Source organism: Ambystoma mexicanum, chromosome 2p (assembly GCF_040938575.1).
Source record: "Ambystoma mexicanum isolate Mex_15411 chromosome 2p, UKY_AmexF1_1, whole genome shotgun sequence".
Classification (NCBI taxonomy): Eukaryota; Metazoa; Chordata; class Amphibia; order Caudata; family Ambystomatidae; genus Ambystoma; species Ambystoma mexicanum.
In genome coordinates, this window is record NC_090923.1 from 691,328,106 (window position 1) to 691,400,194 (window position 72,089).

The following is a 72,089-nucleotide window of genomic DNA, read 5'->3' on the forward strand; positions in this document are numbered from 1 at the left end:
AAGGGAATCATCACCTCTGTCTATGCAAAATACCCTGGCTCCACCCATGACAGTTTCATATACAGAATGTCCGCCCTGAGCCGGGCCCTGGAAGCTGGGCAGCATGGCGACACATGGCTCCTAGGTAAGTACAAAAGCCCGTGCACATGCATGCATGCCACACACACACAAATACACAAACCCCAATAATCACAACCATCATCACCTCTCCAGGGGACAGTGCCTACCCTTTGAGTAACCACATGATGACGCCAATCTGGAACCCCACCACACCACCCCAGGTAAGATACAACGTGGCCTATATTGCAACCATGGCCATAGTGGAGCGCACATTCGGAGTGCTCAAGTCACGCTTCTGCTCCCTAGACCGCTCTGGTGGGCAGCTACTCTATGCACCCCCAGTAGTGTGCAGGATCATTGTGGCAGCATGTGTCCTGCACAATGTTGCAACACGGCAGGCGTACTGGTGGACATGGTGGTGCCCCCACATCCCCAACCACAGGCAGGGGATTGGGCACGTGGCGAGGAAGCCCGGACCCAGCTTGTGGCCACATTTTTCACCTAAACTCCCACCCCTGCGGAGTGCACACAGGCCTGGCACATACCAGGTGACAATCGATGATGACAAAGAGACAGTCAACTGTCACAACCTTACCACCCTGAGAATGTTACCATGGAAGTGCCACATTGTGTGCATCCCTAGCTACTTAAACATAAGCTGTCCTGTGTGACCACAAGGCACACAAGGCACACATGCAAGTTGTGAATCAGACAGACGTGCAAAACAGGCCATGACTATCACTTTTATGTCACCTAAACCCTCCCAAACCACAACAGGACATGTAAAGTGGCATCAGACAATGATGCCTGACAAGGAATCAGATGAAATGACGGACCAACAACCTCCCACACAAAAGAAGTCATACCCAAATGCATTCCAACAGTTGTAGTTGTAACATAACAATGAATGCCTGCCTACATGCACATTGTGCATAGCAAAATCAACACTGCACCTTCTGTGTGCCGTGTACACCTCATGCAACACACTGCTCAGCGCACAGCATAGTGAACAGCCATTGTGTGTGACGCACACCCTAAGCATCACATCTAAGCGACAATCTACATCAAAAAGCAAAATACGCATGTACAGGATCCACAATTGGTCATAGATCATCTGCTGCAGGGACACAGTGGGCACCAGAAGGCAGAGTGTCCATGTGGACATGGAAGGGTGATTGTACATGTAGTGGATCATAGTGCGAGTGTGTGGGTCAGTAGGGACATACACTCAATATATGCATGTGCAATCAAGTGACCAATAGTGTCCTCTACACATCACATGTGAACATTCACCATGTGTACATCCCAGCATGTCAAGCCACAACTATTCCCTCACACCTGAAAGCTAAACACAACACATGAACAGGCATTGATCAGCAGAATACATCATGTACATAGGATACCGCAATTACAATGTCAGGTTGTGCATCACACTGTAGGGCAAGGCAACTGTCAACAACAAAACACCCCCCCTCCCTCACAAATCACCATGACCCACTGAACAACAGCACCTGGGCTATGTAGCCTTCATCCTTGAAGTTCACCTGGCCACAGGATCACCCTTCCCCTTTGTCAACATCTCCCACCTTGTGTGCAAAAAGTGTCCAGCACTCTCAGAGGCCACCTTGACTTGCAAAAACACCAAATCAAACAAAACTGAAAGCAGGCCAACACAGAAGCCAAGCAAAAAGCCTGCAGGCAGCAAAACAAACCAGAAGAGCCTCCAGTAGATGACTTGAAGTAGCAGTACATCACAAAGCCCAAGTACTACCACAATGACGTAACAACCAAGGTAGCACAGTAAAACAAAGTCACAACAGGATGTGTACCATGTGTGGTACATAACACAGAATAATGCACCACAAACTGATGTGTACTGTCACAGCTCCCGTGTACAGGTGCAGGAGTGGCACGAACCAACCACCCCCACCGTGGTGGGGATGCCTGCAAGGTCAAACTCACACAGGCCTATGAGACCCTGGTGGGGAAGGAGGGTCAGGGATATGCAGTCGGGACAGGCATTGCTATACTGGATCACCGGAATGAGGGGCAGGAGAGGGGAGTAGGATTCACACGGGAAAGTAGGAAATGCACAAAAATGTACTCCTCACATTTACACATACACAAGTACACCAAACCTGATCATCATGCACATAGTAACAAATTACTCAAATGGAAGACAAAGAGAAACTTATCTCTGGGGTGAGTGCTGGCCTCCTGCCTGCGCACTCTCAGGTCCGGTAACAGGAGCAGTTTAATGCTGCAAAGAGAGACACAGTTACTAATCTGTGCACGCCCATAACACACAAACACACCACCATATATTCCCCAAAGTAACAAAATACTCTACAAACAAACAATCTGGTGTGGATGCTTTGTACCCATACGTAACATTACCCCTGTGATGGTTCATACACAGTCAATGCAGTAAGTCATGCGGCGCTGGGTGCGTTGCAAATGGAAGACCAATGTGTCACGAATCACACAATATGCAATGTTCCCTGGGTAAGCAGCCAGAAGCAAATAGCAAGGTATGACTTCAGAACAAGTCGTGTTCCACCATGACCCAACTAAAGTAGGTAGTGCATGTGTCAAATTCTACATGGTAATGAAATGCACTGCACACAAGTCTGTCCCTTGCTGTCTGTCCCTGTGAACAGCTTCTTTCCATGTCTTGCAATGCTACATGGCTAATACAAGTGCCTCAATGGACCATGGTGGACCGGAAGGTATGTGCCACTGGCCCTGCAGGTGCCCCAGACAACTTTCCCATCAACTAGCCCTTAGTCCACCAATGCATCTCAGCTGTTTTGTGTGCTTCAACACCAATATTTGTCCAAGCCCACCGTCAGTGCTTCTACTAAGCATGTATGTGCAACTGGCCAGGTGGAAGGTCTGCTGCGTTGTGGCCCCCCTGTGCTGCTCACCTTGCCTGGAGTCCCTTGAAACACATCAGCTGTTTTCGGATGCATGAGCGCAATCCCTGTGCCTCTGCTTGTGCACACATGCTCATGTCGGCACCACCAAATGTGTCCAGCTTCCAGACGTCCAATGGCCCATGTCTGCTGGCAAAGGTTTTCTGGAGGCTCATCCCCCTGCAGAAAGTGCTTGAAACACATGATAATGCTTTAACATCATCTGTGTGTGTCTCTTCAGGCATTACATGACTGGACCATGTCAGAGACGTACATCACAAATCACACCATCAGTCCGTCTTTCACAGGCAAACTGTTGAACACACCATCTACATCATGACTTGCAACAAGCACATGTACAGTATAGATAATAAACATACTACACAATGAATAGCAATGAATGTACACATCAATCATGAAATCCCCATCTAGCGAATGAAGATCAGTGGTCAATAACACCACTATCATCCCCACTAGGGGTGTTAACACAAGTTTCACAGCAGCAGACATGCCACAGATATGACAGTCCAGAGCCCTTGTGTAATAGGCTGTTACACCAAACCATCCTTGCGAGCCCATGGATAAGGGAAGCAGGAGTGGCATATGTGAGTCAAGGACCCCAAGCTGCAAACACATTCACAAGACAAGCTTGAAGGGCCCAGCTGGAACAGACAGCGGATGCTCTCAAAAGCCACAAAGCACCACACCGTCACATGAAAGCACAATAGACAAACAATTCTAAACTATATTAACTAATTACACTAACTATGAAAAACCTACATTACCTATTTAAACTGACTATCAAATTCAAACTAAACTAACTAAACTAAAAGAAAAATCAAAAATGGCCACATACGACCCGACGGAGGGGAGGCACCCAGGAGGGGGAGGTACAGGGTGCTGCTCAACACCCACATGCGATGATGTTGAGGAAAAAAAAAAACCTCCATGGGCTCAACGCCTGCACAGCCCGACCTATGTGGGAGATAGACTGTCCGAGTCTGGCTCTTCCTGGAAAGGAGGACGTGCACAGGAGCCTGACCACACCTAGCCGCAGCTTGCCCCTCTAGTCGGCAGCAAGTCTGCCAGACGGGTGAGCCTAGTTCTGTGCGGCAATCACACGTAGGTCTGCATGCAGAACCTCCCGTGATACACGTGCTTCCTCTTGCAAGGTAGCACATGTAAGACGGAGTTCCTCCTGAAAGCCCTGGCTGGACAACTGCTGCACCTCCCGGAAAGCATGTAGCTCAGCCGAGATGGTATGCTCAAGCTGCGCAAACCTCTCCTCTGCCCGCTCCCTCTGGGACATCATAAGGACACCCAGAGTGGATCTGAGGGAAGCATACTCTTGCCTCAGGGCCTCCATGTGTGCCTCTGCGTGAGCAGCAATTGCTTTATGCAGAGACGACATTTCAGCCTGGCGTGCCCTGTCTGAGGCCGCCATGCCCAGCCTGAGTGAGCGGGCCGTGGACCGTGCCGCCTGCTGCTGGAGAAGCACCTGCCTAGCAGAGGGAGCACGGATTGGGCCACATGCTCCATGCTCTCAGCGATGTTCTCCATTGCTGCCTCCTTCCTTTCAGAATTGGCAGTCATGTCTTGCTCTCACTCAGTATACTACGGTTGTGCACGGCGCCCGCGTTGCTGGGCTTGACCCCTGCGGGACTCAAGGACTGGGTGTCCTTGTTGTGTTGGCACTGCCCACGGCTGCATGACTACATGCCCCCGTCGACGTGATGGCCCAGGCACATCAGTGACTGGTGTGGAGGGTGACCCTGCATCCCGATCCACCACAGGTGGAGGTTCCAAGACTGCCTGACCCCTCAGTGCAGGTGTCGCGGAGAGAGGATTGTCCACATCAGAATCACTCACCCCTGACACATGGACCTGATGCTCGTCCAACTCGACATGGACGTCAGAGTGATCATCAGGGCTGGACTCATTGCCAGCCAGAGACAAGATGGACTGTAGCACATGTGGGTTTTCGTAGCCTACCACCCCATGACCCCCACTTGTGCCAGGTTGCTGTAGTGAGAACAACCCTGTGCCTGGCATGACAACGCCATCCTCTGGCTCCATTGCATCATCATCTGAAAAGTAGAGAGAAATAAGGTCACTACACATGTTAGAAGCACACAACACACACACACACAGACACCAAACACATCAAGTAGACATGTCACACACAAAATAGAACCTGCCATGCATGCTGGGTCAACTTGAAATTGCTTCTGTGATTAGGCATGTCAAAAGGTGTCAGTTTGCACTGAAGTGGGTCAATGCAGTGCAGCAAATATGTACGTTACTCACTATCTACATGTACAAGAACTTCATGATGTGTCTCATAAAATGTGAAGGCAGTGCAAGGTCAACTTCAGGCATCATGTGCAATGTGTATTCAATGGGTAGCATGTCTACAAGCAAAGCACCCCTCCCCCCAAGTGCAAATGCAGGGATGCCTAGCATGGTATCAAAAGGCCGAACATAGAAATGTGTATTGACAGACAGTGTTGACTAGCATCAACAGCATCATGTGAATCAGGTGACAACACAGCAAATGATGATGGGACAGTAAGCAGGACACATGATGAAACCTCTGGAGTACACCCACGTGTGAAGAAGACACTACACCAGTTGGACAGAGTCATTGACCATTAAACAGGCTGAGGCCTGTGACACACACAGACTGTCAGGCCCTAAACATATGTGCAGTGCAGTACTGAGCCACAGTGGACATGGGAAGGCTGATGAAATGCCATGCAATGTATGTCACCCAGGACTTGTATTACAGTGATCATCCAGTCAAGGACACATAGGGGCATGTGTGGAATGCACAAGGAGCATGAATGGGCACTCATGTCCCTGCGGGGCATCTGACCTCTGCACAGTACAAGTGAGATACCCTGCATCAAGTACTGAGGATGTACCACACAGCATATGTCTGGCAGATTGGCCGCTGGAAGTTAGCATGTACACAGGACGCATAAACAGGGAAGTACCCAACAGCAAGATTGAAGCAGACCAGTGCAAAGGTGGAATTGGGGTAGAGCGGGGGGTGGAGGGGCAAGGGAGCGTGCCTACATGGAGTACCCGCATGCAGGCAGAGGACACATGCACGTCACTCATGCCATGACATTGTCCCTGGGCTGAGAGGAAGGTCACCCCACGCTACATACAGAAGGGCCAGTGAGCTGGAACATGGACCGGAGGGGCATACTGGTAACCAGCATGTGAGTAGGGTGCAATAGTGGTGATGCGGACAGTCCCCGTCTGCTCCACATGTCCACCATCCAGCAGAGCAGACATGCATCTGGGAAGCATTGCATTACTTGCACATCAGAACCATGTACACGTGACATGTAGTGGCAGTCATGCACAACACATCACACAAGTAAAACACACACATCCTCAACAAACATGCATCAACACTCACTGTACTGGGCATCAAAGTCTGGCATCTCTCCCACTCCTTCGACCGATTCAGATGGTATGAAGTCCGCAACGAGTGACTCATGCGGAGTGAGGTCTTCCTCCTCTGGTGCAGGCCCACTGTCACTCACCAGAGTCAAGTTGTAATTTGAGGCACGCTTACCCTTAGTGCTGCGTTTGAGGTCATTCACTTGTTCCGCAACTTGCTTCCAATGGGTATCACGGTGGGCAGCCATAGTCTGACAATTATCACCCACTAGCATGTCACGGCTGTGGTCCCGCACATAGTCCACGAGGAAGAAAGGCTTCTTCCTCGACATGCAGGAGATCGTGGCTGTGTGTGGGGTCCCAGCCTGTGCTGCAGGTGCAACCTTCCTCCTCTTGGATTGTGGTGCAGACCCTGGCTGGCTAATGCCGCCCTGATCAGTATGGCCAGTGGGTTTGGTGGATTGAGCCAAGAGAGTGGCAGGTGGAGGGACGACCAAAGGCCTGACTTGTGTCAGTGGCAGCTCGGTGCCCTCTAATGGACCCTGCGCAGCAACATCCGCTGTGGCAGGGTCATTGACCGCAACTGTCCTGGTTGTTGGGGAGTTGTTGGGCGCATCTGCCCCTGCACTTGCCAACACCCGGCTGTTCGGAGCAGCAGATGACATAACTTCCCCAGTGACACGTGTCTTGGTCAGGGCAGCCCTGCGTGCCCCTACGGTTTCCATCCTGGCCTGTTGGAAATCTTCCAAGGGCTCTTCAAGTGCCAACGCAGCCTGCGCTGGCAGACCCTGAGCCTGGGTGGTGGTGTCCACAGCTGCACCTGCAGCTATCACTACCCCTGGGCCTGTGGCAGTTGATGAAACGGATTGCCGGGTCACACGGGCGCCAGTGCCAGATGAAGAAGCTGCATCTCCCGGAACCACAGGGGGTGGTGGCATGACTGCACCGACACATGGCACAGCATCGTGCTCAAGTGGTGCAGACCCTGCCTCTTCCCCCTCTGCGGCCACCCTGGACACCCTGGAGTCCCCCTACTCCCTGGTCACCCCGGCCACGTCCCTGACCACACCCGCCATGAGGAGGACGCCCAGCTGAGGCACCCCTCACCTTTGGTGGCCTCCCAACCATGGCACAGATGTAGCAGTGCCGGCACAGATGGAGTAGTGCCAATGGGAGGTGTACACCACAATTGACCTGGGCAATTGGGTGAAGGGAGTGGGATGCAAGATGTTAACAGCCCCACTGCACCTGCACCTGCAAGGCTGTATCTGACCCCGGTGATGTAGTGACGGGTCACGCAATGCTCAGGCACCCCAAAACTGCAGTAAAACCATGCACGCAACCCTGCAGCCTACATGCGTGGAATCTACGCGCTAAGGGCCTTTCCTCGAATTACATGCTGACATGCAATTTGTTCACGTGCCAAATCACTCCATATCAAGCTGGCCACGCGAAAACAAACGGAAGACCACGCTCCTGCGCAGAAGGCCGAATGACTGCCCCCCAGAGCCCTGGGCACGCTCCCTCCTGCCATCTGCTGCTGCCTGAGTGCCTGCTTGCCCACGTGTCCTGCTATTAGCTGCCTGCACGTCAGCCAGGGGTGCAGTTGCTGTGACCACCCCTGCTGGAACCGAAGACTCCAGACTGGGATACCATCGCTCCACAGCCCAGCCCCAGGACCCAGTTGCCCACCCACTCCTGCCTCTGGGGTTGCCATGTCGGGCACAACACCATCTGGCACCACTGGCAACCCCCAGCCAGAGAGGCATAGGGCCACCAGCTTCAGTGCCAGGGAAGTTGGTGTCCTGGTAGAGCAAGTCCTGGGGCAGTATAATGCCTCTTTGGAAGTTCGCGTGCCGACTATGAAGGACGGACCAGGATCTGGATGGACATCATGACTGCCATCAACGCGGAGGGGGTGGCAGTCCGCGACTTACAACATCTCAAGAAGCGCTGGGAGGACTTTAGGTCCAGGACCCTCAACAAGTCCCAGCGCCTCTCTAAGGCAGCGGATGCCAAGGGGCGCCGGGGCCACCTGTCCGACCACCAAATGAGGGTCCTGGAATGCATATGCCCAGCGCTCCACGTCCAGGTCCTTGAGAGGTTTACCTGTGTGGACTTGAGCGGTAAGTGTACATGCATACTGATTGGACGCTGTGCTTGTCGTGGAGTGCCAGTAGTGTGCAGGTTGCACATCTGTTTTTGTAGGGCCATGTAGGGATGTGTATGAACATGGGCATGAGGCTGCCACATGTGAGTCCTCTCAGGTGTGAGACACATCGATGGTGTATGTGTTGGTAAGCATGCTGGGCAAATGCAGGTGAGGGAGCACACAAGTTTTAATTTCTGTGTATGTACGTTGGCATGGTTTTGGTGTCACACATGGTTGGTGGTTCCTGCTGCATGTATCTGCACTGTGTACATTGTGAAGGGTTTTGACCCATGCTGAATCAACAGACTGGGTAGATGTGGGGATGAGCTACCGCCGCCCATCATTCCATCCCAGAGTCCAGGGGAACCGCGCAGTTGTGCGCATGCCAAAAGCGCCAGGGGTGAAAGGTGGTGCCAAAGGAAAAATAGCAGCACCTGTCAGAGCAAAAGTGCTTTTAAATCACCTCTGTTTCTTTGAGGGCAAGCTCCAAATGTCAAGTTCAAACATTGCAAGATAGCTAATACCGGAGACCTTTGTTCAAAAATCCGTTTTACTGATGTCAAAAAGTTGCTGAAATCATGGGCACAAGACCACTCTAAAGATTCAACCTTCTTGTGGGGGGGTTCCACATAACCACTCTAATGTAAGGATGCCTATCAAAACAATAGCAAAAATCTCCTGTCAAATTCAAGACAACTCCTAAATGGATGCAGTACCGACAAATTCCACAAGGCGGCGCTAGCGGTCTAAACTCTGACAGGAGAACTGAGTTCAATAGCTGACAAAGGGACCTGAGTCAGCTGGACTTCAAAGCCTGTTGGTTAATTGAACATCTTAGCCACCTGTTCCCAGGGGCCAAGAGGCTGGGAAACCTTAACACCTCAGAGATTCCCACACCAGGAGGCCGGATATCACATTGCCCTTCTGAGTGAGAAGGAGGAGTTTTCCTTCAGCTTGCTGGAGCCCACACAAAAGACTCTTCCCCTTGAATGGGGTATGTTAATTTTGAGTGTTTCCTGTCAACAGCCCTCTGCCAGCAAGGAGTGACAGTTGTTTCCTGACCCACCCAAGCTTCTGGAGGCGGAGCCAAACACTTTGGAGAGTTGAATTGAAGGCAAATATATGTTTCATAAAAACTCTTTGTAACCAGATGACAGAAATTTGGGGATCCTTAAAATGAAAACTGTGCCCACAATTCAAGACCAAACTCCAATTTCTGTGATGTTCTGGTGCAAAACCCCGCTAATTATGAATATTGCAGACACAGTATTTAAGCTAGCAACCTGGAAATCTACTGGGATATGTGTAGAAGGGAGGTGTACATTTGTATAATTTTTGATGAAAAACCATTGTTGCAAAACCCACTAAAATCGAAAATAAGTTGCCATTTTTGAATGCAAGCTCCTAGAAACGCCAGAGTCGGAACAGAGACTACCTTAAGCAATGTGTAATATGTACATGTAATGTCAACCACTTGTGTACCTGGGAAATATGTATTTGGATCAGAAATAGATTTGTGTGCACATTGACCAGGGGAGTGTCATTTCTGCAGGTCATAAAAATGACATCACTCTGACACACTATCCCTTCCCAAATCAGGGACCAAAGAATCTATTGACCTATCAAATTAAGAGAGGGGCAGGCTTAGTGAAGCTAACCTCTCCACCCACTTTCTAAACACATAAACGCAGACAGTGCAGGACAGATAGGGATTCAACTCCATTTGCTGCGGAGCGTGCTGACCGACGACTTCACATACAGAGATCCAACACTTAGACTTCCAAGCTAAACAGAGACTACGGAACATTGAATTAAGAAGGCCCACTGCAAGCAAAAGTATTTGTCAGCAGGCCTCAAAATCTTTTGCAACTGAACTCTTCAAATAGCCGGGCTGAGCTGTTTGATTCTGGCCTAGAACCCTGTGACAGAAACATCCAGAACCAGGAGCCGTGCTGTGTCCAGAGAAGGCAGAACCCGATCCAGAGAACCGATGCCTAGCAGACCCAGGACAGCAGAGCAGAGCTGACCCAGACGCTGTGAGCAGAACCGCCCGAAGTCCAGTCTAGTTAACCCGATCCGTGACGAGGCCCAGTCCTTCTAAAAATATAGTGTGAGTACTGCCAGAACTGTGTGAAACCCAATCCCTTAGTTAAAATAATCTAATGCAAACTATTTTAACCTAAGTAGAACTGCCTCCTAGTAGTCCTGTCATCTGTCATTCTAAAGCTGCGAGCTGTCATCTGTCATTCTAAAGCTGCAAACTGTTACCTGTCATTTTGAGTTTTACTTTAAATCCGAAAAACTACCTTTACTAAATCGTCCGTATCTCTGGAACCGTTTGTCCTAGGAACGTGGTTTAACTTTCATTTAAAAGTAATCACGATTCACGCACTTGCGAATTTTACCGCGATTTGCGATTTGGCCTGATTTCTTCTTCAGTAAAAAAGTCAGCAGCTCCTTGCTTTCCTTTGCTATAATTCGTTTAACCTGCTAGTTACTCATAGAGCATTGCTAAAGTGAGCCTGAAACCATAAAAGTATTGTCGCTGCCTTATCCATCCTATACCAACTCCTCATTGATTGTAAAGAGGTGTGCTAGTGTCAGATTACCCATTGTTGATCAACATTATATTGATAAGTGTGATATCAATTATTAATCTATTATAAAAGTGTGATACATATATATTGTTTATTTTTTTCAAATAAACCTTTTAAATTTGCAAAACAAATCTACTTCTTGGCTCAGTGGGGTCAGGGGGATTCTAAGACAGGGGTGTTATACAAGGGTTCATCATCCAGATTATAACTTGCCATAAAATATATAAATAAGGGCTTCCCTTGGGCATCCCAGACAAGGCACTGACTTAGTGGGATTGCTTGATTGGAGTCACTTACAACATGTGCATGTGTGTGTATTTGACAAGTGTTCAACTGTGATGCAACTTGGATGCATGTGACACTGACATGTAGAAGGCTGAATGCCAGATGTGACATGGATGGCGATCTCATCACTGTGACAGTTGGTGGACATGTACACGTTGAAGGCTCACCTTCGGATACTCATCCTGTTGTATGTGTATGGATGGTGCTGGCTGGTGCAATATTGCTGTGGAATTGCTCATGTGTGTGAGTACAAATGACATGTGTGTTGGGGAGTGTGATGCCATGTCTGAAGTATGGCACTGCCACTCATGTACAACTGTCATGTGTGCATCAGTCCATTGTACAGTGCACTGATGCCTGTGTTTTATCTCTCCCTGTCTGGAGCGTCAACTGATGAAGTGGGCGGAGAGGGTGCTGTGGAGCACAGCGGCAGGGATCGCACCACCAGCCGGAGACGCAAGGCCCCGCTCCCCTCCCAGATTGTCATCTAGTCGGGGAGTGACGAGTCTGGTGCCGCGTCCCAGGCCGCAGCTGCCGAGGGTAGGTCCAAGAGGCGGAGGTCGGAGGTGGACTCCTCGGCAGCAGAAGGGGCAGCTGAGACCCCACAGGGTCCGACGGAGGAAGATGGCACGGAGTCATCCAGGTTTGTGGGGGGTTTGGTGGAGGAGGAGGCCACGGAAGGGACACACACGGGGTCTGGAGGTGGGGAATCCACTGGTGCTAGTGGTGCAGTGCAGGGGCAGGGACAGGAGGCAGCAAAGGCAGCCACTGGGGTGCCTGTGTATAATCATGTCCCTGATCCTGTCACTGCATCATCTGGCACCATCAGGGATGCCTATGTCCAGACCCGTTTTCAGGGAGGGGATGAGCGCACAACAACTGGCCTTCCACTCCCTGCGGACGTGGCTATCCGGGACCGTGTTGAGCCTGTCCTGGCTGGGATAGTGTTGCATCAACGGGGCATGCAAGGTGACCTGCAGTCTTTTCGTGGAGATACTGCATGTCATCTAGCATGCCTCTTTGACCACGTTGACCTACTGGGACGGGGCACCGGTGCTGGATTCCTCCGTGTGCTGGACCTTCTTGTGACCCCCTCCTCAGTTGAACCCCCTATGCGCCAGTCATCCTGCATGCCATCTTCCCACCTATGTATCACCTGGGTACCCTGTGGAGCTGCCTCTGACCCAGCGGCCAGGCTGGTGGAGGACACATCCTTGCCACAGTCGGGAGTCGGACGTCCAGCAGGGGTGGCCACCACGACAACTGCACCCCACCCGGAGGAGGACGTGCAGTCAGCAAGAGCCAGGACGCAGGCACAGGCACATCAGCAGCAACATGGTGGGAGCAATGATGGCTCAGGCCTTCAACATCGGAGGGGCAGGCATCGGCCATAGGGAAGGAGGACCCAGGATTTCAAGTGTCTTCCGTGTGGCAGCGGGTGGGCCACGCCATAGGTGCGGAGCGGCAGCGGGCGGAAGAGGCACGGCTCACAATGGTCAGGGCGGAGAACTCCATGCGGAGGGCCCTGAGGCGGGCCGAGTTCCTCGAGGCAATTCGCAGGGAGTTGGAGGTGAACATATCATCGTCCCTGCGAACCCTCGGGGCCATGGACGAGGACCACATCCAGTACATTGAGCGGGAGTTCGATGATGCCCTGGCCCAGGACATCCAAAAGTGAGCCGTTGGACTAGCCCGCTGCCATTGTAAATAATTTTTAGATTTAGGTTTCCTTTTCCTTTTCCTTTGATTTGTTGTGAATGGACTATGCCACACACATTTGTATATAGTTTTTTTATTAGGTAGTTTCTTTGGTAGGTTTCATTTCTTTCGTTGGGCTCATGGACCCTTGACAATGTATTGTACATAGTTGGACATTGGATTATTTTGAACTTTTTCTTTTGATTTGACCATGGATCAATGGATTTTTCTTTTTACATTACCTTTGGATTTGCGTTGGTGGAGGGAAGAGTTTTGACTATTTTTCTTTAGGATTACTTTGGATTGGATATACTTTTCACTTACTCATCTTTTGCACATGGTTTTCATTTCATGTTTGCTATTTTGTTATGCTTTCATTTCATTGCTTTATGTTTGTACATAATACATTTTCATATTTAGTTCCATGTGTGGGATTCGCTCATTGGGTTAATGCATGTGAAAATGTGGGTTTACACAATCAATGACAACCAGTGTGTGTGTGTGACGGACATGTGTTGATGTACATAGTTCACTTTTGGTTTGTGTCTTGAGATAGGCATGTCAGTGTGCGGTGGATTGGGAAATCTTTGCGTCTCAAGAATGGGGTGGCGTGCTGTGGTATTTTGGTGTAGAAGTGGGCCATGATTGTGCATCTTTACTTCATGTAGGGGGGACATGAGTGGGAGCCTGCTGGCAGGTGCCCCTCACTGCTGGGGGGTGGGGGTGCTGGGGGACATGAGTGGGGGCCTGCTGGCAGGTGCTCCTCACTTCTGGAGGGTGGGGGTGCTGGGGGACATGAGTGGGACATGAGTGGGGGCCTGCTGGCAGGTGACCATCACTGCTGTGGGGTGGGGGTGCTGGGGGACATGAGTGGGGGCCTGCTGGCAGGTGCCCCTCACTGCTGGGGGGTGGGGGTGCCGGGGGACATGAGTGGGACGTGAGTCGGGGCCTGCTGGCAGGTGCCCCTCACTGCTGGGGGGTGGGGGTGCTGGGGGACATGAGTGGGGGCCTGCTGGCAGGTGCCCCTCACTGCTGGGGGGTGGGGGTGCTGGGGGACATGAGTGGGACATGAGTGGGGGCCTGCTGGCAGGTGCCCCTCACTGCTGGGGGGTAGGGGTGCTAGGGGACATGAGTGGGGGCCTGCTGGCAGGTGCCCCTCACTGCTGGGGGGTGGGGGGGCTAGGGGACATGAGTGGGGGCCTGCTGGCAGGTGCCCCTCACTGCTGGGGGTGGGGGTGCTGGGGGACATGAGTGGGGGCCTGCTGGCAGGTGCCCGTCAATGGTGGGTGGGTGGGGGTGCTGGGGGACATAAGTTGGTGATCACTAGTGCAAGGTGACATGTCGCTTGGCTGGGGGGCATGCCCATGGTGGGTGGGCTGCCAGAGGGACATGACCAGGGGTGCAGGGTAGTCCCCTGTGGTGTGGGCTGTCTGCAGGGGCCGTGGAGGGGGTATAGGGCACACCTGGGAGGACCCATACTGCCAATTCACGTTTAGGACTCCCCGCACATCCCCGAAATACACGTACCCCGTTCTGACAGAAAAATTGCGTGTGAAACTTCCCGCGAACCCCAGTTATACACGTACCCCACTCGCATAGCGCCAATCACGTGTGAAACTTCACGCGAACCCCAGTTATACACGTACCCCACTTGCACAGGGCCAATCGCATGTGAAACTTCCTGCGAACCCCAGTAATGCACGTACCCCACTCGCACAGGGCCTATTGTGTGTGAAAATTCCTGCAAACCCCAGTTATGCACGTACCCCACTCGCACAGGGCCTATCGCGTGTGAAACTTCCCACGAACCCCAGTAATACGCGTAACCCACTCGCACAGGGCCTATTGCGTGTTAACTTCCCGCGAACCCCCGAAATACACATACCCAGCTCCAATCGCGTGTGAAACTTCCCGCGAACCCCAGTTATACACGTACCTCACTTGCATAGGGCCAATCGCGTGTGAAACTTCCCACAAACCCCAGTTATACACGTACCCCACTCGCACACGGCCAATCGCATGTGAAACTTATCGCGAACCCCAGTAGTACACGTACCCCACTCGCACAGGGGCTATCGCATGTGAAAATTCCCACGAACCCCAGTTATGCACGTACCCCACTCGCACAGGGCCTATCACGTGTGAAACTTCCCGCGAACCCCAGTAATACGCGTAATCCACTCGCACAGGGCCTATCACGTGTGAAACTTCCTGCGAACCCCAGTTATACACATACCCCTCTCGCACCGGGCCTATCGCGTGTGAAAATTCCCGCGAACCCGAGTTATGCACATACCCCACTCGCACAGGGCCTATCGCGTGTGAAACTTCCCGCAAACCCCAGTAATATGTGTACCCCACTCGCACAGGGCCTATCGCGTGTGAAACTTCCCGCGAACCCCAGTAATACACATACCCTACTCGCACAGGGCCTACCGTGTGTGAAATTCCCCGCGAACCCCAGAATTACACGTGCCCCGCTCGCACAGGGCCTACCGCATGTGAAAGTCCCCGTGAACCCCAGAATTACACGTGCCCCGCTCGCACAGGTCCTACTGCGTGTGAAACTCCCTGCGAACCCCAGAAATACACGTACCCCGCTCGCACAGGGCCTACCGCGTGTGAAACTTCCTGCGAATGAGCAGGGTATGTGTATTTCGAGGGGTGCATGGGGAGTTTTACACGCGATTGGCCTAGCACGAGCGGGGTACGTGTATTCCGAGGGGTGCGCAGGGAGTTTTACATGCGTTTTCGTGGTTGGGGGGCTGTATGCTAGTCCACTGGCCTGTGCGCCATGTACTGGATTTGTGTGCTGTTCATGGCGCACGGGGTGGGATTGGGGGTGTAACTGGCGCTGCTGCAGGGTCGCTGCGCCACTCTGCGCCACAGCTGCTTAGGGATGTTAAAATCCATGAATACGCTGTGCGCTGAAATGGGTTTTGGCGCACGCTGCTGGCACAGACTGCCGCACGCACACACTGTGCGCCAGCCGCGTGTGCCACTTGTGCGCTGAATTCTATGAATTACCCCCTAAATGTGGTAAGAACTGCTTAATTTATTATACGTTTCTATGGGAGCTGCTTTGAACAGATGCAAGCAAGCAAAAGAAATGATTTAATCAAAATAAAACAATTGGAATCTCAATGGCAAAGTGGGAAATCATTTAAAGGCAATTCACACGTGTAAAACTTTTGTAAAATGTAAATTCGCTGCAAACATTTACTATGCAGTTTTTGATAAAAATGGGTCAAATACACTGTTCCGCATTGTGGATGTAGCTAAGGATGTTAGGGATCAGTGGGAGTTGAAATTTCGTTTCTATTTTTAATAATGAGGGAGTTGTAGAGGTTTTAGTGAGAGGTGTTTTTCGGAAATAAAGACACGAGTTTGGACAAAAACTTTAGTTCAAAACTAGAAAATATGGCTTATGCTTTTACTCAAGGCTAGAGCATGCAGACTAGACAATCAGGTTGGGTCAAAGTAAGCTCTGAGACTGATTCATGACTTCAGTAACAGATCCCCAGCGCCTTCCCTGGCGGAACCAGTCCAAACACTCGAGGTGGGATTTTTGGATGAGAGTTATACAAATAAAAATAACTATGAAAATGACGCTTTAGCAAATAGACAGGGTAAGATAGCACTAATATGTTTACACTGTTACTGGTTATGAAAGTAAGGGTAGTTCAGAGATTAGGGTGGAACAAATAAGGCAAGGTATACAATAGTTCTCTAGCGTCCTGTTAATACTGACAATCCACTGGGATTTAAGATTTTTGGCCCGTCAAGATTCTGGTCAATGGATCGGGTCTATCAGAGAAGGACAGCACATCAGGTGCAGGACAGGGTCAGCTAGGCCAGTCACTGGAACTGCACAGGAACTGCCCTTATTTTTCTGGATATTTCAGATCAGCAGGATGGTGAGTTCATCAGGCAAGCATTATAGTAGCAAGCCAGATAATTTCAGGATGCTTCCCAATGCCACAGCGCTCCACTGGGTTGTAAGGATTAGTTGAGGATTAATTGAGGATTGAGGCATAGCTGAAAATGTTTCAGCTACTGCTTGGCCTGGTCATTGGCATCTGGATATGGGAGGATGCTAAAGGCTGGATGTTGACTGCTGGATCAGAGTGCTTCGCTGGAATCAGAAGAGAGAGTGTCTATGTGTTGTCAGCTGTCTCTATTTATCCTATCCAATGACATCACAAAAATGGGTGTATGGGCCGGCTGAACTAAACTTGCCCCTGTGAACTGGGATTGGATCAGAGCTTCATCTCCGCCTTGCATCCGAGTGATTGGATCAAAGACAGATGATGTCAAGTTTGTGGATTGGTTTTTACAATACTTAGAAACCTCCCCTAGCCACTAGTATCAAAATCGAATTTTGTTCTAAATACATATTGTTAAAATTGGTAACCTCTACGAAAATCACATACAAGGATTACATAGTTTATGAAGTATCTGTTCAAAAAAATCCCACAGCTGTGAGACCTTGTTTCGCTTTTTTTGCAGCATTTTGTCAATTTCTCCATGAACACATTGTCCAAACTGTCTCCAAATTTCCACAAATATGCATGTTTACCATAGGAATGTGTGTGCAAAGTTTAACAATTCTAGCATAAATGCAGTTCCCATAAAACCACATATATTGCCATTCCTGTTCAGAATATGCTACACAGTTCCACCACATTTTCAAATGTAGGGCCAAAAATTAGATTAACAAATCTGCCCTTTTTATATTTTTCACCACTTCTGATATACATCTCTAAAAAGTGTTAATTATAGATTCTTTGCAACAAATGGTCAGCCTTTTGTCTGTCTTTGCAGGCAAGAAGCAACCCCCACCTTTGGAATTTCCTTCTGCAAGCCTTGTTTACGACCTTTTCACACGTCCATTTCCTGGCCTGGCGAATCTGCCATTGTTCAGTCCTTGGTAGCAGACAAAAGTCTAGCCTACCCTACAATTATCATGTGTCAGTGAGCATCTGCTGAGAGAAATGTCCTCCCCTTAGGTGGAAACCTGTTTTTCAACCTCTTGCAGGCCCAGCCAGCCTAAGTTAATTTCTTAATTTCTTGACTTGAAATCCAGCATGAAACAAACTTGTTGAATCAGATGACATAGATACATAACATTCTTAGATTTAAACTTGTGGGATCAAAACAGCAGAGATTTGTGTTCTTTTCAGCAACAGTCCTTTTATATTTGCTAATTCGGCAGATTTTTAGTTTTAGACTACTTTAAAGTTTAATCAAGAGAGCCCATTTGACATGGGCTGTCACTCACAGGTAGCCCAGTGTGGCAACACACAGATTTTTGATAGGAATTGTCATTCACAGCAATCCAGTTTTGCTGAGAAAATGTTCTGCTCTTAACATTTCAGGACCTTGTAAATTCACAGTGCTTCATTGGATTAACTGAATTTTAGCGCCAAGCAAAATTTTGAGTGTTGGAAACTGTTATGTACAGGCATTTTGAAGTTTCAGCAGCAAAGTAAGTGTCATTTACAGGCAAATTTTGGAGTTTCACTCGCAAAGTGCTTCTGCTCCCTCTGCACTTTATGTTTACTTGTCATGGAGCCCACTGGCACTTTTTCTGCAGCGTGTGCTCAGTTCCACCACACATGCACCCTGGGTGGCAGGTTGTGCAGCCATCTTTTTGTGTGTTGAAAAATGCGGTTTGGAGGTTGTGGCGTGCACAAAGGTTTTGCCGCCATTTTGCTGTTTCTCACACCATAGATAGCAGAGTGAGGCCGCATAGTATAGCAGAGTGGGTCAATACATCCCACAGACCTAGTTGTTAAGTAGGAGAAATTTATTGAAAAAAGGGGATCTTGAGCTCCTTCCTGAAATGAATAAGCAAGAATGCGAGTCTGTGTTGACAGGGAGTATGTGGAAGAGTCTGGGGGTGTGGAGAGAGAAGGGTTGTTTTATGTTTCTTTGCTTCCTGCATGCACCAGTAAAGTTTAAGTATGGCATGTGTTGGCTCCTGGTGGTTATGCTACCAGAAATGCCGAGCTTCACAGCAAGGTTGACTGGGGACTTAAGGGCAATGGCCTTCTATATGACACAGAAGTATTTGAATAAATGTGCTTGTAGCATGAGCCGGTTCATTTTGATGAGGTTTGAGGTAATGTGGCCAAATTTGTGAAGTGCTTTTAATAGTTGTGCAGAGCATGCAGGACACATGTAATGGGTGCCAGGATGTTTACTGAGAGTCCTTCTGGGAGGGCTTTTCCACCTTCCAGCTGGGAGAGGGCCAAGGCTTGGACAGCACGTCTGAAGTTGTTTGCTGGGCTTGATTTTCACCAGGAGGGAAAGTTAGTACCAAGCCATTCTAGGGATTTGGCACAGGTTGCCATTTGTTTTTTGAAGCCCTCAAAGGTCTTTGGTGAGAGCCATGTCTGGAATCAAGGGGTTACAGTGTTTTTGGTCAGCAGTAGGGGTTCGATTTTGGGGGTGATGAGGTTCAGGAAAGCTCTGAACACCCAGGTCTGGATCAATGTGAGGTAGGGCTTGAGACTGTGGATATCCTCAATGGTGGCGATATTGAGGAAGAGCTGCATATGATCTGCGTATTTGGGGATATGGATGTTGTGTGGAGCTAGGAGGATAGGAAGCCGTCCCATATAAAGGTTGAAGATCAATGGGGAGAGGGTGGCTCCTTGTGGGACTAAAAGGTGATGAGTAGAGTTGGTGATATGGAGGAATCCAAATGGATTAATTGTAGGTTAGAAAGATAGTATTGAACCAGCTGAGGACGGCTGCTGTGATTCCCATGCAGCAATGTAGAATTTCAGTGAGTGGCTGGTTACCTACTGTGTTGAATACAGGTGAGAGGTCAAGAAGAACCCAGAGAGGAGCTTATTTGAGGAGGGAATATTATGATAGGGCAGGTCTTGCATATTAGTCAATTGCAGTGTTGGTTTCTTGACAAAAGGGAGGATTTGTTCAGTCTTTTGGGTCGAGGGAAGGTGCCTTGTTTGGGTGTGCTGTTGGTTATTACTAGTTAAGGGAGGAGTATTTCAGTCTGGAAGGTCTTGAACACAGAGGCAGTGATGATAACATCTGTGTAGCATGTGGCCTTGTGGGATGTTAGGATGACAGTCAAGACTTCAAAGGTGACTGTGTTGACAGTTATCTGGGTGGTTGTGGTTTTGTGAGATAGGATGTATTGTGTGCTGTCACTTGTGTTGTTGGTGTCTATGGTTCCCATACACAGCAGTCTATGAGCACGGCGGGGGCTGATACACTGCAGGATTGCTTTCAAGTCTTTTCTTGTTTGCTGATGGTTTATTTTGTTGAACTTTAATGATTTAATAAATAACGAGGGAAAAGAAGGGGGATTCAAGTGGGAGGGTTGTGGGTGGTGAAAACCCCCAGAATACAAGTGACAAACAGCGTTGTATATTCTTTAAAATTCATACTGATTGATGATAACGATTTACAATTGACAGGGCTGATTCGCAATGCAATTTCCAGGAGTAAATGACACTTAAAAACGTAATGTACACCTACTTAAGTTACACCAATTCAAAAATGGGCATACATGTGTGGCAAAGGTGTAGGTTTGGCAAACTGTAACAAATGGACAGGCAAACAAAGTTCTTTTAAGGTTCGTCACACGCGAGGGGATGGGGGTATGGGGGTGTCATTTCATTACTAATCTGGTTTTGGCATAAATTACGCTTGTCATAAATTATGCCAATCATTGGTTAGAACTTTTGATCACACATTGAATTCACAGTGAATGTAGATATGATGTGCAACTGCCGGAAATAATGTTTAAATATTACCTGATTCACATAAATGGCCCAAATTAATCCCATTGCTGGTGCCTTACTCCGGAATAAGTTTATGCCACATCAGAAAAGAGATTGAAAAACATTTAGAGTGTGATGGATGTGGTACCACAAAATTTGAACCAGAGTAGGCACCATCTGTCCCTCCTCGAGAACCAGAATAAGTGGAATCTGTTTGAAACCAAAGCATGTTGACAATAGTTGTGTTTTACCTCTCTGGTATGTGATGGTATGGGAAGGCAGATCCTAGGAATGCTGCAAGTTTCACTTGGATGTTTTCATCCCAATGAGAACTTTGCATAATCAATGCGGAAAGGGTGATGCAATGACTAAGAAAAGGTGTGGTCTAGAACGGTTAGGACAGAGCTCAGAAACTTTTTTCTGGCCTGGCTCCCATTTGCTTGGTCTTTTGTGTAACGACTCTGGGCTCTTTTCTTGTAATAGTGAATTGCTGATGAAGTTGTTTTATGAGAAACCAGGTTTAATATAGGAGTGTCTATTTTATAAAATAAATACACACAAAAAAGGATTTTCTGCTGGATCACTGTGTATATTGCTTTACCAAACTGAATGGTAATAAATGGCATCACTTAGCTAAATCACACAAACATTTTAAGTTTATGGTGCAGTAGAAGAGATACGTATTAAATGTTTGACAATACAGGTTAGCTTAAACTAGCCACATAAATATTTTGCTATCTTTGCAGAGAAAGGCCATTGTAGCCTTCTGCGTAGAGTGTGTGACGATGGTCAGTCATAATTTCGACAGTAAAAATGTCGACAGTCAAAATTTCGAAAAATAAATGTTCTAATTGACATTTTTTTGTCGACATTTTTTTTTCTAAAAAATGACTTTTTACATTATATGTATAGGATGTCGACATTATTGTTTTCTACATTTTTTTTCGACATTTTTGTTTGTCAACATTTTTTTTTCGACATTATGACTATAAACCTGTGCGACAGGGCGCCGTGTCAAAAGTAAATCATCACTCTAGAACCTGGGTGGTTCACGTGGCCTACTGCCTCCAGCCCCCAAATCTTAAAGTCTACACGCCCTGAGGTACAACTAGACACGTCTTTGAGGAGTGTCAGTAATACCAAAAAGGGTTAAACTTGCAAATATATGCTAAAAGTTCATCATTATTATTTTTTATCATAAGAAGTGGAAAAATGGTTTTAGTTTACAAACTCTTAATTACTAAATTGTAAGGCAATGGTTGTTAAATGGTGTATCTGGCTGCAAAAGAGAGAGAGTGGCGCCCAACGGCAAACTGAAATATAATGTTCATTTTCATTGACATATCTGTGAAGCTGAATGCACTGCCATGCCAACGTGTTGTCACCAATTGAGCAAATAAACCTGTTGAAAATATTATGACTACGGTGCTTCATTCTATTTCAGGCACTTTGACAGATTCATTAGCCTTAATTGAATGCAATATTTTATGGCAGTTTAAAAAAAGCATATGCATCTCCATCGACATTAATTAATACACTCATATCGTGTGTCAGTTTACCATAAGCGTCCCTAGAGGAGGGCATAGGGGGCAATCACCCCCCTCCCCAAATTGGCTTCTTTGCCCCCCTAATTGGTGGCCTGCCCCCCTAGCCTGTCCGGATAATAACTCTTTCCCGAAGCCTCCTTCGCTCAGCCGTCAACCTATTAGCTTAGCCTGAGTTCTTTCTGCTGGCTTGAAAGGGACGCAACGGGAATCAATGGGCCATGAATATCACAGGGGTGGGGGTGGGGGGGCATCAATCACTGTTAAAAGCATGCTAGCACACTATTGTTTTCCAAATGTGCATCTTAAACTTGATTAGAGAAAAAAAAAAGACGTGTATAAACTGAAACATTCTCTTAAACGTACCTTCACTACTTTTCTTTATAAAGTGTTCATTATTTTACTGGACTACCACACGAATATCCTGTGATGTGTGTGCCCCTTCCTTTGTGTTTTATCACAGGATATAATTCTAAAGCTGTTATATGATTGTCAACCTGCTTAAGCACAAATAAATGCTTCTATTATGCTGACAGCAGTTATTAGGAAATTAAACTGTTTGTTTATGGGTGGGTGCCAGATTTTGATTTTCACTATGGGGGTAGAAGCTCCCCCACCCTCATGCTGAATATACGCAAACTCGCACCCCAACTCATCCCCTGGCTGAACCCATTTTACAGCAACAGTTTCTATTTTTTTAAGGAATTTAAAAAAAAATCATGTGACTTAACTGTCAGTTTAAACTATATAACATGTTAGCAACTGTCACTCAAACTGCTGAGCTACCTTTGTAGCCTTCTATTGTAGGACATGTCTATGGATCCCTTAATGTTTTTCAAATCGTTGCATTAACAACAGTGAAGTTCATGTACATGACTTCAAAGTAAACTGTATTTAATCTCCATCAACACTGACCATGTGCATAGATTCATATACGGTGTACCAGCGGCGGCTTCTCCATAATGGGCGAGGGGCGCCGACCCATGGGCACCCCCGCCCATTATGGAGATGCCAAGAAGCCAGCCCAGTGTAAACAATGACCACTCCTCAGCAGGCTTGAACTGTTAAAGGAAAACGTGGTTTCCGTTTCACAGTTCTGTTCCCCAGCCTTGCATATCCAATGAGACATGCAAAGCTGTTTTTTTTTGCTTCCCTAACATTATATGTCCCATTGGGGATGCTAGCTGAAGGGGCTGCATGTTTGTATGTGTGATGGGAAGTGATATTTTGCCTCCTCTGACATACATAGCGGGCTACTTCATCATCAGCGCTCCAGCTCTTGCGTGCATGTGCACAAGCCAGGAAGCGTTCTTTGCTTCCTGCTTCCTGTTCATGCTGAACTGAATGTAGAGCACTGGGAGGGAAGATCAGGACTGGGGCAGTAGGTATGCTAATTTAAATATGTGTATGTATATGTATATGGTTGTGTTGTGTGTACTGAGTGAGTGTATGATGATGGGTGTGCGTGTGAATGAGTGACTGCATGCTGCGTGTGAAGGTTGTGTGAATGTGTATGCACATGTGTTTGTTCTGGGACATGGGACCTATTTTGACAGGAGGGGGTTTGTGCATCAGCCAAAATCAGCTCTGCATGCAAGGCACTGGGGAGGCCTAGGGGGTCAGGCAGGGTATCTTCTTTTCCTGGCGATCTATGATAGATGCCTAGTAAAACATACCATGTCTACTCCTTGGGGCCCCCAGCACCTTGCATGCAAACATAATCACATTGTATGTGTGTGCGAGGTGCTGGGGGAACCAGAGGGCATGCATGGCTTTTCTTACTGAGCGTCTAGGATAAAGCATTTGTGATAAGTGTTATTATATGGCTAAACTGGCATTTTGGTGCAGCCAGTTTAGCCATTTCTACTGTGTCATGATAGTTTGTATTAGCATCTTTGATAAAACAAGCATGATACGTGTCATTACATGGCTAGACTGGAATTTTGGTGCAGCCTGTTTAGCTATTTCTTACTGTTGCATGGCATTTTGTATTAGGCATCTTTGAAAAAAAAGAACGCATGGTGAGTATTATTACATGGCTAAACTGGAATTTTGATACAGCCAATCTAGCCATTTCTTATTGTGGTATGCCATTTGCATTGGGCAACTTTGATAACGCAAGCATGATAAGTTTTATTACATAACTAGAATGGCATTTTAATTCAGCCAGTTTGCACATATTTTAATACTGTGGCATGGCATGTTTAAGGGTAAAGCCAATTGGAGTATGTTCTTACCTAGGGATAATGCCATATTTTGGAAGAACAAGGTTAGACATTATTTCTTATAGTGTCATTACTGGCATTATGCGTAAAGAAAATAGGAATATGTGCTTAAATGGGTATATACGCATATATTGGTGAAGACGGCATGGAAATGTATGTGCGCAGCCAGTGTGAACATGTTTTTATACTGGCATATATTGTGGGCAAAAGCAACCTGAAAGCGTGTTGTGGAAATGCCCCCTGTACTGTTGGTGACTTGCATCTATTTCATTTTTTCATGTGTTATAGTACAAAACCAATTGCAAACTCTTTAGCATTTTACCCAATCTTTGCACCATGTTAAGCCATTATTTAAAACAAATTCTGTGGGTGGGAAGCCCCCCAACACCTCTAAATTGGCTTGGGCTCCCTCATTATGCTCCGTCACACTGGCATATTTGGGCGGGCATTTATATGCCCCTCCAATTAAAAAACTATCCAGCCGTCACTGGGGTGTACAGCCAGAAACTGAAAACTGAACAATTCTAGGGGGCAAAGTGAGATTCCTGCAATCATTGCTGAAGAACCAAGGGAACGGTGGCCTCCATTCCCCCTGTACTTGGCGCCTTTCTGTGATATTTCATCTGTTAAACTGATTGTCTTTGACTATCATTTGAAACTGAGGTATGAGGGATATCTTGTCTGTTAAACTGACTATTTGTGACTAGGTATTATTTAAAGCTGAGCTGGATATGATATCTCTTCTTCTAAATACAACCTCGAACTACACATTATTTAAAGGTGTGTCGGGAGTGATGCCTGCTTGAAGTAAAATAATGCAGTCCCTTGCTGCCTACAAGGACATTTTTGCAACTGTTGAACATAAGTTAACCTTTTACGATTAATATCATCCCATCATCCTAAAAAGCAAACACCCTCTTCACTGACCTCTGCTCCCCCCTATCCCTTTCCATTCTTCCCGCTGGCCCTATACATGCAGCTGAACACACACTAGACGCCATCATCCACTCCAACCTCACTCTCTCTACTCCCGGGTCACCCCTCTCTCCTGGTCTGACCACTCTCTCCTCACCAATAATCTGGGTTCCTATGGCCCTGTTACAACTCCTCATAAAGAGCTTGGCAACCTCGTTCATGAACATACATCCGATGAAATGAGTGTCAGCTGGTGCCTTCTCTTCCACCTTCATGTCTCCTTGCCCACCCAACAAAGACAACTCTACGACTGATTCTGCCCTCAGCAACCTCTATCTGTCCATTACCAACACCTTTGACATCCTTGCACCACTCATGTGGATCTGCCTGAAACCTGCTCAAGCGTAACACCTGGTATGACTTGGAACTTGCAGACCAAAAGCGTAAGTGCAGGGCTATTGAATGGAGGTGGCACACTTCAGGCTCACCCTCTGAGAAACTGGCATGCAGACTGATCCAGTGATACTTCAGACTCTGCATCCGGCCCACAAAAAGAGCCCACATTCAACCACGAGTGTCCAATGCGTCTACCCACACGGCTGAACTCTTCAAAATCTGCAGGGAACTTGCCAACCCGTTCGCAGTATCTTCTGCCCCTACTCATTCCAAAGCCCTTTGCAATGCACTCACCTATCACTTCTTTTCCAAAACCCAAGACATACTGAACAGCCTTGTCACACACTCTGGCAACCCAACCCTTCCCCTTCGACCCCCTCTCACTCACCCTTCTCCTTCCTACTTCTCCTCCTTCACTCCAGTTTCCCTTGAAGAAGTAACCGGAGTTGTCAACTCCATGAAGGTCTCTTACCAAACAGGTTGCCCCACGCTCTTCCAGAACCATCAAGGAAAATATTGCCTCTCTCGCCCCTGCTCTTGCTGAACTCTGCAACCACTCCTTTGATACTGGATCTTTTCCATCCTCCCTCAAGTACTCCCTTGTGCGTCCCCTCCTCAAAAAACCCTCTGCAGACCTTTCCTAGCCAGCCAACTACTGACCCATATCCATCACCCCCTTCATTGGAAAACTGCTTGTAAATTGGCCCTCCCCCAAATGAACTCCCATACCAAAGTTGGTGGTCTAAATAGCCCACCAGCTGGATTCCGAGCATCCAGAGGCACGGAAACTGCTCTTCTGTACACCCGTGAAGAACTGCTTGCATCCTTTTACTCCAAGTCCCTTGCTGTCCTCAACTTCCTTGATCTTTCTTCTCTATATGACACAGTGAAACATTCCATCCTCATAAAAAGGCTCCATGATACCCTTGGAATAGCTTCCCTCTCCCAATGCGTCTCGTGCAAGACTTTCTTAAGTTCTGAAAAAGCCTCAAGACCTTTCTTGTTACCTCTTCCTCCTGCTCCTCTCTTCCCTGCTAATCCTATAGTAGCGTGACTGATGTGCAGGGCCTGTATGTATCCTCGGGACCGTGACACCCCACATCTTTCATCCCAGATGCTGTCTATTTACAGCACTTGTTTAGGCTCACCCTCCTCACGGGAGGTTGCACTTATGTTCTTCCTCCACCGGCTAAAGGGACAGAGGATGTGCAGAGATCAACTTCGGACATCAACCCATAAAGGACGTCTGCTCCTGCCAGCAGTAGGCAATTCATTATTCTGTCATGGACAGCCCTCTTAAAATGGGATGCTATATGTGCCGGTAAAAGTAGCAGCCTTTGCATAATTGATTGGGGCTGAGCAGCAGGTCCTCTAGGCTGTCTTGATGCATTGGTAAAAGCAGTTTTGTTTTTAGGAAACATCGTTCTACTCACATATTGATGGACAATGCTCCTGCCCAAGCTCCAGCTGCAGCGGTCACTGCTGGAGAGTTAATATTAATTATTGGGCAGAGGGAACAAGCACTTATCAGCTATGCTGTGGTTTTCTTTTTTTCTCGCAAATAACAGTTTTGAAATAGTGGGTCAACATGGTGTATTTTATGGCATATATTTTTCAAACACAATTGTAAATGCTTTGAATTTACAATCGGTTCTGTAGTGAAAAAGATAAACTATTCCAATAAACCTGGTCACTAACACCACGCAAGAACCTGATTCCATTGAATCTACAAAACCCATAACATACTGCAATGTTACCGTCTTAAAAGATAACACCCTGAAGCAAAGTTATATCCACTCACAAGAACACACGACATTACACACAGTTCCTTGTAAAACAAAACATTGAGCTTGATTTGAAGGGCACAAGCACCTAGAGACATCATTTTCTAGTTTCAATTCACGTTCATTTAATATTATGCTAGTGTGTGCCATCCTTATTACATTCCAATCAACATTTTACTGCCCCCTCGGGAGCTGGTGCAAAGCAGATGCATAGCTCTCTGGCTCCAGCTAGCGCAATTACACATCCTTAAAACATCCTGCTGTAAGTGAACTGCAGCAAGCTCGCCTCCGAATGATAAGAAAAGGTAACCCTGTATTAGAATCCTCTTAAGTATTTCAATTTGAAATCCACTTAGCCTTAGAGACGTGTGGCGGAATTCAAGACTGTGAAATACGTGCCTAGATGATTGCCATTACCCAGCTCGACATCATAAACGGCTGTAGGACAGTGCGTCATTCCAACAAAATCATCCGACCCCCGGAAGTGACCTTACATGTTTTTTTGACCGATAACACCGTAACAGGAAGTGACATCAAAAAACATTAAACCAATGTCCAAATTGTTTAACACTTCTTATTGAAAAGCCAACCTGAAATCGGTTAACTAGTCAGTGCACTCTGACACTATCTGAGTTCTGGGTTTTGATTGGCTGATGGCTGTTTAATATGAACCCAATTAACTGTCAACGAATGGGCCTGATTGAGGAAAGTGTTGTTGCATGCAGCAAACAGGGTTCGGATCTCTGAGAAAAAGATAGAGCAGCCTGGTTAAGCAAACACCAATACGTTTCCGCCTGTCTCCACTCCCTTCACTGGCTCCCAGCAAAGGCTGCTTATTTGATTCAAGGTGTTGTGTCTCGTTTATAAATCCCTTCACGGACAGGCTCTGCGAGATCTGTCCAACAGCATCCATCAGTATATTCCAAGAGAGGCACTTAGCTTGGCTGATCAGAGGCTGCTATGTGTCCCCAGAGCTACATTGCTGGGCCACAGAGGACATCACTTTTCTGTAAAGGCTCCCATGCTGCGGATAGCACTTCCATGTGCCATGCATACTCAATACGCTCATATGTTTCTCAGGAAACATCTAAAAATCCATTCATTTAAAAAAAAAAAGAGAATAAAAACATCCCAGGCCACTTGTACATTTCTGTTTGCTTGAGTCAGCGTGAATGCGAATCAGCTTGCAGCATACACTATACAAGATGCTTTCCTTCAAATAGTGGGCCTGCAGGGACTGAGCTTAAAGAGCTCCTCATCTGTAGTGGAGACGGTGTATACAGACCAAGGTAGATGCCTGGTCTGGTAGCGGGAGCTGAAGTAGGAGGCACTGCCTACAAAATCTAGAACAAGGCTCGCCAGCTTGAAATGCGGCTTGGTGTGCTTTTAGCTGAAACAAACACTGCTGCATGTTTAGCTATGGATGTGTGGAAAGAGTATCTGGAGGCAAGAGCGCACTTAGCCCTATTTTAGGATCATTCGAGTCACAGTGATATGTGGGCACTGAGGCTAGCAATGCATGCCTCTGGTGGTGCACGCCTGAATGATTCATTCATTGGCGGCAAGTTACATGAAGAGTTAAGTGCCACAGGATAGTAGTGGTCCAGACACGGCCCAAAGAGCCTCCCATGAAGACCTCATGAGTGAGAACATTTGGAATTAATGCAGTGTGGGAATATATACCGGGATCTTTAACAGATAGCAGAGGTTTGGAGTGTGCATTTCCTAAAGAAGAGAAAAACACTATGGTCAGGGAAGGGAACATAGGCATTGGACGAACCCCAGTCAGGATTTTAGAGTTTGGAGGGATTCATTCATGACACAATGGGCCTCATTAGGAGTGTGGTGGTCTGGAAACAAGGGTGCCGGTAGCCTCACTGGCACCCTTGTTTCTGGACTGGCACACTATGAGTCTGCCTGCTGGGCTGTCACGCCTCAGCAGCCCCAGCAGGCAGACTTTTCACGGAAGCACCGGTAGCAACGGTGCCGGTGCTTCTGTCATTCCACTCTCACAGAGTCCTATGGGACTCTGTGGTAATGGGGAGTTACGAAGTCTGGCGCCTAAATTCCTGCGCCGCCGGGACTTGTAATGTCCCGGTGGCACCGGGAAGTCAGACGCCTGATTCAGTGTTATGGGGTTGGGGGCACCCAGTGGTCACATTGGCGGGTTACCGCCAACCTCACAATGAATTTGAATGCCTATTCTTGTATCAACCTCAAGGCAGAGTAATCCACTAGGTTATATTAAAAATAAAAAAATGAACTTGTTTTAAGTTCAAATGGTATAAAAGGGAGATACAAAAAATTGGTTTGAAAAGGTGAGATTGTGATAATCAAGGGCACGTGTAATACTTGAGATGTTCCTTGTTCATTGGTTTCTTGGGTTGTCAGTGGCAACAGTCCTGCCCATCACGTGCACAGTGCAATCAGCATTTGCGAGAGAGAATACTGCTGAAATGGACGTTGCCTCTCGTAAAACAATGCAACAAAGCTCAGCAAAAATATGTTATCATAATGATGCCCCTTGATTCCCGATTCTCTCGTTGAAAATATTTTGAGGGCCCCAATGGAAAAGCAGTTACTTTAACTGTCAGTGTTCTTTAGCTTTGTTGAGTGAAGATGTAATAATGTGAAGAAAAACAGCAGCAGCAACAAGAATTCCATTCATAAAATGAAGTCTGCTGAATGATTTTCACATTGCATTTGAGAAGAAAACTAAACATATGAAAGGTGCCAGGAGAGAGGGAGGGACAAATGTGGTCAACAAGTTGAATGAAGAAGATGGTGCAGAAGTGTTAGAGACCCACATCAGGCGCAACAATGTGCAACTTTAGGGGTTTCCAGAGAAGCCAGAATCTGGCATGGCAAGGAATGATTTCTTCTGTCCCCTGCAGCAAAAACTTGAATTGTCAGTGGTAGTTCAGAAAGAAGAGATGGACCCAGTGCAATAAATATTTTATAACTGTCCTTTTCCCTATCTGAACTGTTATTGACATCAAATGCCAGCATTATAGGTTTAAATCTGGTTTGTTGAATACGTTTACATCATGTTTAAACTGACTTTACAACATGCAAACATTTGATTAAGATTTTTAATCCAATCACATATGCTGAGATATCTGAAAATACAGCCTTTGCCATATTTGTATCCTTCATGTCTCCAGAAATCACATCCTTGTGTGTGGAGACACCAGAGGACACTTTTGATTATATCATGCCTTTAGCAAAAGGTGTATATTTAAAAATCAGTTGCCCATAGTTTGTTAATAAAAGGGTGTTGTTTCAAGGAGACATTCTTCTTTTTCTGCACTTATTCAGACTTACCCAGTCTGCTGCCTTAAACACAGCACTTGCCACTTGCTGGCTGCACTACCACAGTTTGCCTCAATTTTCTATTTATTTTATTTATCTGCGCTCCTCGGCTTCTGCACTTTCCACTCTCCCCATTCCATACACTTTTCCCCTTTTCCCTTTCCCATGCACTTGCGCGTTCTCAATGTCACTGGGCCTAGTAAGATCGTTTATATGTTGTGCTGTGTTCTCCCTTGTTCCCCTCCCTTGCCTACTCGCGCTCTGAAACACTTGTGTACGAGCTCGATACAAATAAAATATCATATCATATCATATCATTCCACAATGCTGCACTCTTCCAGAGGCTCCTAATTCACGTATTTTGTGAAGATCCTGCACACTTGATTTTGGACTTCACCAAATCACTTTGCTGATACCTTCTTCCTGCCTGTGTTTTGTTTTTACCATGATGTCATTCTTTTTAGGATTTTACTTCAAGAAAATGATATTCGCAGGGGATATCTTCTAATTTCCTGGATGGTTCCAACAAGTCTTTAAGTCGCTGGGTCATGTCTCAGTCTTTCTGGGACTGTTTCTGCACAGGTCTGCATCCTTTGCTCTCCTGATGATTTGGATGACATTCACATGATCCCTACCCTAGCCAAGGGGTCAGATTTAGCATATTAAATCACTGCATTCACACTTCTTCTCATCCCCACAGAATGATAAACCTCACATTTAATTAATTTAATACCAATTAATTTAAAAACAACTTCTGGTTGTGTTTGGTTGTGTCAACTGCCCGAACACCCGTCTGCATAGAGCTAATAGCACTATGCAATACTGATATATAAAAGTGTTAATGGTGTCATGCAAACATAAAGTGCATACAGTGCATGGAGTACATAATAATATTCTGTACTTTTTACCTTTGGTACATACATCAACAATACATAATTGCATACAGAATAGCATAAAACACTCATTTTAGAACTTTACAGCTGATATAATTTCTTACACCATTCTTTAATACATATTGTAAAAGCAAGGAAATATCGAGGCTGACTACCACAAAAGGAAATACACCAAACACAAGCTATAAAGATTCACAGATCTTTAATACTGCACAGTTACAAAAAAACACAGATCTGATATAGATAGATATCTGGTTCTCGACACCCCGCAATGAGTACCAGCCCATCAGAGTAGGGAGAGAGAGGTACTAGACATCTAAACATCTACATTTTTATACATTTCCTACAATATTGTCCAGTCCCTCTACAGGTTAATAATCTGTGGTCTAGAGTTAGTGCCGAGTTCACATACAGCTCATACAATAATATGCACATGGATTACATAAGGTTGTGTTTCCAACAAGTTACACAATGGCGAAGTGTATTCCTGGATTTAGCAGTGAGCCTTAGTACATATCCCTTCACAATGTAATTCTACCAGTATCCACGCTCGATATTTACACAACATTGTCCTAGATGTGTATTTGTGGATGAAGCTTGTTAGTGCAGACAATTATAGGACAACAAGTAGAACTTGGTGCAAGGTCGCATTACCTAGTCTAAACAGTCGGCCCTTGGACAGTCTAACCATTAATGAAGGTTCAAAGTTCGGGAAGGCTCGGTTGCAGGTTAAACACAGTCCACCATTTTAGAACAGAGAATTTGCATACAAACAGAAATCAAAATGGCGGACGATTCTAAAATGGCGGCGAAGTCGATCCAAAATCGTAACTTTGCAACGCAGTTTTCTTCGCAGAACAACTAGGTTTAGGCCAATATATATCAGAAGGAGGCATGATATCATTTCCTGTTTAACAAACCCTCCTTTTGGCCTGAGCCAAGCGCTAAACTACAACTAGTCTCTTTACGAGTAACACCACGTCTCAATGTCCATACAACCTGAATCACAATCATCAGCGATATCAATCGCATAAGATCTGTAACAGAAATTTCTTTCAACACAAATTCATTGGTCATTCATTCTTTCTGGTGTGCGTACCTTTTGTCCTAGTGTTCCCATAGTCTGTGTACAACATCCCCCTAACATTGAACATATGGCAGGAAGACATTGTATACAGCAACAGCAAAACAACAGAATACCCAGAATAATTAGTAAGACTGAAAGTAGCTTCCATCCCCAAGATCGTAAGAAGTCCCAGAACCAAACACTAAGATCACAATTTCCCTCGGGGACGTGCACTTCTGAACTAAGGACGTGCAGATTTTGTATAGACTTAAAGATGGTTGGGGAGGAACCTGGTACGAAAATGCAACAAGCGGACCCCACTAATTTGCATACTCAACCACGCTCAGCCAAGATGACGTCTAATGCCATCCGATTCTGCAGTGCCACTAACCTTATTGCTTTCTGTTCTAGAGTCATATTATAGCGTATGTCAGTGGTCCGGTTGATGGTTCTCTCCAATACTCTTGCTTGTCAGCTAATATCCTCTGAGTTTAGTATTTGCCCCGGGAAAGGTACAAAGGATTTTGCTATGTCTCCCAGAACTTGCGGTAAAGTATCGCCATTCTCATCCCGCCTTGGACGAGCCCTAGACATTTCTGTGGTACCAGCTATAAATACCCCTGGTAACAGGATCCCTCAATAACAGGTTCCCTGCCAATCCCTCGGTAGCCATGGGAAAGCTTCATTACTGCAAACAAAACAGACAGGTTCGCCTACATACAAAGGTCTGTCCTCACTGGTCAAGTTCGTAACATTGGTGCAACCCTTGAAATCACCCATTGACTGAGTACCATTCCTCTGTATGCAGAAAGAAACTGAGTCGGGGCTGTGGTTACCTATATAGGAAGGTGGGGTGGCATCCATATTTCCTATAGGAGCCATCTTGAAGGAGATTAAAGATTGGAAAGGTCGAGACAGTCTATCAAAAGGCCTAATGGAAGCAGCATTAAGCTTGCTTCTATTTGCGAAAAGTGAACATCCCAGGGGCATTTGAACTCATCTCTCAAACTCATTCAAATTAGTTCCATTAAAGTTCCCCGAGATGCTATCATTCCATCCGCCAAAGAATTGTGCCATTAGAGAAGCATAACATGCAGTAGTCAGAGGCAAAGCATGAATCAACCCTTTGTCTCCATGTTGCGGTAAATGAAACCAGACCCAACAATTAGACCTGTTCAAAATGGCATGTGTTGCATTCATTATAAGCAGTAATGTGTTATTGTGATAACTCTGTCTGTGTTGAGAGTCGCCAGGAGATAGAGTGTGCAGATGCACAAAAGGTGTAGATGCAGTAGGTACATTTTCAGTAGGCAAAAATGTTTCAAGCGGACATATTTCTTCCATGTACCAAAATCCTAAAGCAATTACTATTGTGAAACCGGTTAGCATGATTACAAGGAAGCAATACATTTTAAAAAACCCTGTATTCGATTGTCCATTGTCTTTACTGGCCACAAAGTCACTTATTTGTTTCGTACGGGTAGAGGCTACAGCAGGCATTGTTCCTTTGAAATGAAAAACGCCAGAGTTCATTTGCTGGCGATCTCCTGGTGGTGCGATTTCTTAGTCCTTCCCTATCCCTAGGCAACAACTTTCCTTTATATGCAAAAGACAGGGCAAAAGACAAGCCCTATGATGATTTTCCTGCTGGCACAGCCGAACTGTGCAGTAAATCTAGCTCTGTGGATGCAGATTATACCTCGTGACTCCTGGTACAGTGTGATCTGCGAACAACGTGTCATTGCTTCCTGATGGAAGGGGTGAATTCACAACAAAACCAGATGGAGATCCAAAAGGATCTGTGAGAGTGTGTGGAGATAAAGCAGCTATTACCCCAGGTCCTGTGGGCTCAGGGAGAGTCTCCGAAGCACTCTCAGTACTGCTCAATGCTGTGTGATCTTCTTTATCGTGTGGCAAAGGGAGGGAAATCCTCTTGAAATGCGACACATGTATCCAGTGCCTCTTGCCTCCCACTTGTATCGCCGTCTGTGTGGCCAGGAGAACCTGGTGCAGTCCTCTCCACCGCGGTGCGAGACAGGATGCTCGTTCGAATGCTCTGACGAGCACCCACTCCCCAGGTCAGATACTATGACCTGGCCCCTCGTATTTTTCTGGAAGGGCTTCTCGCACTTGTTGGTAAATCAAATACAGATTTTTAGTTAACCGGTCACAGTAATCTGAAAGAAGTACATGCTCAATGTCCCTCAGGGCCCAGGGTTTTGGGAGGTTTCAAATATTAGCTGGCCTACCCATAACCACTTCATATGGGGAGAGCCCAGTCTTAGTCTGTGGGGTGGTGCGCATTGACAGTAACACTATCGGTAAGGCGTCCGGCCATTTCAATTTAGTGCCGGCACACGTTTTAGCGAGCTTGTTCTTTAAAATTCCATTGTGTCTCTCTACCAATCCAGCACTCTGAGCATGTCTAGCCAAATGGAACCGTTTATCGATCTGTAATCCCGTCCATATCTGCAGAATTACAGCAGCGATAAAATGTGGACCATTGTCTTACCAGATGACCCTTGGCAAACCAAACCTAGGAAAATATTCCTTAAGCATGGTTTTCGCCATTGTCATTGCTGTGGCATCTTTTACAGAAGGGCTTCAACCCATTTACTAAACTTGTAAATAACAACCAATACGAAGTTAAAATTGTTACAATGCTCCATTTCACTAAAGACAAAGTGGATCACTTCAAAGGGGACAGAAGGTGGACCAAAACTACCCCTTGGTGTTGCTGTGCCCTTCCCCATATTGTGCTGTAGACAGATCATGCAACTCTGGACAAAACGCTCAGTTGTCTTCGAGATGTTATCATTCACCTAGACATTTTCTAACATTTTGCAAACCTTTCTGGCACAGATGTGGGTGGGCCCATGAGCCATTGTGACATCATAGTAATGTATGCACCTGGCAAAATCCATTTTCCCTCTAACTTATCCACCCAACACCCATCATCATCCAACCTTGCCAAACCCTCAGCCCATTGCTTAGTTTCTTCTAGAGTGGCATCGGCTTTGATATTCTTTACAGATTCAATACCTTCATCTATAGTACAAACATTTGTGGCTTCCCTTGTAGTGTACATATCTGTATAGAGATCACTCGCAGTTTGTTTGGTTATCTGGTCAGCAAAAGCGTTCCCTTTTCCTAAGTCATTTATGATTTTCTGATGCGCTGTGCATTTCATGATTGCTAACTGAGTGGGAAGTGCAAGCGCTGAAAGTAACCGCACTATCAAGGCGCCATATTGAATCCTCGTTCCGTGTGAGGTCAGAAACCTTGTCCTGCCCAAAGTCTGCCGAAGTTGTGAACTACCCCAAAAGCATACTGACTATCAGTATATATGTTTACTCTAAGCCCTTCGGAAAGTTCACAAGCTCGAGTCAATGCAATAATCTCTGCAGCCTGACGGGGAGTTATGCGAAATTCTTTTGGTTTCCACAATCGTGCTTAGTGTGGTGATGGCATAAGCAGCCGTGGATGTACCATCTGGATGTTTGAAGCAAGAGCCATCGCAAAACAGCTCCCCTTGTGGGTCGTTCAAAGGTGTATCTTTCAGATCAATCCTGCCTTTAGTCTCTTGTTCTGTGGTATAAAGGCAGTCATGTGACATTTCATCACTGCAGGCAGTATCCTGCGGGAAAGGTAATAGTTCAGCCGGATTCAATACACAACACCTCTTTATTTTTATATGCGGTGCAAACAAGATCAATTCATATCTCATTAATTGTGCGTAGGTGTGGTGTTGCGTTTGTGTTCTATTTAATAGAACATCTACAGAGTGAGGTACCAACAAGGTTAAAGCATGGACTAGGACGATACCCTTGCTCTGTTTTACAGACGCAACAGCAGCAGTGACAGCTCTCAAACATCTTGGCAAAGTGTATGCGACAGGATCAAGGGCCGAAGAAAAGTAACCGCACGGCCTGCTCTTCCCTCCATGTTCCTGCATTAATACAGCCGAAGGACATCCATCACGTTCATGCACATACAACTTGAAGGCCTTTTCATAATTTGGTGTGCCCAGAACTGGTGCGGAACACAGTGCAGTCTTGAGCAGATCAAACGCTTTCTGGTGTTCCAGGTTCCACGGCAATGACAAAGAAATGCCCTTCTTTGTCAAAGCCAACATTGGTTTAATCACTAGTGAGAAGTTTGGGATCCACTGCCTACAGTAAGAAGCCATTCCTATCAAGGCTCTGACTTCCTTCTGTGTATTTGGGACAGACATCCTAGAAATGATTTTAATCCGTTCAGGCGTCAATCTTCTTCCCTCCTTTGACAGAAGATAGCCTAAATAGGTGACCTCCTGTCGACAATATTGAAACTTTTTCAGTGAAGCTTTATATCCATGCTTTGCTAGATGAATAAGCAATAACACGATGCCCTCCTTATTGTCACTTTCTGAATCAGCAGCTAAAAGAAGATCATCTACGTATTGAAGCAATGTACAAGTGGTAGGCAACCCGAGTATGTCAAGCTGCTCTTTCAAAGCCCTACTATAAATGCTCAGACTTTCCGTGTATCCTTGTGGCGCACGGGAGAATGTAAACGAGCGTCCCCCTAAGGTGAACGCAAACAGGTATCTGCTATCCTTGTGTGTAGGAATGCTAAAGAAAGCATTCTTAAAATCTATGACACTAAAATGTGTAGCAGAAGCTGGGACCATAGTTAATATCGTCATTACACCAGGCACAATAGGAAATTGTGGAGCAACAGTCTTATTGATAGCACATAAATCAATGATAAAACGAAAAGCAATTGTATTATCTCCTTTCTTATACACAGGCAAAATCGGACTATTGCACAAACTACCTGTGATTTCTTCAAATACCCCACGGTGTACAAAATCAGAAACTATACACTTCAAAGCTTGCTCACCATCAACCGAAATCTTGTACTGAGGAATACGTGGCAACTTTATTCCAGGTTTAAAAATGATTCTAATAGGCTCAATTTGTAGAACACTCTGGAATATCACTAAATTCCAGCAGCAAAGGTCTACTCAGGAACTGTGAGGCAGAAAGTTGCTGTGGTGAAATCGTCAAATGCACTCCATCCGAAGAACAATTAATTACCGCATTTAATTCCTTCAACAGATTCAACCCCAACAAATTCTCTCCACAGTTCATTGTCAAAAGAAATGGACAGTGATCCGTGAATGGACCCAGTGTAATCGGTAACAGCAAAGAAACCGGACTAACCACTGGTGTACCAGAAAACCCTACAGAAACATTGGTTTGCTCTGACAGTGGAATGTTTGGAACCCGTGAATGGTCAATCGAACACTTCTGCGCTCCTGTATCTATCAAGAATAGATGTTTCCTATTTCCCACTATCATTTCAACGTAGGGACCTTTCTGATTAACGGGAATAGGCATTGGTTCCAAACCCTGCTTCGGGCAATCCTAGCGAAACAATATATCATCAAAGGGAATGTCTTCAGAGAGATATGCAGTAGAAGGATGATCAAAAATGTTTCTATTATCCACACTCGGTGACTGACTGTCTTGTGAAAAAGGCTATGAATTCTGAGAAAACTGGCTTCTACCAGGACCCCCTACCCCAGCGCGGCCTCTGGATCGTCTACCCATAGTACCAAATGTGTTATTCAACCTCTTCTGGAGGATTGGGCATTGTGCTCGCCAATGACCTTCTTGTCTGCAATAAGCACATTGGTTCACGTGTACAGGACCCAACGGTGCAGTAACCTGTGGAGCATACTGTCCCCTAAACTGTGTACTATCCCCTCTAGGACATCTAACAATTTGTTGCAACAAAACTTTAGTTTTCAGGTCTCCCTTTCTTTTTTTGATCCTCTCTTTTTCACTATTGACTCAGTTTTCATAATACTGAGCCATATGCAATACTTCAGACTGAGACTTAGCTTGCCAAGCGCTCTCAGAAGTCATAATGTGCGACAAGATGTCAAGTAACAATCCACGTACAAATTTATCTACAAATAGCTGTTTTCCATACTCTGTGCTCAAATCTTGTCCACTGAAATCCGAAAACACTTGTTCAAATCGATTAAAGAATTTGGTAGCACTCGCAGACTTTCCTTGGACACAAGCAGTAAGTTTGTCCCAGACAATCCTTCTCTCAGGAATTAAGGCTTTCAGTTTTGTCACTATTCTATCAGGCAAAGTCAGTATTACTTGTGGTGGTCTCTTGGCAGCTGGTCTATCTCTATCTTGTCTACCCATGTTATCCCATGTGTCCCCTAACCCTGCTGCATCATCTACTGTCCTAATCTGTTTCCACAAATCAGCAGGTAGGAGCACAGGAAATAACAAATCTATATCACCCAAAGTAAATACTGACGACTGCAAGACAGATTCTATCTCTTTATAGAACCGTGTTGGATTCTTTCTAATATCCGCAATGGATTGTCTAATAGTGTTCACTTCCTGTCTCGAGAACGGGATGTGAACAAACTGTGATACATAATGTGCAGGAATGTCGTAAGCAGCAGTACCTGCTGCGGCATTAGCTGGAACCTCAACCTTTGGGACAAATGTTGGAGGAACCTCTCTCATAGGCAACTGAGAGATAGGAAACTCTGAACGCTTACTGAGCAACAGAGCTAAATCAAGCGCTAAAGCAGCTGAAGGAGTATCAGACAAAAAGGCTCTTTTGTAGATATTCAATAATTCTGCAGGACAACAAATCTTTCTTTTTATACATTCACCCTGTAGGTATGCTACCATAACCTGTTTCACGTTCCTCTGCATTTCTGGCGTATACTGACTATATGTGTCCTATACTTCTACGGGAGATATCGACATATCTGAAATCCATCTAATTGCATCTTTTGTGCAAATTCGTGTTTCCTCACTCATCGATTTACAAAGAGGAAGGAACCATTTCTGTACAAAAATAGCGCTCAAACTATCACCATCAGTTTCTTCATTACGTAACATTTCAAACTCCCTTCTATACTCAAAAACCCTCTCGATGTGCACATATACTTTCTCCGCAGTATCTCTTGAATCTGCTAAAACATCCAAATCCCTCAACATTTGTGGGAGATCTATATCATTCAACCTGTTCCACATTACAGATAAATTAATTCCCAATCCTTTGATGAAAACATTTTTCCAAGGAAAACTTTCTAGATTAGAGAGTGTGGCAAAAACATCAGATGGTTCACCCTTCTCCGTGCACTGTCAAGCAAACAGTCATATCGTGCTTTCTCTCTTTAGACACTGTGTTGCGAGTTACAATTTCTGATTCCGCTCCCTTATCAACTACAAGCGGAATGGAACCAATTGGGAGAGAAAGAGTAGACAAGTCTTGTACAATCAGTAACATGGGTGCTATCACTGGTACAGAAGACAAATCTACCAAACCCATAACAGTAGGTAAAGGCGGAGGTACAAGTGGAGGAGCAACGATAGGAGGAGGAACAATAACCGGAGGAAGAGGGATGATAGGAAGAGCAGGAATTACTACGGGAGGAGGAACGATAGCAAGAAGAGGTAAAGCAACAGGAATAGGAACATACGGAGGTGGCGCAGTGGCACCACCCCTTCATTCATTTAGAAGCTTATCAATAAATTCATCAGACACATGATAATCTTTAGACAAATATATTTTCTGAATGCCAACTTGAAAAGCCCTATCCATATTTCTAACTGATTCTGACTGTTTGTTTTGATCATACAATAATGCTTTCTCTGCGTTGGACATGTGTCGGCGTGCATGTATCTCTCTACTTTTAAGTTGCTGCATAGCTTCTTTTTTTCCAATTTTGTAATACATCAAATGCTGCAGGTCTCGCTTTTTTCTTCAACAATATAGAATCTAAAAATTCTATATGAGGAATCTCAAAGCTACCATTAATTGGCCACTGAAGTTCGGAAGCATAGCTTGTTTGTCTGTGCCAAATATTATTAAACGCTATACTACCAATGCCGTGCTTACAGTACATAGTACACGCCGGCGACCCCTCCTGTGGCGCCGGACAGCCAAATTCCGAAGATTGTCTGTCTCTGTGGAATAATGCCCTGAAACAGGCAGAACATTTCTCAGGCATATCAGATTCCTGGTGTTACCTGGTCAATAATTGTGCTCGCGATTACAATAAACCAAATCAAATTATCAGGATACTTAAGAATCGGGTCACGACTCATCTGATCAAAGAACTAAGGGTGGTCCGATCGGATTACAAAGGATAATAAAGGACCCTCGTGGTTGGTGATTTTGGCAAAACTGCCCGCCTCGATATATGGACCCTCGTCAAGTTGCCGTCTCGGACAGCGGGCTCACCGTCCAGGGATCGGGTCATGCAGTACTGTTGAGGTATCGCGTCTCATCCAAGAAGGGGCCCCCTTTCTCACCGTCCAATCCCGGTCCGATATCCGCGTCAACACTTCAACGAGATGGCATCAATCTCGAGGGTCCCTATTCGGGCGCCATCTATAAAAACAAGGAAATATCGAGGCTGAGTACCACAAAAGGAAATACGCCAAACACGGGCTATAAAGATGAACAGATCTTTAATACTGTGCAGTTACAAAGAAACACAGATCTGATACAGATAGCTATCTGGCTCTCGACACCCCGCAATGAGTACCAGCTCGTCAGAGTGGGGAGAGAGAGCTACTGGACATCTAAACATCTACATTTTTATGCATTTCCTACAATATTGTCCAGCCACTCTACAGGTTAATAATCTGCAGTCTAGAGTTCGTGCCGAGTTCACATACAGCTCATACAATAATATGCACATGGATTACATAAGTTTGTGTTTCCAACAAGTTATAATGGCAAAGTGTATTCCTGTATTTAGCAGTGAGCCTTAGTACATAGCCCTTCACAATGTAGTTCTACCAGGGTACACGCTCGATATTTACACAACATTGTCCTCAATGTGTATTTGTGGACGAAGCTTGTTAGTGCAGACAATCCTAGGACAACAAGTCAAACTTGGTGCAAGGTCGCATTACCTAGTCTAAACAGTCGGCCCTCGGACAACCTAATCATTAACAAAGGCTTAAAGTTCGGGAAGGCTCAGTTGCAAGTTAAACACAGTCCACCATTTTAGAACAGAGAATTCACATTCAAACAGAAATCAAAATGGCAGAAGATTTGAAAATGTCGGCGAAGTCGATCCAAAATTGGAACTTTGCAACGCGGTTTTCTTCGCAGAGCTCCTAGGCTTAGGCCAATATATATCAGAAGGAGGCACGATATGATTTCCTGTTTAACATTATTTGCTGACTCTCGACTTTTTAAAAGCCTGTAATTTTAGATAGTACTCTGCCTATTCTATTTGCCCTACATTCATACGTTTATCTCTGATTAGCATATTTAATGAACAAACATTCTTCAGGGGCATTTTTCTTTTCTTGGCTTCTATTTTGGGTGTTGATTTTCTAAGAGTTATTTCTATATATGTTCTCCTCTCCTTTGATCTTCAAGGATACATACCATTTTGTCATATTATGTTTCGGGACTACTTTTCATCAAAATCCCTAGGTGTCACTTACTTAATAGAAAATCGAAACATACCCTTATTTTTTTTGATTCCATAGGTTTCTTCCCAGACTGTTCCAGTTCCATGACACCTACTGCAGGGTGGTAATGTACCATACCATCTACTGTTTTTAACCACTTTCCTCATTAAACTGGTTGTTGTATAATGAAATGCACCAGCTTGTAAGGAACTTAGACTGTACTGATGAATGTGGCGTTACTAAACCCAAGCCACTGAAACCGGTCAACGGTGTTTGTATCATCTAAAAGGGCTCCATTTTGCCCCAATTTTAGCTTTGAGCAAACTTTTTTACATTGTCCCACTTTTTCGATGAGCAAAAAGTTGACTCCACATGGGAAGTGGTGATTGTATTGTCTTTGTGTGTGTTTTCGGGATTGGGAATTTATCCTATTTCCCTAAATTGTGTCATTTTTATATTTGAGTACCCCAGGAGCAGTGTGACAATCAATGGGCTATTAAAAATTGTCTATCCCATTAGATGCCACAAGGTATGCTTAGAAGAGAAAAACTGACTCTTTTCACTTCCCTGGGTTGACTCTCTCTTTTCCTTTCCCTTCCCTGGTTTTACTGGTAGTCTCTTCCGATTCAAACCAATCGGGAAGAGAGTGGGTTGGGACTCTCAAGGTTGAACGCATTACATATCATAGAAGTGGTAATCTTATTCTTATTCTGTCACTAATAGACAGGCGTTGTAACACCGCAACCTAGCCAAGAGTGCACTTTAGGCAGGGATAGTACCCTTGTTTCGCTCTATCCTGCTGTCTTCAGTCACAACCTTGTTCTATTCTTCTTATGAATAGATTTGAGTCCACCCCACAGTAAAATAATTAAAATTTTCTCTTTGGGTTTGGTTTTACTATCTGGACCTAGCCTTGGGTTTTCAGGTGGTTGCTAGTAGCTCTTACACAGTTGTGTGTTGCCTAACCTTTTGGATACAGTAAGAGACGACTACAAGAAGTGAGAGCCAAAACCCCATCCGTATTATTAACATGGATGATGACCCTAATATAAGGCCACCATCCATGTGGCAAGTGCTGAGTATGTAGGTTAACCAGCAAATCTAAAACCATTGATATTGGACTCGAAAGACCATGGGGACAATGTACCTTCACTAACTGTAATACGGGCCGCGTGGTATATTTAATGATATGTCCATGTGGTCTAAAATACATAGGGAAAATGAACAGGAAGGTCAGAACACACATATTTGAACACTGAAGCTGTTTAAAAAAATAGAAAAAGCCCCCATGGTAAACAACTTTGTGGAGACACAACATGGTTGGGAAGAGTTCCACTGGAAGGTACTACAGAAGATCCAAGGGTCAAATTGAAAAGTAAGATAAGAAAAGCTCTTCAAAAGAGACAGGAAGTAATTTTCCTCATTAAGAGCGATACGACAGGTCTTTATGATGCAGTTGAGTGCAACAAAATTAAATAAATTCAGAATAAAAAGAGCAGAGTAGAGGTGTATTAGCCCTCCCACCCTTCCTTGGATCTACTGAATTCTGTTTATGCTGACTACTTGATCACCTTGGTATCCTGAATTTGCAATTATCCACCGTGGAAACTTTGGTTACTTATTTGAATGTGCCCTTGATGAGGGTTGGGAAACAGGTTTAGTTTTACTGGAATGTTAAGTTATACACCATGCACATGGTGTCAGTTTAATAACTGTGTGACATGCTGGTATCCGGTTAATCCATGTTATGTGGGTATAATCCTATGCTTACACACCTAGGTATGAAGTCCTTGTACTAGTAGCATGGTTAGATGGGTATTCTTTCACCCCCTTTCGAACTTGTAGGAGTAGTAGGTATTATATATTCCCTACATGTATAATGGGTGTTTTAACACCTTAAGATGGCCGAAAAGTCTCCACAGGGCATCCCATGTCATAGATAGTGAAAATGGGCTTCCCACTCACTAGCGCATGGGATTAGGTAATATTAAATTTCGTCAAGTGAGTATGACTTTTAGAAGCTGGCTAGCAGATATTTGGTGAACCAGACGCTACACTTATGTAAGGCTCGCACAGGGTTATCCTGCACTAATCAATGGGGGTCTTTTGACATACTACACAGAGGTACTCAGTTAACTAAAAAGCGCACACGGCAGGATAGAGGAATTTTTCCTCTGCTTGTTTTGTATTGTACGGATAGCAACAATAAGGGGATTGCCATATCATCGTATACAAGGCACGCAGAAGGTCATGCACCAGCACCATTTGAAAATATTAAACAATGGCCCGTAGTGAGAAATACTCAGGAGTGGTTTTGCCCACCCACATAGGCGAGTGGCTAACTGTTTTGCAATGGGTTGTACAGACTACCCCACCCCAGGGCAACATGGCATATGGTACTATTGAGAGACAAATGAATGTGTCATTCATTGTGTCAGCCCCTCCCCTGTCTCGATGCTATAGAAATGGATGGTGCATATCACATATACTACCCCTCTTCTCTCAGGAGGCTTATCGCAGATGGGAGAGATGTTACTCGCCAATCCAACACTACCAACCTTATCCTGGATCAATGGAACAAGAAATACATTTTCAAACTATGGAAGATATGAACACAACCACAGACGCAGATAACATCCCCACTGAGGCTGACACAAGTAGATGCATTACACACGAACCAGATACACATCCACCATGAAACTGCATGAACAATAGTTCGAAACTCCAATTAGACATGAAGAACATGCTTGTATCGAATAGGCTAGAAAACAAACACAAGATACATGAGAATTCACATAAGGTTTGCTTTATGCAGAACCTCAGCAAGAAGTGGCCACGTTAAACAAGATGGACGGTACCACCACATTTGAGTGAATGGGAGACATCGAAAAGCGTTGAGCTGCAGGAGGACCTGACTCTGAGGTAGTAAAAAATCAGACCTGAGCAGCCGAGACAATAATTGTACAGCCTGTGCAGTTATCATGCACAGGGAAGGGTTAAATCAGCACCCAAGCGAACAAGACGATAACAATTCCCAGGCATGAGACCATTTCTCTTAAGATTAAGCAAAGAAACAAATAATGCTGGAAGGCCAGATTCCCATTAACTAAGGTTTAACATTGGGAAGAAAGTAGCTCAAACAAGTCTCTAGAGGCTTACAATGTTAATGACACCAGCATTAATAAGGGCTAAAATCTTTGTAAATGCTGAACAGAAAATTTCAAAATGCGGTCTCCACGCAGGTGTCCTACAGTCAGAGAATAATGGCTTGTCATCAGATTCAGGGGTGGACAGGCTGAGTCCTTCGTTCCCATGTAGCTCTCAGAAAAAATTATTCAAGATAGTGCTGCATTAAAAGCTTAACGCCCTAGCTTGTGATCTAGAGAGAAATAAATGGTAACCTTATTGGGAAAAGTAGCACCGTGGTGCTGTGCTCACCAGCCCCACTTGTTGCTCATATGCTGATAACCTTCCAAATTTACAAGGCTGAGAAAGACATCACTACCCAATCCCTACCCACCATTAAAGCTCATCTATAAATGTTGCACTGCCAATAGTATTGCATTATGATGACATGTTTTCACGTGTATCAGTTTAGAAGATGGTCTCAGATGGACCCACCAAATAGAGTGTAGCCAATGAATGTACTAACCGCTTTAGAACATATATATAGTTGATCCCCTTAACCAATCACTACACGTCTTAGGTTTTTTAGGATGAAAGGTCAATTGTGATGTCATTCTTGTTCTCAAACCATTGTCAAGCCTGGAAATATTTGACAGCGCAGAGTTTGCCTTGATGTACAGAGCTGTCCCTATTTTATATGGGTTTGTTCAATAAAATAAAGTCTTTGTCAAATTAATTGGACTTTCACGTTTTTAGGTGTGGAATTTCATTTCCCCGGCCTATGCTCACTGCTTTGCCCAGGGTTTTCACATCTCCTTGAGATGTGGTAGCAGAGGACCATTGGCCAGTGCCCTGGAAATAGCACCTTTTCCTGATGCAAGCCTGAGGACTACGGAGTGACCCGTGAGGACCAGAAAATGTGTTTGTGTACCGAGACAGTCAACAGGAGCCCCTGGGCCAAAAATCCAGCCGCTTACCATGGGACGCGCCATAGGCTGGAAGGTGGAGTGTTTGATTGTGGGAGGAGCGATTTCTGAATGCTTTTTCCGATGCACGGATGAAAGTATGAGAACATTGATTTGACAAACAAAAGTGGGATGGAGTTGTTTGCATATTTTGCATATTTTGGGGATTTGTTTGTATACGTTTGGTGGGAAGTGATAAACAGTTGATTCATGAGACGTTTACCCATAGCCTGGGTTACGTAGAGTGACGCTTTACACCCAGAGAAGGGGTATTGAGTTTTGAAACAGGAAAGCAAAAATGGTTAAAAAAAAAAAAAAAGAGTACAAGAGTGTTGAAGGCATGGAAGGAAAAACAATTACGCAGGAAGACAGCCGTAGGGTTTCATGTTTTGGTGTGTTGTTTGAAGGGTGCCCCTATGTTTGTTTGTTTGTTTTATTTATTTGTATAGCTCTCCGGACCCTTAGGTGGAAGGGCGCTTAAGGAAGCAGTTACAGGCATGAGATATATATTCACATAGTACAACAATGTGAATTACATGGCACAACAATTTACATATAATATAGGCATGGTTGTGGCCTTAGGGAGTTAAAGATATTAGAAAGTGAAGGTAAATGCTATTCTTTGTTCAGTAACCAGCCAATAACATGTTTCCTAAAGATCGGAAAGGACTCAATAGTTTTAATGTTGAGTGGTAGGGTGTTCCAAAGTTGGGAGGCAAGCACTGTGAAACTAGCGCCTCCTGCTCTTTTTAGGGCAAATCTAGGCACTGACAGGCAAAAGGAGTTGGATGATCTGGTGGTTCTGGTGGCAGATTTTAAAGTACATTTTTTAGTGAGATACGGTGGAGCTAGCTGGTTTACGGCCTTGTAAGTGAGGCAAATGGTTTTGAGGTCCATTTTTTGCTGTATGGAAAGCCATTTACACGCTTTCCTGGTTGTGGAAATGTGCTCTCGCCTTGCGATGTTAAGTGCTACGCGTAGAGCATTATTTTGGAGAACCTGGAGTTTGTTGATTATGGAATGGTTGGCTCCTAGGTACAGGCTATTGCAGTAGTCCAGTTTGGACCGAATGAGGGCTCTGGCAAGGGTGAGGCAGCTGTTGGAGGATAGGAATGGTCTGCTAGCCCTAATTAGCTTACCCGTATAGGCAGTGACTGAGGCGGTTGTGTTGATTTGTTTGGAGAGGTTGGTGTTGGCATCAAGGTGGAAGCCTAGGGTTTTCACACTTTTAACAATGGTGATGGTATTATCATCTATGATAATGTTATTGTAGCAAGGACTGAGTTTTGACAGGTTATTGGGAGAGCCGACCAGAAGAAGCTCCGTCTTCTCATCATTCAGGCATAGGCTGTGGGTGGTCATCCATGCCTGAATGATGGAGAATATTTTGTTAATCCTGGGGACGTCCGCATTGCAGTTGCCTGAGTTGGTGAGGAGGATCTGGGTGTCATATGCATAGTTAGTGTAGGTGACAACCAGACTGTCCAGTTTGTCGAATAGCGGCTTTGTAAATATATTATACAAGTGGGGGAGACACAGGAGCCTTGTGGGACTCCGCATGTGATGGGGATAGGGTCCGCTGCTGCTGTTGTGGAGAAAATTCGCATGGTTCTATTCACCAGGAAGGATTGTATCCATGAGGAGGCAGAGGAGGAGAAGTGGACTGCGATAGGTGGCTGCAGAGGATTTTGTGATCGAATAAATCAAAAGCCGCTGAGAGGTCTAAGAGAAGTAGGATTGCAGCATTGCCTTTGTCTTTGATTTCATCAATATGGCTTTTGAGGTCAACCAGAGCGGTTTCTGTTCCGTGTTGAGGTCTGAAGCCAGACTGACGTATACCTAGCAGTTGGTTAGATTCTAGGTACTCCTGAATCTGGATGTAGGTGACTCTGTCCAGGATTTTTAACAGGAAAGGGGCAGTGGTGATGGGTCTATAATTGGTTGGTATGGCTGGGTCTAGTGATTGTTTTTTTAAGAGAGGGAGAACCCAGTATTGTTTTAGGTTACTGGGGACAGAGTTGTTAGCAAATGAAAGGTTAATTAGCTTGGTGATAAAAGGGGAGAGGTCTATGGCTGCGTCTTTTATTATCTGGGCAGGACAGCTGTCCCCTTTGCAGTTATATGGTTTTAAGTAGGTGATGATTTTTTGGACTTCTAAGATAGTTACTTTCTTAAAGGTGAAGCCTATTTTATCTTTGATATGTGTTGGTGAGTTTAGGATTGGGTTAGTGGTCTTGTTGCTGAAGAGTTGTTTACGTTTGTCCTCAATTTTGGTTTGGAGTCCTGTGATTTTGTTGTTGAGGGCGTTCTGGATGCTGGTGCACCAAGGTTTATCCTTTGAGCAGGTGTCTGGAGGTGGATTGGGGTTTTCTAGCTCCTTTAGTATTTTAAATAGTTCTTTGGTGGAGGAGCCTGCCTGATCTATCCTAACGTTATAGGCATCTTTTTTGGTGCAAATTATCTCACTTTTGTATAGCTTGGAGATGTTCTTGAGATTAGATTTGTTTTCAGATGATGGGTTAGTTTTCCATAGAAGTTCTGATAGGGCCTTCTTTTTCCTAAGTAGTTTAAGTTCGGGGGTATACCACAAATTCAAGTGGCTTATTGACTTGCTTTTACGTAGTTTCAAAGGGGCAATGGTATCAATGGCAATGACCATGGAGTTGTTGAAGGTGTCAACAATTAGGTTTAGATCAGCATTGTCTGGTAGAGCGTTAAGGGTGGGTAGGACCAAGGGTGATAGAGCTTCGGTAGTGATGTTGCGCTTGTTTCTGGTTGGGCAGGCTGGTGCCATGGGGAACTTTTTAGGAACTGCATGGTTGATGTGAATTTCAAGAGGGATAAGGTAATGATCCATCCATGTGAGAGGTTGGGGGTCCTTACAAGTGGTGTTGCAGTTAAGCGTTGCTACCCAGTTGATAATTCTACCTTTCTGGTGAGTCAGTGAAGTACTGAGTTCAGTGAATCCATGCTCTGTTAGGGCGTTTGCTAAGGATGTGGCTGGGGCGTCCTTGGGGTTGTTGTAACCAATATTGAAGTCTCTGGGGATAATAGTTTGTGCTGGTGGCTTGGAGTTTTCAGTGATGAGCGCAGTGATGTCTTCTTTGAAGACTCCAGGAGGGCCTGGGGGTCTATATATAAGGTGAAGAGTGATCGTGCCTGAGGGAGAGGTTTGTAACTTGACTGTGAGTAGCTCACAGGATTTAAGTGATAGGGTGGAGACTAGTCTAGAGCCTAGTAGTGATTTAGAGATGATCGCTACGCCTCCTCCCTTGACATTAGGTCTGTCAGCTCTGAGGATGGAGTAATTGACAGGAATAGCTAACAATAAATGTGGTCCTGATGCCTCGTGTAGCCATGTTTCCGTTAGGGCAAGGAAGTCGAGATCATTGGTTAGAATGATCTCATATGTTCATATGTTCACATGTTTAGAAATTGCTGGCCCCAGTGGTAGGTTGTAAAGAGGTTGTGGAGAATTGACAGAAGAAGTGTTGTTTATAAGCCGTGTGGGGACATTGAGTAAAAGAGAGCAGTTCTGGACCTATGGAAGATGTTTGGGGATGAGGTGGATGACACACCCCATAGGGAGCGGATGCTTCATCAGCGTTAAGGGGAAGGCGAAGTTCCCACAGCTCCTCCTCCTACTTCTCCCTAGAGCATCGATCTGCCAACTGAAGGACATGGATTTTACCCATTGAAAGCAGCAGCAGGCTAAACTAACCCCATATATGCGTCCCTTGGGTATAGCAGTGAAGATGCAATAAATAGAGCCAAGTTAAATAACCAAGCGTCAAGGTCCACACACGATGAGTATAATGAGCAGCGCACACTGCAGGCAAAGAGTGACCAGAAAGGGGTGGTGACTAGCACGAATGAGTGGGTGGGAGGACAAATATTGCTTAAACTACATGGACAAAACCTGAGTGACACTAAAGCCAGAGAAAGGGAAGCCAAAGAGAAGCAGGATAAAGAGGAAGAGTAGGTACAGCAGAAAAAGAAGTTAGAGGAGGAGAGAAGTGAAAGGGAAGAAATAATGGAGGAAGAAAAAGATAGGGAAAGAAAGGAAGATTTATGACAGGAAAAGATGAGAGTGGATTAGAAGATGCAGAAAAGGAGGACAAGAGTAAAGATAGGAACAACTGAGAACATAACAGGCAGAAAAGGAAAGACAAACTGAAGCAGAGGAGAAGAGAAAGAGGCGAATAGAAGAAAAAAGGGAGGGACAGAAGGATCAAAGTCAAGAGCGGTAGTGAAAGGAAATTCAAATGCTTGTTACAGATCACATAGGTCATAGAGAGGAGAAGAGTAAAGTGCGAGAGCAGTAGAGAGAGAAGCTGGAAGAGATGCTTTAAAGAAATGGAATAGATGATGAAAAATCATACTCTTCCATACAAAGATGAGGGAGCAGTTATATAGAGAAGGATTGGTATCCTGTATAGTAGCAGGAAGGATAATGGTTCCATTTATAAAGAGGAGTGTAGTTGGGTCTCCACATATGAGGTGGGGGCTAAGTTTGTTGGAGAGAGCAATGGGGGGAAAGTATGGGAAACTCTCTCCAAAATGACTTGATTTTGAGGATGGCAAAGATGAAGAAAGTGATGATGGTTGCGGGACAATGTGTTTGGAAGAGGAAAGAGAGGAAGGTGAAAGAGAGGAAGAGGAGAGAGCCATGCAAGGCCCCTTCATGGGTGGGAGTCCAGAAAAGGAAATAGAGTGGTCGGATGCAGATGAACCAGAAGGGGAAAAGCCCAAACCTGGGACACATACTAAGCACTCAAAGGAACAATTGTTTAGTTTAGAAGTTACCCCATATGCTCAGAGGTTGAAGGTGTTATTAAGTTGGAAGAAAGTGAGCATGACTGGTGAAAATACAAGAACGAATGGCATGAATGAACCTGAGATTAATGAAGAACTAACACAATTCCCATTAATAGAAAAGCGGGCAAGATGGTCAGAATACATATGATGGCCACAAATGGACAAAGATCATTTCAGATGTATGTTAACACTGTTAACAGCAGGGGTGGACACATTGATTTATGAGATAGAAACAGTGGGAATGACATTAGCAGTGGGAAACATAAAAAACCTTGCTCGCTGCCATTACTGGGGAGGTATCTGATGACATTTGGAGTTGAACAGGCTAGCTCGTATTACCTGCAAAGAACATGGCTCATGATAGAGCACGATTTAATAATTGCAGGGTAGCCGTATTCAAGGCACTGAAAGTACTGTATCCCGATAAGTCAGATATGAGTGCAAACATGACATGCAAGATGCTGGAGAATGAAGACCCCATTGAGTATATTCAGAAGATTCAGGAGTACTGGCTCCTTGAGACTGATGAACTGTGGAACAAGACAATGGCCATTTGTTATCACATATTGTGCAAGGGATTACCCAAGCCAGTGCAGATGCAATTGAATAATCTAGTTGGAATGTAAGCAAATCCATAGCCAGAGATCCAGTTGATGATAGTTCACCATTGTCGGTTGTTGCAAAAGAAAGCTAGAAAGAAACATGAGGAAAGAAAGTTAGAAGAAGCAAGGTTAGTTCAGGAAAACTGGTGAAGTTTTCAATGGTAGGATCCATGTTGATGCATGGAAAGGATTTGGTTATGCAAGACAAACAGCACAGTCAGCTAATGGCAGGGAAAAGCTTTGCAGGAAGGGTAGAATACAATTACTGGCCCTGAGGATGAGGGGGTGTACCCAGGAAAGTGGTGTTGGATTGCAAGCTCCATGAGGAGGAGTATTTAATGGGGAGAGCCAGAATAGCAGGACCACCTCAGCAATGTTGGGCATGTGGGAACATGGGACACATCGCTCGAGTATGTAGAAGTAGGAGAAGAATGCAACAGAATTGGCAAGATCTAAGAGGTGGGAACACCAATTCATCACCATAAAGTACAGGGCCACCTGACTATTATGCCCAAGAACACACGCAGCACCTGACATATGTGCCACAAATGCAGCCACCACACCAAGCACTGATGCATGCACAACAGCCACCAAAACAAGCACAGCAAGCCCCCATACAGATACAACAGATGCATACTTAACTGCAGGCACTGACACAACAGAATACCACGGCCATATGGAACAAAGCTACCTGAGTGCAGGCCCTCTCACCAGGATAGGGAAGGGGAGGGAATCCTTTCACCAGGACAGAGGTGAATGTATCCCCCAATAGGGCAGCCCGCAGACTGACTTGATGTCTTCAATCCTCTCTGTTACACCTGAACACAAGAGTGGCCACAAGTCAGTGTGACCATAGGTGAGAAAACATTTTCCTTTCTTGGAGATACAGGGGAGAGCATATTGTGTGGTAGAGAGGAGAAATTCCCAAGGCCAGGTTTTGTCATGAATGCACAAGGCTTTCCTGGGGATCCAAATTTGGTTGGACGAGTGCGAGATTGCCCTTACATTTTTCAGCACAGGCAGCAGAGCTAGTGGTGCTTATCGTAGCTCTAGAAATACATGAGGATGAGGAAATCACAGTATATACGGACTCAACCTACATGACGTCAACAGAACATGCAGGACTGTCACATTGGAAAAGGCAGGACTTCCGACACGCTGTTGGCACACCAGTGTAGCATGTGCCATTATTGGACAGGCTCATCAATGCATTACAACTGCCATCGACCATTGCCGTGGTGAAGTGTGCCACCCACACTCAAGGAGAGACATAATCTCTCACTGCAATGAAGCCACCAACTCAGAGGTTAATAAAGCTGTCTATTTTACCAAAATATCTGATTATGACACACCACCTAGAAGGTACATGTGAGCGCTTAACATGGTAATGAAAGAAGGCTTTAATTCCTAGGCCATCACGTAGATAATTGAGCTACAGGGACGTGCACCACCAGAAGAGCAGGAGCTATTAAAAATGAGGGGATGTTCAGTTTCCCCCACAAGGGCAATATGGTGACAAGACAGCACCGGTAAACTAGTTATGCCCCTCACATTACTAAAAGAAGCATTAGAGCAGCTTCACCAGCCCACTCACACAACACGAGAGAGTCTTGCAGCCCAGGTTGCAAAAGATTGTTTTACCCCAATGTGGAAGAGCATAATGATACCTTCTGTGTTCATTGTGTTGTTTGCCAAAACTATACGGCAGGGCACATGCTGCGAGTAGAGAGAAGAGAGAAGAGCAATACCCCACCCTACTGGACCTTTCCAACATATGCACATTGATTATGTATGCTTGTAAGTGGTAACGGCTGCAATTACATGGTTATAGTCATATGCCCTTTCTCTTGACGGATCAAAGCTGGTCGATTAACACATCCCGATGCCGCTTGTGCTGCAAAATTCCTCGTGCGATAGGTATATCCACGATGGGCTGTGTGCAAAATCCTTTGGTCGAACAATGGACCACATTTTGTGAATGAAGTGTTTGAGCACATCACAACCCTGCTTGGGATTAAGCATACATTCTCGTCAGTTTATCATCCCCAAGCAGATGGGATTTATGTGCCACAATGGGCTGCTCAAAGAGAGAATAGGCAAAGTGAAAATGACCCTAAAGAAAGGATTGCTCCACTGCCTAACCTTAGCTCTATATGCATTATGCAACCAGTCCGGTTCAGACCATCACCTGACCACTCATGAGCTGGTGACAGGACACCCTTTGCGAATACCTCTTGCTCCTTCCATTAGAGTGCTAACTGACGCCCTTACTGCCACTGTTTTTTTGGGATCTGAGATGAATATATGTAGGTGATGCCAGCTAGTGTTTATTTTATGTCTTGACAGCTTCGAGCACGGCAGGGCAGGCAAAGAAGGATGATGAAGATGATAAACAGTCAGACACAGAAACTCTATTTCAGCCCCCTGCCCTCTACCCTGGAGACACTATATTAAAAAGGAATTTTCCTGGGTCTTGGCAAAAGCCAAGGTTTGAAGGTCCCTTCATTGTGGAGGACTTTGCCCCATGGTTATCAAGTTTCAAGGCAGGTGAGCCTGGATCCACCTCAGCAACTTCAAACCCTGGAAAGGCGATACCCCCACACCAAGCCCCAGAAGTTGTAGCAGAAGAAGAAGAAGAAGAAGAAGAAGAAGAAGAAGAAGAAGAAGAAGAAGAAGAAGAAGAAGAAGAAGAAAAAGAAGAAGAAGAAATAGAAGTGCAGACTTGATTTATGACCAAGAACAGACAGCAACTCACATATAAATAATAAATGAACTCTGACCTTTTTTTACACACGCAAGTAAGTCTGCTCCTACGAACTCTTGCACCCAAGAACATTTTACCTGCAGTGTAAGAAGAAAGTGCTCTTTTGACAAGACAGAAACAACTACTAAAAGTTACCTCTCCAGATATTTCTGTATGCTAGTCTCTTTTTTGTAGTTAACAGTTACATTGTATTTACAAAAAGTAAAGTACTGATTCTTGTTCTATTAGTAAATCCTAAACTAGATTCATATTTCAGAGGATCTTTGTTGTAATAGTAGCAATAACAAAACAGTTTTTCTTATAGTTAGTCACTGTTTGGAAATTTGTTTGAAATTATTAAAAGAAACATAAATGGCCATTTTTAGCTTCACTAAATATAGGATTTTAGTAAACAGACAACACAATGCACATGTACCTTTACAACAATGATATGATATGGCATTTAGAATGTGACTATACACAAGTGTTTCAAGGCGTGATGAGGCAAGGGGGGGAACAAAGGGAGGACAGGCAACGATCATACTAGGCCAGGTGTCATTCAGATCGTGCAAGTGCATGCGAAGGGGACGGGGCAGTGCGGGGGGTCAGAGGGGGACGGGACAGTGCAGTACATGGGAATTGATAACAATAAGTAAAGTAACGGCATCAGGTGTCAAGTGCTGGTGGTGGGCCTGATGGGATACAGAACAGTCCCAAAGCGCGTGGGATGCTAGGCAGGCAGTGCAGGTGTGTGTGACTGGCGGGGGAGGGACTTGGGCCCGGGATCAGAGGGTGGCCAGGTCACCAGTGCTGATTCCAAATCCGCCAGGTGGTCAGCAGGGGAGAGGAGGAGAAAAGGCAGGCACAAAGAGAAAGGTTTTGAGGTGCTTCCAGAACCGGATATGGTTCTCCTCAAGTTTCAAGGAGGCAGGGAGACTGTTCCAGAGCAAAGCCCCAGCCGAAGAAAGAGATCTACCATGAACTTGTTGCTTGGAGAAGTGACTGACTGTGAGGGAGTTGGAGGCGGAAGAGCGAAGAGCCCGAGAAGGAAGATATTTAGGAAGAGAGAGTTGAAGGTATTTAGGGCCCAGTTCCTAGAAGGCCCTGTGGACAATGCAGAGGGTTTTGAACTTGATACTCTCAGCCACTGGGAGCCAGGGCAAAGTTTTAAGTGCTGGAGAGATACGATCCCAGGGCTTCAGTCCAAGGACAAGTCTTGCAGTCCTGTTCTGAATGAGTTGCAGAGGGCGGAGAGTAGAGGATGGCAGATTTAGAAAGAGGCTGTTGCAGTAGTCCAGCCTAGAGAGAACCAGAGCTCTGGAGACAGTGAGCTTCTGGGGGAAGGAGAGGAAAGGTAGAATACCTCTGAGGAGGTGCAGCTTTTAGTGTGACTTCTTAGAGATGTCAGAGATGTGAGGAGAGGAGGAGAGTGTGGAGTCAAAGATGACCCAGAGGTTTTTAGCCTCACAGGTTGGAGCAGGAGGAGGGCCAAGAGAGGCCGGCCAGAGAGTGACAGGAAAGGAGGGAGCGGCTGTGCCAATGAGGAGAATCTCAGTCTTACTGGCATTAAGGCAGAGGTCATTGGCGGCACACCACTCCTGGATATCAAACAGACAGTCAAAGATGAGAGACGGAGAAGAGGTGGCCGAGGCTCGCCTGAAAATGAGCTGAGTGTCATCTGCATAGCACTGAAAGTTAGAGCAGAGAGCGGCAGTGTGGTGGGCAAGAAGTGCCAGGTATAGTTTGAAGAGCCATGGAGAGAAGTTAGACCCCTGGTGGACACCAGAGGTAGAGATAAAGATGGCAGAGAGGAAGGGCCCAAGTTGGACCTGGGAGAGTCCGTCAGAGAGGAAAGAAGTCAGCCACGCCAGGGCCTGACCAGTGATACCAAGGTTATCACAGAGACATTTGAGCAGGATGGCATGGTTGACAGTGTCGAAGGTAGAAGAGAAATCAAGCAAGATGAGGACACAGGGAGTGTTAGAATCAAGGTTGGAGAGCAGGTCTTTACGGATGTTCAGGAGAGCAGTTTCCATGCTTCTGACACCTCTGAAGCCTGACTGATGGTCATGCAGACAACCAACACATTTGGTGTGGAGATTAAGCTGGGAGATGGCCAGTTTTTCAAGGAGTTTGCCCAGGAAGGGAGTGATGGAGATTGGGCGATAGTTAGCCGGGCAAGAGGGGTCGGCAGAGGGTTTCTTAAGAAGAGGGTGCACAAGGGAGTGCTTCAGGGGGGATGGGAAGACTCCAGTGGTGAAGGAGTGGTTGCAGAAGTCAGCCAGGGCAGGAGCCAGCGAGTCGATGTGGTCCTTGATGGTTTTGGAGGAACAGGGGTGAACCTGTTTTGACGAGACTTTCATATGTCAGACTTGTCTCGAAACTTTGTCAGCTGAGAACAGTGGAAAGGCAGAGAAGGAGGGAGGAGAGGTGGCTGCAGAAGGGCCAGAGGATGAGCAGGGAGTAGAGGGAGGGGGGGGAGAGGTGGAGAGTGAGGACAGGATGTCCTGAATTTAGCGATCTAGTGAGAAGCCAGTGCCATGTAGAGTGCCTGGGAAGGGACAGGAGAGGTACAGACTGCAGTGGGATTGGCCAGTTCCTTGCAGATTTTAAAGAGTTCAGTCGAGTTGTTAGAGACGTGGGCTTGGATGAGAGCCCTCTCCTTGGTGAGGACAGAGAGATGTTATTGCCTTTGGAGCAGGCGGCAGGCCAGTTTGTCGGAGGATGTACATGAAGCAAGCCATTTACTCTCGGCCACCCTGCACTTGCGTATGAGGGTGATGATGTCAGAGTTGTACCAGGAGTTGTACTTGGCTTTGGGCTTCAGGCGGATTCTCATGACAGGGGCAATAATATCCAGAGTATCAGATATAGCAGAGTGGAGCAAGGAAAGGACTGTGTCAGGGTAAGAGCCAGCCAAGGGGGGAGGAGGAGGAGAGAAAGTGACAGCGAAAGCCTCAACTGACACGCGCTTCATGGGTCGGATGACCGAGAAGGTGGGTGGCAATGAAGGTAGTGGCTTGGCCTGAGGGGTAGAGAGGTTGAGATTGGAGTAAAGGAGAAAGTGATCACTCCAGGAGAGAGGAGTGGTGAGAGGGGCATAAAGGAGAAGGTCTGAGAAGATCAGAACATCCAAAATGTGCCCTGCAGAGTGAGTCGGGCCAGAGGGGAGAATAGAGAGTGAGAGAGATTTGCAGAGGTTGCAAAAGAGTCCAGAGGGAGGACAGGAAGCATCCAAGTGGATGTTAAAGTCTCCAAGAAGGAGGAGTTGAGAGGTTGAGACCAGGAGTGAGGAGGAGAGGTCCACCCACTCAGAGAGGAAGGAAGAGATCTGACCAGGTGGCCGATAGGTGGTAGCCACAGTAAGGGAATGGCTAGGAGAGAGAGAGAGCCTGCAGACAAGGCATTCAAAGGAGTAGTAGGCCTGCGTAGGAATGACAGAGACAGGAATCAATTCGGGGAAAATCAGGGCTACACCCCCACCGGAGCGGTTGGGCCTGGGCGCGGAGAGGATCTTGTAGCCGTCAGGGAGCAATATTTTCTGCTTTCTGCTGCATCTATCTCTTTAACCTCCCAGTGTTACAAAAAGTAATTCTTTATCATGTACATGAAGTAGCATATGCTAATGTGACCTCTATTCCCCAATTGATCGAAGCAGTGACCCAGTCCTTCCCTATTACTACTAAACACACAAAGAGACTTAAGCGAAATGCTGATAATAATTTTGATTACATAAATGTCTACATGGCTGATCCGGCCCATGTGACCAATAATAGGTGGTACAAGCACATGACATGGGTGGAGAGAGAGACATCAAGGAAGAACTGCTATGTGTGCTTTCTCATTCCCCATGCCATGAGCACTACCGGGACATTTGTAGCCACTGAAATATCAGCAACAAGGGCAGTGTATTTTGCACTTTTTCACAACCAGGGGACACTTCCAAGTGGAATGGGCTACTTTGCGATGGATGTCTATGAACTGATTCCCTTTTGAGAATAGTTACATAAAAACAAAGTCAATAATAGACTACTATTGGAGCAGAAGTAATATGATACAATATATATTGGACGGCCCACATAGAGGAGAAGCCATAATAGTAGATCAAAAGCAACTGCAATACCCACCTAATGTGAAGAGCGAGATGGGGGAATGCCTGGGTGCTAGGAAAGACCCCAACTACTATTATATGGGCATTTATTTACATCAGAAGGGTGGGTCGAAGGACTAATGGGGTGCAAGGCACAAGTACTCTTGACAGTACAAGTAGAGATGGTGCAGAAGAGAATGATGAGTGCTTTATGGATTGGGTGGAGTACTCCAAGTTGCTCACCTTGGTGGAGAACGAAGCAGGCCCTGTAAAATCTGTACCTCTCAGAAATGCCTTATTGTGTCTCCAGAATGATGGCCCAGTCAAGGGTGGAATGAATAAAGGGTGTAAAAGCATATTGAAAGTACCTGGCATGAATGTTGGCATCACAGTACTCATGGAACACTATTGTGTCTGTGATTCAAAAGCCTATAAGCAGTTGCCTAAAAACTGGGAAGGGATATGATCCTTATTCTTACTAAATACACTGGCACTGGTAGTACCTTGGAAGGAGATACAAATTGATGGGTTTCCCAAAATGGAAGCACACCAGAGGAAGAAAAGATCCCTAGACATAAAAAGGGTAAAACAAAGCAGAAATTATATGTCACACAAGCAGCACTTGATGGGATACCAGAGGAACATATACAGTTCAGTAAAACAGAGATGCAGTTTGCTTTTGTCATACTTGGGACACAAACAAAGTTAATGCCAAATGGTTACAAAAAACCCATTGGGAAATGCTTCAAACAAATAACTCAACAGTTAAGGGTGTCAATGGCATAAAGGAAGAGTTGAGAGCAGTAAGGCTCACGGCTCCGGTGTTTGCTGCTGACTTGAGATATATGTTTTCAGCAATTTGAAGAACTTAAATGAAATTTTGAAACAACATTTACACTCTCCATGCTGCTTGCCAATCTGCAAAGCAATTGGCCTGCGATGTATGATTGACATCCTAGGCAACCAATGCCCATGATGAAGAAAATTGAACCCTCACAAAAGCTATAATGCTGCTCACAGACCTCCACACAGGAATGGTGGAGGTAGCAGAAGAATTGGAGCATGCTGATGATTGGCTCTCCTATCTATTCTCCTGGATCCCCTCCTTGCAGGCTAACAGGTTCAAGGTACTGATAGCGGCAATAGTGTGTTATTTGAATTATGTGTCCTAAAAATAGCCATAGCTCAGTGTAAGGAGACTGCCAAGAAGACGGTAGGGATAAAAATCTTGATAGACATTATTATTATTATTTTTTTTTTTATATGTTTTATTGGTTAATCAACGTTAAACCTTTAACATTCATCCCAAGTAGAAAAAAGGAAAAAAAAAAAAACATCATCCTTAGATCAATTTTGTTTGCTTTCATGTCCACATTTCAAGGTCCTCAACAGGATTCCCAAAGATAGTCCTTCAGACTATTCTGTCCTGGGTCACTACTGTATCACTTTCCTCCTGATCCAGCTTTAGGGATTCTACGAACTTTAGAGCATCAAGTGTCCGCTCAACTCTTTCAACTGTTAGAAGACGCTCCCAATATTCCTCTTCAGTTTCCAAGGAGATATTACTTGTGTAACTTCCCAAGTATGAGTGACGTTTTGATGCCAAGGCTGGACATGTTAGCATTTCTTTATGTTAATTTGCATGTGATTACCTTTTAGATATTTATTAAAGGCTTTGATTCGTCGCTGTAGGCCAATTGGTGTCTGGTCAGCGAATACCACGTCGTCTGCGTATAGCATCCACGGGACTTCCATTCCATTTATCTTCGGAGGGAAAGCACGAATTTGGTCTTGAGCTGTTTTCATGTCCGCCATATAGAGGACAAAAAGGAAGGGGGCCAATGCACATCCTTGCTTAATTCCCCGAGCTGTTTTGATTTTCATAGATAGCCCACCATTCCTAGTAATTTGAACCTGAATTGAAGTGTCAGTGTAGAGAGCTAGGATCGCTTCCAACAGGTCAGTCGGGCAACCCCAGATACTCAGTTTTGACCACAGGCGCTCTCTGTTTACTCCGTCGAACGCCTGTTCAAGATCGATAAAAGCCAGATAGATCGTGGTCTTCTCTTTCAGTGCTTTAGCCTTTAATAAGTTTATCAAAAACAGGTTAAGGGCAGTGCCCACGCCGCTTATAAAGGCTGTCTGTCTTTCGTCCAAGATGTTAGTTCCTGAGGCCCATTTTGTAAAATTCCTTAACAGGATGGACGCGAAGAGTTTACCGATGGAGTCCAACAATGCAATTGGCCTGTAGTTCCTTGGATTATCACGATCCCCCTTTTTAAAGATGGGAACTATATATGCCTCCGTCCACGTAGTTGGAATTTGCCTGGCTTTCATTATTTTTTGGAAAAGTGCATATATCAGGTCAGACCAACCTTCACAGTTCTCTTTTAGCATTTTGTTGGAGATACCATCAGGGCCTGCTGCCCTGGAGGTGCTGAGATTTTTAATGAGCATCAGTATATCATCTCTATCGAATTCCAGGGCCCAGGCAGGACCCTTAGTTCTTATCTCAGGTCCAGTCTCCTTGGTTTTTCCTTTAAACAGCGCAGTATAATGCCGGAACCAACTGTCCTCTGAGACTTGATTGACGCCTATTGCTGACTGGTTCAAGTCTCTATTATTAATTAAATCCCAAGTGCATCTTGTGTTGTTTGTTGATATCGCTGCCAGCATTTTTTCAGCGTCTCTTTGTGTTCTTAAGAAGCGAGTTGAACGCAGCCAGTTTTTATAAGTTTGCCGGCATTTCCTCAAAAGCTCTTCTTTCTCCGTGCTCTTAGTCTTTTTTATGAACTTGAGTTCTGCTCTATATTGCTTTCTTCTAGTTACTACAAGTTCATCATAGGCGTGCTTTTTTTCGATGATGTTCACTTTCGCTGGATCATACTTAACCACAAATGCTTCCAACAGCCATTTGTATTCGACTGATTCTTCACCTTTATTAGAGGCTTCTTGATAGTCCTGCACCAACTTCCGTATGGCTTGATTTTTTAATCTCAATTGATTTCTCCCCCACGAAACTTCTGTCTCGCTCCATTTGTTAGTCATTGTTGTTAATCTAATGTCCCATGCAAGTTCGGTTCTCAACAAACTGTGGTCACTATTAGCTAGCTTGGTTATTGTGAAAGATTTAATCCATGGAAGCGTGTTTCCACCTACGAAACAGTAGTCTAGTCATGCAGCGGTTTTCCCGCTATGCCATGTGTTTGCACCCATTAGATCGCCTCTGGTCTGGCTGTTTAGCATCCTCATATCACGGGTAGACATTTCCTTCATCCATCGACTTTCGTTTCCTCGTAGATTTTCTGTTTCCCTAATTTTACCATCCTTATCTAGAAGTTTGATGTTTAGATCTCCATTTAATAGAATCAACTTATCTTTATCTCCAGTCATGGACTTGTCAATTGTATTCATGATGGATTTTAGGTAATTCCCCTGGCTCGGCATGTTTTCGCTCCAATAAGTATTAATAAGAATAATTTTTTTAGAGTCCTCCTGCTTCTCTGCTTTAAGACCAATTGATAGGATTTGCACATAGGGATTAGGTGTATTATGTTCCAGGACTTGCAGTGGAGAATCCAGTTTCTTTAACACCATCAGACCCGCATATGGTCTACCTTTAGGTCCCTTTTTAGCCGGGTTAAAGTAGACTTCATAGCCCTCACATATTGGGGCTTCACGCAGCCAGGACTCCTGAATGGAGATTAGATCGTAGTTGCCTAGGAAGCCACTATCCTTCGAGAACAGATGTTGAAATCCTCTGGTATTCCATGAGGCACAGTATACAGATCTATATTGCTCTTCCTTACTCTATTGCTTCTTCTTAGAATTACAGGTGGTCATCGTCCATAGCCGATCATTAATTTTAAGTTCCGGGTAATTCCGGTTAGATTTTCTCTTCCTTGGATTTTCCAAGTTATCCACTGTGAATCTCAGGTTTTTTAATTTCTCAACAAGGTACTCCTTGGTGGGGGGTTGGTCGTTAAGGATTTTTCCTTCTTTTCTAGTTTTTTTCTCCTCCCCCTCCGTCTCCCGTGCTTTTACATCCCTTTTTCTTGCCTCCTCGCTCACTCTATCATTTGATTTACAAACATGAGCCATTGGTTTTTCCCTGCCAAGTTCTATGGGCTCCGCCCTGGTTCTCCTTCCACCCATTGTTGTATCTTTTGGATTTGTATATTTGGTATCCCGGTCCCAATCTTCTAGGCGATAGCCCTTTTTTTTAAGATATTTGTTGGCCTTCAGAAACTTCTGTTTGATTTCATTTGAGGTAAGATGTAATATTACTTGGTCCGTCCTCAGTTCCCTTGGGAATTCGACAACTTTTATGTCGTCTGATGAAATTTCCCAAAGCGCTGGAATCTGCTTACAGAGAGACACAACATAACATCTATTTAGAAGGGCCTTTCTAGGTCCATTAGATGTAGTTTCCAACTTCAGATAGTGTACTCTGGAGACAGATGGTTTCTTTTGAATTGGATCATGCGACCTTTGTCTTTTTTTATCAACCGTACAGTCCTTTTCACTGTAGGTACTTCTTTGCTCAGGGCGAGTATTTTCTTGTTGAAATCGTACATTCTTTTCTTTATGAGCCAACTCTTTCCTTTTTTGTTCCAAGGTTTTGAAGCACCAGGGCTGTTCATCATTATCATCATGATCTTTTTCAGGAGGGGCAGCTTTTTTTCTTAGCCCCCCCGTGGACTTAGTAATTGGGTCCTTTTGAGATTTCTTACCCACTTTCGAGGATAGATCCAAATCGACAGTGTCCCATTTATCAATTGTCTTCCAATCTGACGGACTGATTCTTCCCCACTCATCTTCATCGCTAATTTTGTCCATGAGATCGATCAGGTCACTCAAGTCCGCAGATTTATCCAAATCATCCCTTTTGACGTCCACTGAAGGCTCCCTGATTTTAGATTCATTCACTCCCTCGGCCTCCATACTATCTAATTCTCCCATCGCTAGTTCTCTTCTTGGCTTCTTAGTACATTGCAAATTTTCCCTTCTCGGAGGAGTTCTTAAATTCCTCAAGAAGGCTCTTGATCCATTCACCTTCCGTTTGAGCGTTTCATTTTTTGATTTTTTTCCATTTTCTTTAGTTTTATTAACCAACTCTTTTCCCAACCGATGTTCCTTCTCTTTTATGGTTGTGCCTGAGAAAATCGCAAAATTAGGCTGCTCTAGTTGGGATTTCGGATCTTTTTTTGATCTCCCTTACAACCAGGGGAAATAAGAATTATTTCCTCACAAGGTGTCTCTGGTTCGTTGCTTTGTTTCAATTTCATAGGGCCTTTCCCTCGGTTTAGATTTTCCACCACCTGCGGATCCACTTTATTTTGTTTATGCAAAGATCTCATCCATTTGCAGTCTTCAAGAACTGCTTCCATAAGCAGTGACTTATCACTAGCATCCCTTCTTGCTAGATCACCGAGGCGGTTTTGCCAGTGCTGAGTTTGTTCAGCTTCTTTATTTATTCGTATATTCAGGTTCTGTAAGGACAGATCCATTTGCATATTTGCCTCCTTTATTTGAAAATTCGTAGTAGTAACTTCTTGTACCGAGTCTTTTATCACCTCATAAAGTTTGAGAAAATGCACTAATGAGATAGTCAGCGAGGTCATGATCACTTGTTGCATATGTTCCATGTCCTTTGCTCTTTCAATTATACAGGCTTCGCTGATTAGTTGGTTTATTTGATCTTTTCGTAGAATATCCGGATTCGGCACTGGGTCTTCCATTGCCAACGTCTGGGTCATTTTAGTTATCTTACGAGGTCCACCGACTGGAGGTTGCGATTTTGGATCTTGTTTTCGGCAACCTGAGCTAGTGTTAGTCTTCTCGGGATCAGAGTTTCGCTTCGCATTATCGCCCCGCTGATTTATGGCGGATAACTCAGAATCGGCAGTCACAAAGGATCTCCCTTTTTCTAGTTCCATGTCCAATGCTGCCATCCTCTCATTTATTAAGGAGAAACTCTTCCTTTTTTCCCTTTGAATTTTCCCCGTCAGTAACGTAAGGTCCTGCATGATTTTACTCGCAAGGCTCGAGTTATTCAGGTTAACTGGTGGCAGCAGTCTGGGCCCTTGAGTTCTTAAAGGAGTCATCCTTTCAGAATCATTTTGAGGGTGTTTATCTAGACACATCTTTGTAGGGTAATTCCCACCAATTGCACACGGCTCCATCATTGGATTTTCTAAGGTCATAGGTGTACTTCTCTCATTTGTGCCATCTTTTGGCCTCATATCCAATTTATCATTCTGATTGTTTATATGGATTTTTTGGTCGCTTTTACCCCTAAGGTCTTGGATGCAATTCTCTTCCCTGTAAGGCTGGAAGATATCAATAGCTACTGGGGATGCCTCCCTGGAGCCTAGATGACGTGATTTTTCCTCCATGTCGATTGTAGAATCTTCCAGGGCTTTTTCCCATTGGCCCAACTCCATGACGTCCCAATCATCTCCATGATTCCCTCCAATCTCAGATAATGGAGTGACGCTTCGTCTGCTCACCACCTTCTCCTCTGTTGTACTCTCACTCCTTGGCTCCATGTCGAGATTAGGTTCGATAAAAGTTTCGACAGGTTCGTCGGCACGGTGACTCGTTTGAACGTCATCTTCACTTCGAGAAGTGGATAAATCCTTTCTCACCTCAGTTTCGCTTCTAGCATTTGTTATTCCAGTCTCCCTGTCGGCTCCCGTGGCCTCCCCTTGTGGATCTTCCGGGAGCGGATTGGAATCTTCTGGAATTTTGGTACGTTCTTTTGTGGGAACAGAGCAAACACTTTGGGTAGTTGCATCTGACTCACCACTGTGTTGATCTTTCCCCTTCTCCTGGTTAGTATCGTCGTTCTGGGACTTTGATAGGTCTTGAAGCGTAGGAAAAGGATTTGTTACCCCTCCTATAGAAGGAATTGTACATGCCATTAGTTGCTTCGGGGAGCTTGGTATCAATCGTGAGATATTTGGGTTTGGGCACATTTTAGGATCATTGTTCCCCATATCCGTGTTTGCCCCCACAGAAAGACTCTTTCGTTTTTTGCTGCAAAAAGGTAGGCGGCTTTGTTTCAACGAGGTCACTTTCGATGAGTGCTCAGGACTCCCCTTTGCCTCTGGTAAAGAGGCAACTCTTTGCCTTACCTGGAGTCTAGTTCGCAGCCCCGTTGCAGAGATGTCCATGGACGCTGGGGCTGGTTTCATCCTGTCGTGCAGCTCCTCTATGCAAACCTCCTAGTGGGTGAATGAACTTCCAATTCTACTCGTTGCGGGATGGTCTCCGCTACAGCAAGCAGCCAAACAGCCCAACAGCCAGGTAACTCTCCAGACGATGCCCTTTGCGCCCTCGGGCTTAGCGCCGCAAGGGTGTCTGGGTCAGACCTAAATTCTACTTCCTTCCTGGGGGAGGAGCCGGGGGCGGGCAGGGAGGCGGGGTCAGGCAGCGCTCCGGCGCAATGATGTTTCCCCTCCTGCCTCCGCACTGGATGTCCGCGCCGCACAGGCGAACCTCAAGGGAAGCAGACTGTAAAACAAAGGAGTTCTTCAGTCACACAGCAGCCACAGCCCAACAGCCAGGTAACTCTCCAGACGATGCCCTTTGCGCGCTCGGGCTTAGCTAGACATTATGCTAAGATGGATGGGAAGACACAAACAAAGGATCTGACTCTGTTACACCTAAAAGAAAGTCCTATTATCCCTCCAGGCACACAATTGTACTATCTATGGGAAAGCCGTAATTAGGTACGATGCTGGCTGCTCTGTAAACCAGATGGGGAGTGCTACAATATGACCTGGAGTGTGGATGAGCTTGTAAAGAACTACGTTGAACCGAGGGGCATGACAAAGATATGGATCACCAAGGTACCCTATGGAGTGGAGAGTCCTCTAAGGAATATGCTTGAGGACTTGACCAGAGGGGCAATGTTGAGAGACAAATGATTGTGTCATTCATTATGTCAGCCCCTGCCCTGTCTCAGTGTTATAGAAATGGATAGTGCACATCACTTAAAGGAATGGTTCAGTCAGAAATATGTATTGTCCCTATGGGTCGGCAATGTGTTTTTAAGCCTAAGTCGCTCGATTTTAGAAAAACTTCCTATGGACCTTACCTGATTTTTCGTCCATTAAACGCACGCGAAAACAAGCACCAGGGCGCTGCCATTTTGTGATCATCCTATCACTTGCCCCATCGCCCTGGCTGAACTGCTTTTGCAGCACTAAATCATATCCCCCGCCCCTGAGCCTGACATTATCAAAACATTCATATTCCCTGCCTCTCTCTGTGACGTTACTGTGCTGCGTAGGCAAACGCGCCCAGTCGTCTTCTACGCGACTTCACACAGAACCCGGAAACCAACACAGATCAACTCACAACACAGCGCGCCACAATTCAGAATATGAAACTGTACTTTAAAATCAAACAGCAATATGGTACATTTGGCAAAGTACATGTATTTGACATGTTTAGAGAATATTCAGCAATTGCCATATTAAATCGGAATAGAATTTTTTTTCTTTTCTCTCGATCCGCAAATCCTCTAAAGTTTATCGTGAGTCACACGCTGTTCCTTTATGGTACACTGGGTGTTGGTTTTTTTTAAAAGAAGCACTTTGGTTGCACGGTGAACCGCAAGGCTGTTCCATCAACTAGGCACTAGGCCACCGTAAAGGTTGATATGTTGCTTCTAGCCGTAGTACTGCGTAAGGACATATGGGCCCTTGGCGATCGTCCTATAAAATTGTCAACATTGTGCAGTTGTTTACAAGAAGCTGCAGCTGGCGATTAAAAAATCCGTCGGCCGGGGTCTGGAATAGGTGGCAGTAGCAGTACGGTAGGATGTACCTGTTTAGAAAGCATAACAATTGAAATTAGTCTCACCAGCCGATCTTTATTACTATTATTCATTTTATTTATTATGGCCGTGCTGAAACTATTTGCTTGTGAGGATAGTGCAATGGAGTATGTTCGACTCTACAAGCAATGCGAAAACTAATGAAATAAATCGAGGTTAACGCACAATGTAATGATTTTTTAGTGTTGAACCACTGAGAAACGACTGTCTACATGCGTGTCGAATGGGCACATGCATGCCCATGTGCCCGGTAGAAAAACGGTCCCACAAATGTTTTACTTGCTCTTCATTCATTCATTCATGAATTCTTCATTCCAGTATAAAAGCGTCTAAAGAGTTACTTACATTATATTTGTCATTTCCATTGTGTCTCTGCGTAATGCAGTCCGTGAACCCCACTGTGTTCGTGCCAATGATTTTTCATATACTGAACTAACATGAAACTCGGTCTAGTTTCAGAATTTTCAGCCTTATCGTCTCTTACGTTATTGCACCTCTCCTTCAAATGAAGTCCTTTCGGCATGGTCCCTGTCTCTCAAGGTCAAAAAACTATAGAACCTTATACTGCCAGTGTGAGTTGCGGGCCTCTTCAGCCCACGAGCAAAAAATCAAAGCCATTGACCTTCACTCTGCATGAGCATACATTCTTACTTTGCAACATCCCGTGTAAAGCCATCTGTGAAAACGTGAATTTTCGACTCCATCTTTATACTAGGCTTCAATGTGCAAATGCGAACTGGCTTCTCTCCTATCTGCAATGCCTCGCTTGGTGCGTTCTAAGGCCCCCAAGTTTGTCCTTGTTGTCCGTGAGCTTTGCAGCCCTAGAGAACCATAACTATGGAGACATTGGGCTTCATCACAAGGTTGGCGCTAAAAATCTGGCCGTACCGGCAAGGCGGTAATAACATGTACGGCTTGGCACCAACCCGCAAATAGCAGACGATCAAGAGTGCGCGAGTGCGCAAATCCCTGCATGCCGGTAATGGCCGTACCCGCATGCTGGTAACGACCCTCAAGCCCCCAGAAAGCGGCATCGACCAATACGCACAGAACGGCTCTGCCCTTGGCAACCCCTAAATACCGTTACCGTTATTAACATAGTGCAAATAACGGGTGCGTTAATACCGGACCCGGAAGTAACGTCATCACGCCAGAACGGGAAATGCCATGGCGGCCATCTTTAAAAACACAATCCATTGCCATCCTCCACCTACAGGACCCTCTACACCCCAACTCCCAAGACCACCCGGAGAGGCACGGCCCCCCTGCGCAAACCACGTTTTACGGATGATGAGCTGAAGATGTTGGCCGACACTCTTGTGGCAAATGCTGAAGTAGTGTTCTGCAACGACCTCAGGCGTCCAGCCCAGCTCAAGAAAAAGGCCATCTGGGAAGAAGTTGCCCAGAAAGTAAGTGCAGTCGGCACCACCGCAGTGCGTGATTGTAAAAAACGTTGGGATGACCTCAGGCTGAGAGTCTGGCACATATTGTCGGCTAATCGGAGCCAGGCGCTGGCAACAGGAGGAGGGCCACACTCCCCACTGAAATTGGCCAGATGGGAGGAGACCTGCAGCTCCATCATAGACGTGGAGTCCATTGAAGGAGTCGGTGAAGCAGAGTTTGGCGTGCCAACATCAGCAGATGAAGGTGAGTGTCCCTACTGAAACAGTAAAAATAATCAAAATCATCCTCCCCCAAATGTGGCTGCTACAACAGCCAACAAATGGGCCATCATGCACACCTACACATATCCATGTACACATTCTGGTTCTACCACCATCCCATCCCAATGCATGTTGCGGTCCTACACGAATACACACACAAGACACATTTTATGGGCATGTGCCACCCAGGACGACCCTCCCAAAACACATCAATGTCCAACTGCACCCAACAATGCATACATGTGGACATGACTACGCTATCAAAATCCACTCTATTGCATGTACACAGTCCCCTACAAAGCCACAAATGCAACTGATCAGATGGCGCCACATGGCCAATGACTAATGCATGCACAATGCAAGCAGAACAATCACTGATGTCCTGCTACTCGCTGTCCCCCACAGGTACGGATGCTGACAGTGACGAAGCGCAAGGGAGTGCACAATGCACAACACCAGCCAAAAGGCCTAGGAGGCAATCTGATGGCACAGGTCCATCAACCTCAAGTGGACCAAGGATTTGCCAAGCAGGAAGCGGGCCAATAACCGGTGCAAAACAGCATGACAGACAAGCACACAGGACGAGCTGACACCTGCACCTGCATCCATGGTCACACCATCCACACTGGCGGAGGATACAGCAGACATGGAGGAAGGCACACATTCTGCTGCTGCCAGCACAGTTGGTGAGATGGCTGCATCGGCAGATCATAGCGTGGATGAGGTAGCTGAGCCGGACAATGAGGGCGATGCAGGACTTGTCCACTCAGACACTGTAGTGCACACACCAAGCCCACTGGCCACCCCGCAGGACACACCTCGGCAGGACTCATCCAACCATAGCAGCCATGGAGAGTGGTCTCCGGCCACGCACAGCCCCATTATACATGATGTGCAACCACATCATCCACCGAACACAACCCACACTGCCATACGGGACCTAGAGGGACGTCTCTCCAGGATGGAGGCCTATGTGCACCAGTACCTTGACGAAGGGGTGACAACACGCCGTGCATGTAATCCAGGACAGTACTGCGGCCGTAATCAAGGCCATTAACTCAAGTGCACAGCAAGTGCATGATGGCTTCAATGCCTTGGGTCAGATCCTGACCAGGCTTGCTGACAGCATGGCCCAACAGCAAATCCTGTCCCAGGGATCACAACCATCTGGGTCATCCACATCATTCACGCCAGCGAGTTCGAGGCAGACCAGCCCCGTGCGCAGGTCCCTGCGGAGTTCCCGCCGCACAGAGAACCAATCCTCACCTCCAAAGGGGGCTCAACAGTAGCTGGGCCACCCCGCAGATTCAGATTGCCTATTCATCCAGACACATGTCGTGCCATAGTTGACTTTGGGTGTTAGGGGGAGGTGGTGGGGTGGGGGTGGGTGTAGTGTGGAGTTCTGGGGTGTTTGGGGGCTTGGAAATAGGATGGGGGGATGTGGGGGTGTGGATTGTTGAATCACGTTGTACTCATTTCTTCACTAGTACACCAGTTGTGTAGCAAACATCAAATAAGTGGACATTGATGATTATTTGTATGTCAATTTATTGCCTCATGGTAATTCGTGTACATGTGCCCACACTCCCAGTGCCCACTGTTCACAACCCATGGCACCCACTGCATCAAAATACATCAGAATGATTGGTCTATGACCATTTGACGCACTGCGCGACCCTCACGTGTTTCGCGACCTGGCCTATGTCCTACGTCTCCTCCTTCCTCTCCTTCTACGTCACCAGGTGGTGGCAGCTCCAAGTCAGGTGGCAGGGGTATGTTCCGCCGAATGCACATGTTCTGCAGCATTGCACATGCCGTGATGGTCTTGCCCACCTTCTCAGGCATGTATATGAGTGCTCCTCCCGACCTGCTGATGCAGCGGAACCGTGCCATCAAAAGGCCAAACGTCTGCTCAATGACCACAGGTGTGCGTGTATGTGCACGATTGAAGTCCTCCTCGTGCCTGTTCTGTGGGTTCCTGACAGAGGTGAGTAGCCACGGCTTCAGGGGGTGTCCAGCATCACCTACATTGGAGCAGAAGGAGTTATGTGTGAGGAAGAGACTCAGTTGAAAGGTATGCTCAGCCTGTACATCATTCAAGTTCAAATGCACAATTCCGTCATTTGCAGCCACATCCACATGAATGTCAGCCCTGTACAATGCATGCCAATCCATAGAAAGAGCCTTGTGTGACAAAAACGTTCCAGGGTCCTAGTCTATCTAACAACCAGGCCACCCAATGTATGTCTTGGCTGGGTGCATTTTGCATGCATATGTGAGGGCTGTGTGTTGGGTTGTGACTTGAGTAACTTCCATTCACCCAATCCATCTGACCCCATGGCCCAGAGGACATTCCCCTTGCATATGCATGAACCTCCCCCCCCCAATCCATCTGACCCCATGGCCCAGAGGACATTCCCCTTGCATATGCATGAATCCACCCAATCCATCTGACCCCATGGCAAAGAGGACATTCCCCTTGCATATGCATGAACCACCCCCAATCCATCTGACCCCATGGCCCAGAGGACATTCCCCTTGCATATGCATGAACACCCCCCCCAATCCATCTGACCCCATGGCCCAGAGGACATTCCCCTTGCATATGCATGAACCCCCCCAATCCATCTGACCCCATGGCCCTGGGGGCAGACTCACCCAACAGCCAGCCATTTTGTACGATATCTCCTTCCATGTAGCGGGGTAGTGAGAAGTTCCGCAGCACCATGGCATCATGCGTGGATCCTGGGTATCTG